At 33.7% G+C, this 52,576-nt stretch overlaps 1 protein-coding gene across 2 annotated transcripts; it reads left to right on the plus strand.

The window, feature by feature from the left end:
* Positions 1-3,228: 3,228 nt before the first annotated feature.
* Positions 3,229-37,575, plus strand: LOC119839483 (cadherin-89D). Of its 2 annotated transcripts, XM_038365769.1 has the most exons (21): positions 3,229-3,365; positions 19,341-19,440; positions 24,325-24,511; positions 26,826-26,934; positions 27,243-27,445; positions 27,897-28,025; positions 28,655-28,847; positions 29,132-29,290; positions 29,558-29,691; positions 29,796-30,399; positions 30,538-30,696; positions 30,785-30,965; positions 31,036-31,199; positions 31,334-33,480; positions 33,767-33,973; positions 34,191-34,360; positions 34,546-34,614; positions 34,811-35,014; positions 35,568-35,888; positions 36,193-36,309; positions 36,853-37,575. In XM_038365769.1, exons 1-21 carry the CDS (start codon positions 3,314-3,316, stop codon positions 37,343-37,345), a joined length of 6,102 nt encoding a protein of 2,033 aa, XP_038221697.1. In that variant the 5' UTR covers positions 3,229-3,313; the 3' UTR covers positions 37,346-37,575. The 2 variants fall into 2 exon arrangements, with proteins under 2 accessions (XP_038221697.1, XP_038221696.1); XM_038365768.1 differs by lacking the exons at positions 3,229-3,365; positions 19,341-19,440; positions 24,325-24,511; positions 26,826-26,934 and having other exon boundaries at positions 27,218-27,445; positions 36,232-36,309.
* Positions 37,576-52,576: the final 15,001 nt, after the last annotated feature.

A 52,576-nucleotide genomic window follows, 5' to 3' on the forward strand; every position in this document is an offset into this window, starting at 1 on the left:
CCAACCATGGTTATTTAGTAATCTGTGGTAAAACTACATACTTGAACTAACTTAACTGCTCTCAAAAAATGCTGATAATGATGATCGAGAAGCTCTTAAAACTTAAAAATATTTTTTCGTATATGTTCAATATATATACAGAATTTCATATGGTTATACCTACATACATATAAATTGAGTAAACAGTAAGCAATGAGTGTTGCACATTATAATTAAAAAGCATTAAATAACATTACTCGGGTCAGTGCACACTAATTGCATAAACGCATACTGTTGTTACTCAATTTTTGACTTATTTATAGTATTGGTATGTACTTTATACGATCGTACAACAATGTTTTTAGATTTGAATATTGCCTTTCTGCCTGCGACTGCAATTGCTTGTGCTAAAATACCAAATTTTTCAATATATTATACAGAACGATCTACCATTCTTTATCACTACATAGTATAAAACAAAGTCGCTTTCTCCAATGTCCCTATGTATGCTTAAATTTTTAAAACTACGCAACGTTTGTTTCACTGACTAACGCTAAGCCCCGGCCTCGCCCGTGGTTGTACCAATATAGCTTGAAGCACTCGGGGACCACCTATATTTTATGGAATTGCAGGAACAATAAATTTAAATTTGACTCACTATTTCATAATTAATTAATACGATTGATGAATTTATAGTGTTTTATTATATTTCATACAAGTCACAAGTCAGTGATGACTGTAAAATAATAGTAAATTTAAAACAAATTAGGATAATGAACTACTTTATCTACACTAATATATAAAGCTGAAGAGTTTGTTTGAACGCACTAATCTGAGGAACTACTGGTCCGATCTGGAAAATTCTTTCAGTGTTAGATAGCCCCTTTATTGAGGAAGGCTATAGCCTATATATGTACCACGGGCGAAGCTGGGCGAAGTTTATTATAATTAGTACGATAGTTACACTGTACAGGAACATTCTTATACCTTGTGGGAGTCAAGCGATCGCATCCATATAATACCATTATTTCCGCTAGCTATTATTAAATAATCATAATGAATTGTGTTCATTGGCCTCCGTTCGCATTTTATGAAGATTTTGAAACGATAACTGTTTATTCTCTTACTTGATAGAATATTGTGATAAAGCTTATGTTTGTTGATGATAATTTCAACTGTTAGATTGAATGCATTAGGGACTTGGGTTGATTTATTGTGTTAGTTCGTATGCTAGTTAAGGTAGAGGCATTACTCGTGTGGTTACACATACTAATAGGACCAGACTCTTTATAGCTTTACTAGCTGCGCCCCGCGGTTTCGCCTGCGTAAGTCCGTATCCCGTAGGAATATCGCGGTAAGTTGCCTATATGTTATTCCAGTTGTCCAGCTGTCTACATACCAAATTTCATTGCAATCGGTTCAGTAGTTTTTGTGTGAAAGAGCAACAAACACACACATACACATCCTAACAAACTTTCGCATTTACAATATTAGCAGGATAGGATTTTCTTCTACATTGATTAACAAATACTTCTCTCCATGAACACTCCTTTTTATGAACTGAAACTAGATCAAACACATATTTTTTATTAGAAATTAAAGACTTTTTAACGGATTTTAGACGCGATTTATTCATTTTAATTTTATTCATTAATTTTACTTTAGTATTCATTATATTTACTTAATAAGTGTTCGAAACGTCATGTTACTAATATAATCGCGTTTAAAATCCGTTAAAGTCTTTAATTTCTAAAAATATAATACTAGCGTATAATCAAAAACAACAAAAACACTTTAGATCAAAGATTTGTAGTAAAATTTTAGAAACATCGGTACTCTTATTTAAGAATAATCTAGGATAACAGAGTTTCATTGCAGAAACTTCGCCGTCGTTTATTCCAGCGAGACCTCTATTAAGCGCCGTTAAACCACCATCTGTCATACTCCATTGAATGATCAATAATTTATGTACACTAGTCAGTGCGCACGACTTTACTCGTCGAATGATAGTGAAAATTCATAAGAAACCTATAATTTCAACATGTACAATAGGTGAAGATATTTTATACATTGACAGGACGGACAAAAATAAAACGGATGACGTGAACGTTTTTAAATTTTGTTATTATTAGTTTATTAAATCAATCCCTCATAATCCATACTCGATAGATATTGAAAAATAAATAAAAGATCTAAATAATGGACATTATTAAAACCATTCATAAACCCCCCTAAAAATCTACTATCCATCACGTATTCACGAACCAAAACAATTACTTAATTAGGCACTAAAAAACATAACTCTCTTCTAGCGCAGTCGGATAATTGAAGACGCTTGACATACCAGATAGTGACATGTACCGGTGTGCCAGATAAAACAGAATAAGCAATTAATGGCTGAAGGCACGCGATGTACTGCTATTCTGATTATGGCGCTCGCGGATGATTGTAAACATGAACTCAAACTCAACCTCATACTCAAACTCAAACTCAAACTTAAACTCAATATCAAGCTAATAGTTTAGCTTTTATATTAAAAAGCAACTTTAACGAGTTTCGTTTCTTTCAATTTAAGAAATTAAGAATAATGTAAGAAAACTTACACTCGAAAAAGTTTTTATTAACGCGCTTGTATTAGATTCACTTCTAAAGGAGACTCGATATTGACCCACCTTAAACAGACAGAATTAATTCAAACTCTCCACACCTATCAAGGATGGACAATACGTTTATTAAATAAGCTTATTTCATTATCCTAATTAGGACCATCAAGGTAAAATAATTTCCTTACGTATACATTGAATAAATAATAGTTTAAAAAAACTAAAAAACACGCTTTAACAAAAATCATATTTTGCAAATTAAAAAATGGATTAATTTTATCAAATTAGTGTATTGTCATCGGTCCTCAATAAATCTACAAAGTTTGAACGAAATCTGACCGTTTAAAGTGGGTCAAAATCGCGCCCAAAGGAGTCGGTTACAAACAAACATACAGGTGAAGCTAATAAAAAGCGTGTAAAAAGAGCAAGCGAGATATTTTATTTCATTTTACCCGCGATTTTTTTTTTCTATTCTAATATCTGTGTGTTCCATGATAACTAAACCAATTCTTAATTCAAAACTGGCAATATGTAATTTATAAGCTGATTGAGAATCATGTGATCAGTTCATTTGTTTCACTTTGAAGTAGTTTTTAAGAGAATTTATTGCAAAGAGTTATAGTTATTATTATTGTCCACAGGTTTGAACCACGGGGAAAAATGAAAGTGACTGTTTCGCGGACATATTGTGTGTAAGTGTTGTGCTTAACTGAGTGTGCAAAAGAGTGATCATGCGCGCCATCATACTGTCTGTGCTTCTGGGCACACTTGGAGTTATTGAGTGTAAGTATTTTTTATAATAATTATATCGAAATAGATAGATCTCGCGTAGTACTTAGATAAAACGTTTTTATCCAAACTATTGTCTGTTTTTACGTGAAAGTGTAACAAACACTCACAAATAAAGTTAATAATATTAGTGAGAGCTCCATTGTAGGAGTCAAGCACGCTTCGGCATGAATTGATCAGCTCGCTCATCCCCACGGAAGATCAGCGTGAAATAGTAGCATGCTTATCATACCGCGCACCTGTGCTGGTGGTTCGCCTGATGGTAAGCGATCACCACCGCCCATGAACATTCGCAGAGGCTCAGACCTCTGCAAATGCGTTGCCCGCTTTTAAGGGGCAAGGGATAAGTAAATGATTGATGACTGAGGGGTGAAGGGTGTGGGGTAAGGAAAAGGAAATGGGCGTCCGGCGCCCCCACTCACCGTACGGAACACAATAGCATGCTATTATTTCACGCCGGTGTTCTGTGAAACCACATAATTTGATAAGTTAAGCCTGGAAGGAAAGTAGTTAAGAACCTGTCATCTAGAATACCTATTTATCTAGCTATTAATCCAGTCGTCTGTATGCCCCCTATCAAAATCGGTCCATCAGTTTCAAACCCCTCACTATCAATCAGACATATATATTTCTATCAATTAATTTACTTTATAGATGCCCTACTATGCAATTGTAATAGAAAGACACCAAATTAAATAATTTTGTCTACTTTATATAAAAAAAACCTTCTTTTGATATCATAAACAGACTTTGCATTTGTATTTATCTCTATTCCTATACAAATAAAGTGATATTTTTCTCCGTCACAAACTTCTACTTAACTTACTTTTTTGTACAGCACTTAACACTGAACATAAGTCACGCAACGCGAACTGATATCATTAAGTTGAATTTGGTCTCACTTAACCTCAAGTTCACAGAACTTTCACACTTTCTTTACAGAGAATAAATATTGATATTGCACCCACGAAGTGTTATATAATTTATATAATTGTTATTGGTGCAATTATTTTAAAAACATTATTATATTTTTTAGCATATTATGTATTAAGTAATTTAGGATACCAAGCCCAAGGGGTAAAACGGGACTTTATTATTATGACTTCGTTTTCCGTCTGTTCGTCATTCAATCACCAGGCTGAGTGGCACCATTGAAATTTCCATAAATAAAGTAATTCTGTTACCGCTATAATAATAAATAATATAAAATCGAGGCAAAGCAAACGTTGGCACGGTCACTAATTGGATGGGTGACCAAATTTTTATGCCGTTGCTAATTTGTACGAAGAAATCCTTGGTGTCATGAGACCGACTAGCTTTTGACCAAGTTTTTAGTAATATTTATCAAACTTACATTTAACTTTCCCCTGAAATGGATTAAAATGTATTAATGGCAATTTTATTATAAAGTAAAATAAAACAACATATGAACTAAATGCAATTACAACATATTTAGAATCTTTATAGTTATCACAGGTACAAGAATTATCTTTGTTTTTTGCATTCGAATAAATTGTATTAATTTAACATAATTGTTTATGTTATAATAATATGTATACGTAAAATTACATTATGAATAAAATGTTTTTAAAATACGGAAATAATAATTGCGTTGTTTAATTGTTAAATTAAATACGAGAATTCACGGCAAAGTCATTATACACAGATACTCGTGGTTACGTCGCAACTAGCATAATCCGCATTTATAGCAGCGAAACTTTAAGCAAACGCCACTGCGAGATGTTATTAAATTATAAACACATAAAAGTTAATTTCGTGACATTAAACACTCGAAAATTAACATACACAGCTGCATAATGCAAGATCTGCCAAGAAATTCATAAGTACTCTAATTATGGTCAAAAGTTCACGCCTTTCCAACTTTCTCCATAGCGGAACTTATTTGAAGAAAAATGATTTGTTTTGTGATAATCTGAGATGCTTTGTTCAAAGATTTTATGAGGTAATTGTGGTGTAGCGTGACATTGTGAGGCACTGTTATGGGTAGCCTTGATAGCATCGTATGGCTTGTGGGAATGTGAGTGATGACTGATAGTCTTTGTGATAATATTTTAATGTCAATGAACGTCTTCACGTATCCATGTTATCTAGAACGAATAGGCTGTTTTGGTCTCGAAATTCTAACACCTATTTATATAAATAGGTCTTATTCTATCAATGGTAAAAATAACTGTAGCAATTTAATCGGTATCCCACAAGGATATATCCTAGTCCCAAAGTTATTCCTTATATTCATCAATCATCATATCAGAAAAAGTGCGAATTACGATTTATTTATATTTTAAATTAGATGATATAAACCGTGTGTTCGTCCCCATTCCGCCATATCTCACGGCACCACTTTGTAGAGCGAAACAGATCTCAATCGTAATGACAACGTGCAGCCTACATCCATCTGTCGCAGTGAAATTCATTAATTAGCCGTAATGCCTGGCACAAACGTGTTATTACAATTTTATGTGCCGTTTTACTGTACCTTTAAATATCGTTAACTGTACGCTAGATTTTATTGCAAGATTAGTTTTATTGCATTCTCTAAGTGGTTTGTAATTATTTTCGATTTTAATATTTGATTAGATCAATATATGTATACGTACTCGTTATAGGCCAAAGTTCATTGGTCTACTTAGATCTTGCCTTTAATCCTCGGGGAGGGCAATAGAATACTTTATTTTAATTTCTGCATAACATATTATGCCATAACTGTCAGTCACCCCCAGCCTGGAGATAGAAGTCGTATTTTAATTATGCCTGCAGGCTTGACGTTTATTGCGTAATTTGAGTTAAAAATCATAATGATTGTACTTATAATAATAATGTACTGACATATAAAGAGCTTCAAAAAATATGGATGTGCTTATATGCGCTTACATTTTTTAAATTAATTTTTGTAGTTTTACAAATCATGATCATAGTGTAAACCTTTTCGAAACATCCATTTTCTTTCTATTAAATAATAATCATAGAATTTGCAATAATGAAGCGATTGATTGATTAAATACAGGATATGTTGGTTTCTATTTAAGCGTACAGTTGTTTTTGAGGATGAAGTATTATGTTTTGATTGCCATTTCCTGGCAAACTGGATTTTATCACTAATACTTATTAGTTATCGAAATTATCAATAATCATTGTGTAATGATTGTTGTTATTTAACTTAAATCTTAGTATCTGTCTGGTGTGCTAATAGTGTATGGGGTAGATTTGTTGTTTTTTTAATAAAACTATGTTAAGAACCACTTAAAACAAAAAGAGTATCTTCTAGTACTATCATGTTTTTAGATCTTCGATATCGAGTTTAGTTTAGTCACTAATAAATGTAAATAATTTATTTTCTTTGAATTTTTTATTTATTTATTTACGAATTAATCTACAATCAATCAATATGATAAAATAGTATATTAAATACATTCTTCTTTTAATTAAGGTACTATCTATTACTACGTCATCGAAAACATCCTTTTTAACTAACATTATTTCACATCATCGCATTTTCCAAAATATTTGCAAATTTCGGTCATCTATCTCCAACTAATCAATCAAACACAAAAATTAAGCATTTCTTTTAGGTTTTATGTGGAATCGATTAACTCAAAGGCGAAAAGAATACATAACTCGAAATAAATAAAAATTATGTCACAATTGATTATACAAATAACTACGTTGAGGGTATCGCCGAACTAATCCGTGCGAATAATGAGCTAAACAATTTCACTCCATAGATTTCTAAGCCATATAATTAATTGAAGAAACCGCGTGTCATTTAACACAAATAGTTTAACATTTGCCACCTTACGTAATTGTAATAAGGCTTAATTTGTTTTCAATAAAAGCTCTACTTATACATAGCTAGACGTAAGTCAACTTTGCTGCATCGCCATAGAGTTTAAAATTGGTATTTCAAATAACATTCAAGATCTGTTCACTTGTCATTTGAAATAGGACTTTAAATGCATGTAGATAAGATAGAAACTGGCTTAAAAGCGTAGCCAAAAGTCGATCGTGGGATGTTCCAAAGGCATTTTTCTCATACATTGTATTGCAATTTCTTTGTTTGTCTGTGGAAACACGTCCGGAAAATAATTACATCTTTGTGGGGTATGACACTTTCATTATTTGATTTACGCCTGCTTTGTGTGTTTGAACGATTGGACGATTTCAAAGATATCAGTGGCATACTTACGGATCGTTTTGGAAACTGTGAAGATAAGAGTATATGTTATTATAATCATCATCATCATCAGCCCATATATGTTCCCACTGCTGGGACACAGGCCTCCTATGAGGGTTCAGGCCGTAATCCACCTCGCTGGCCAAGTGCGAGTTGGCTGATGTCACATGCCGTCGAACTTTTTTTTTTTTAATTCTTGGACATGCCGGTTTCCTCACGATGTTTTCCTTCACCGTTTAAGCAGTGGTGATGTTTTCCCCATGCGCAGATAAATTGAAAAATCTATTTATTTCCTGCGCGCTCCCCCGGTCTCGAACCCCGACTTATCGATTTTGAAGTCCGAGGTTCTCACCACTGAGCCACCACTGCTTGCTTGTTATTATAATACTAATAAGAATAAATTATGTATCCCTATTTTTCATATTCAGTTAATTTCGCAAAAGTGTAACTGAATTGGAAATTTTGAAACATGATTTAGGCTTTTAGAGTCACGCGGACGCCATGCTGGCCGTAGTGCTGACAGCTAAAACGTATGAACCCATTATGAACTTCTGTGAAGCATTTTAGAATAACGCGTAGACGTATCAGCGTGTGTGTAACATAGTATCATAAAACTCAAGTAGTAAACTTGTACTTTTTTTTTTAATTTTGCATTTTTTACTTCTGAAAAATTGATCGCTTATTCAATTCGCATATTGAATACACACGCACACATACATATGTATTATTTAAGGACTAATGACATCCAATGATATAAATCGCGATTGAATTAATAATTAATCAGCCATTGAGCACATTGATATAGCTTAGTAGCTGTGGCGCGCGGTTTCACTCGCGGACGAACGAGCAAACAAAATCAAGTATTTCTATAGCTTGTATTATTCTGTTACATAAGCTACATAAGTGCGAAGTTTCATCGAAATCCGTTCAGTTTATTCGTGAAAGAGACAAACATACATACATCCATGCTAAAAAACTAGCTAGAATTATTGGGTTTACATTTACGCTACATAATAATATGTAAATTTTTCGTTTTTGTTCTAAATTCTACTCAAGCATAAATTAATATACAATTTATGAACGGTAAATGCATGGAATGTTGTGTTATGTTATCCGTGGTTGTGTGAACTGTTTTTTTTAAATTATTATTATTATCCTACTAATATTATATACGCGAAAGTTTGTAAGTACGGATGGATGTTTGTTAGTCTTTCCCGCAAAATCTGAACCGATTGGAATAGCACAAAGGCAACTTTTTATCCCGATATTCCTACGGGATGGAGACTTACGCGGGTGAAAGTGGTATTTTTATAAATGAAACGAAACTAAAGTAGCTGCATTTTATCTGATTTTAAGGAGAAACAAAACTTTCTTGTCAGCTCTCTGATAAAAACTTGAGTAGACGGTATCTGATTATGTAATATGACGATACTCTCTTCTTAAAGCTTTTTTGAATGTTGAATATAATCTAGATTTTCGGCTGCGGCAATGCTCTTGCAGATAAATAAAACGGTCCTGGGGTTTTATCCGTAAAAGCTTCCGTTCCTGTAGGATTTCCGAGATAAAAAGTATCACAGGATAGTTTCAAACTATCTTTATAACAAATTTCATCTAAATAAGTTAAATGGTTTAGGCGTAAAGAACACACGACAAACAAACGCCTATTTTGATGTATGAATCATGAACGCCTAATAAATAATTATACAAGACTTACTATTGTGTAGACAATAGGAAAGACTGTTGTAGAGATTGACAGACATACAGACACATAGACAAGCAGAAAGGCGGACAACTTTTCAATAAAGTTTATTGTAATATCATGTAAATTACTAAAAGCACTTAAGAAATACAGTTATTTTGAATATCTAGTCTACTAGATCTAGTTTAGAATACCTGATTCTTTATATTAGATATTCATCCGCATAAAAATCTTGTATACAGAAGCTGTAAATGTTAGCGATTAACAGAAATAACAAGATAAAATAATGGATGTTATTCAGGAAAACCCACAGTTTTGTTAAAGACATAACTTCAAGAATCCAAGCACGCAGCACACAAGGGAAACTGTTTTTAACATAATTAACAGTGCTTAGCATTTTAAATAGAAATTCAATCCTTTAATGATATTCATTAATGTACGTCCGAATGGTTCTTTATTTTGTAATGGTTTTTTTTTAGTACTAATTGTTGGGGTTTCTTAATTTTTTATGTCATTGTAGTATGTACTAGCTTTCGTGGCTTTTCCCGCGTAGCCAAAGAAAAACATGGATAGTCCTGGAGTTATCCCCGCATAGAACCCGCTTCCGTGTGATTTCCGCGATAAAAACGAACTACCAAATTTCATGCAAATCGATTAGTTTAATCGTGTAGGTACGTTGTGTAATATTGTTGAAAGAACTGAAGAAAATTCCTTTTCTGTTATCTTTATTTAACGAGCAAGGAATGAAGGAAGAGATAGAAATTGTCTTCCATAACACTGATTCTACGTACTAAAATTGTAATGTAATAACTTGTCCCCAACATCTTAGGAATATATATTTCTTAATGCGTTATTTTGAATTTTTTAGCTTAGACATATGTAATTCATATTCCGCAGAAATACATAAAAGATAGAAGCAATCTATTACTTTTTCCAGAGCCCAAGTTTATATTTACAATACCTATCTAATATTGTCACTAGCCCTTTAGCGAGTGACTTAATCAAAAGCGATTTATAAAACGCGCGCCAGAGTAATGCGGAACGCGGGCGGTATTCGCAATTTCTCGGATATACAAGAAACACGTTCACACGTGGCAACTCATGCTTCCTATGTTTTTGCCAAGTTCGTCGACCCTAGCGGTAGATGAAGGCAGCTTCGATCATTTACAATATTGGCCTGAGTTGCACATGACGTATGGAGATGGGAAATCATGTGGAACTGTGATGTAGTCGGCGAGTCGATTTAGAATCTTAAATGCAACTCTTAACCTTTATCGCCGATTTCGCAACTACTGGACATCTTCTATTCCTTATCTGTCAGTAAAATGACAAATGATTAATGTTATAATATTGTTTGTTTATTAAATCAAACACATAACCTTATAGCTAAGTAGATCATGGTAGCAGTACAAATAGGTACGAAACAATTAAAGGTTCAAGACCGATATCTTTGCTGGGTTACAAAGTATCCTGTATTAAAGACAGTACCTTCCCCATATTATCATTAATATGTCACATTTATGAAATGATTTATGAAAATATGTCATTTTTGACTTTGTGATATGACGTGCTCATTATTTTGACGTGGTTAATAGTCAAATTGTCCATCATCAGTCATTACCAATCACTTTATACTAATATTATAAAGTTGAAGAATTTGTTTGCTTGTTTGTTTGTTTGAACGCACTAATCTCAGGAACTACTAGTCCGATTTGATAAATTCTTTCAGTGTAAGATACCCCATTTATTGAGGAAGGCTTATAGGCTATATATTTACCACGGGCAAAGCCGGGCGGATCGCTAGCATAAATAAAAATGTGTCGACAAATGTGTTACCTACGTAGCACTCTTGTTTTAACTCGAGATCTTCACCAATTCGCCTAATTTGTTTCAAACGTTTTTGTTAAGGTACAAGGTAGGTTTTTATGAAGCGAAGAAACATACCACGGGTGAAGCCGTGAAATACAATTCAACAAACTGCTTAGTATATTATATTCATGAAGAAATTATTAGAATTGAATTGGTGAAACATTAGAAGCACCTCGGCTCCACTGTGATTAATTTAATGCCGAAATTATTACCACGTATGTGGTATTTTTAAATTCGTCTTTAATTATTCTAGTTTGTGTCATTAAGTCCATCGCCAATTTTAATTTTAATAGTTGTCTCCGCTTAACGGCTCTTATCGTGAATTAATTTATCATTTACCTATTTTATGCCAGTCTATTCTAAAATTTAAATTCCCTAACGGTATCGAGGACATGGCGGCAAATAATTACTGAACTAAAAGGATGTGTCAGAACTGGTCCAATAGCGGTACAGAATAAATATGCACATTCGTATTTCGTAACACCTCTTTGAAACAGCGTTGCGTTCATCATGTACGGACATGGAACACGAAATACATGTAACTGATTTGAATAAATATGTAGTAAGTAGGAAATCCTATAATTTACTTTCCGATGCTTGAAATTATGAGGGAGGTTGGCTAGGTAATTGGATCTATTGACCTATTGTTTAGGAGCTTTCCATCTGCTTCTTTTTTTTTTATTAAATGGCAACTTCTGATTCCATTGGGGACGGATTCTGCCAGTGTCACGTTTTGTACAGATAGTCAGAGGTTGTCATTGGGTAAGGGGATTTAAATATACGTCGATGGTGACAGATGCGTGTTGCATAAAATATACGTTGCCGAGATCGTGGTATTGGAACTGTTTGTTTTATTTGGAACCCTTGATTATTGGGAATATGGAATTTCTAAAAGGTTATTATAAAGTATTAATAACTTTTTATAAAGCGTATGATCCGACTCTTATCCAAATTCAGTTTGGAAATTTTGTAGATACATTATAAAACCAGTTGAGACACTAAAGCCAGTTCGCAAAACAGTTACTTCAGAGTTTTAAAACTAGCAATTTATCAAGACCTCTCCATTCTGATTCATATTTCGTGGCAATTATCTCAGACTCTTAATTAGCATTTTGAGTAAGATTCGCATTGTCAACGCGGAATGTTTCGAAACGTGTGTTACATTATAACGTCTGCGGTTAATTATGCAATGAATTAAATCATATTTGTACTGGGCCACCGGAAATTAGCGGAATCGAGAACAATGCCGGGAATGCGATACAAATGGAGTTATGTAAAACGCAAAATGTTGAACCTTTGAGATAATTTTTACTTTCATTTCATCCGGCTTCGGGTCCGCACCGTCATTGGACTGTTATATCATTAGTGAGAATTTTGGTTCTAGTGTTTTGACCTTTTTTACATGTATTTATCGGTGAAAGATTTTGCCGGTCGAACATTATTTGGGTGTATCGTAAGTCTTCTAGTCTGCCTAACTGGACCGTAAATTTCACATGAAATGAAGAAAAGTTTGTCATCACGTGACATACCAAGAAATTATGAGACGATTAGTTACACTTAATTCAAAAGTATAAAAGAAAGATATATGTTTAACTAGCGGTCCGCCCCGGCTTCTTCCATGGTACGTTGTTCTCTCCAATAGAACCTTTCTTGTGCCTCAATAAAAATGACAAAACCGACCGAATCGGTCGAGCCGTTCTCAAGTTTTACGCTTAGTAACTCATATTCGTACATTTGGCGATTCATAATTATTTATTTAGATTACAATCCGTCCGTTCGCACGATGCAATCGTTAATATTATAATTTCTAAACAAAAATCTCCGGATGTAGGAAAAGTGAGATTTTTAACACGACTTACGGAGTTACGTAAACGAATAAGGTGATGAGCTTATAAGCAAAGATGAACCAGCTCAATGCAAGTGAAATTAAATGGCACGCGGTAGGCCACAAACCGGTATACTAAGAGGCTGTTCACACTTGCATTGTGACGTGATTTTTTATGATAAAAGGTAAATTACTTTGCAGTATTAAGTAATATAAAAAGGAATAATGTGTACAAGGTTTGATGATGGTACAAGTAAATTGAAAGTTATGTTCAATATCTAGATAACATTTTAATTAAACCGTCCCTACCTAAAAAACATAGATAAGTATTTGGTATGACGAGGTTATTCGAGATTATTCGTTGTTAAATTTTATGCATTACATCAATAATGACTAAGCTTTATCTCATTGAGTTTTCAAATATAAAATTCATGTTTTACTCTTGACCGATTAACTTTATTTCAATAATCTTCAAATTCGGTGGCCCGTTTCCTTTTCCCTCACCAATCCGCCAAATAATTTTTATTTTAATATTAATTTTTGTGACATTTTGTGAATTTATTTTTGTATAATTGTTTCATAAACTGACATTGGGTCCTTGTTACTTACAAATAAGTATTTTACTACTATTACTGAATATCTTCTTAATTTCCATCAAAATAAAAAACGATAGCGGCGTTTTGACAATCGTGACGTGCTCCGTACCATAAAAAGTCTCGTGTGAAGCCTCAACTGGGTTATAACTTATACTCGTAAGTGTGCAGTGTTAAGTTATTAGATTAAGTTAACCGTTGGACAAATTGCGCTTACAGTGATCTCGAGGTTTCTAGTTAAGTGATGGATTTCACTACATACTCTGTCTGTTTGAGGCAATTTTAATTTTATACGCGACGTGAGAAAATTGTGTTTGATCTCATTAAATATTGGATTTTATCGAACATTTAAATTACAGTCATACTCTATTATTATATTCGCATTAGCTTTGCTATTCATAACGGTAAGGTTGCAATGATTTGACATTATTTATTAACGAGTACATTAGTAGAAATTTGTATAAAATTTTAATTTTTCACGTCCTGTTAAATAATTAATTAGATACTTTTTACTTAGTTTCTGTGTACAAAGGGTATATAAGTATTTGCTTAAAACTGTTTTTAAACTATTAGAAAGAAAGAAAGAAAAACATTTATTTATTAAATATAATTTCGATTGAATTACTTTGCTTATATAAATAAATAAAATCCTAAATATTCGTATAGACAAAGAGAGTAGTCGTGGTTTTGCTCTAAACTTGTTATTTCGAGTTAATATTCCATACATGAAATATGAAAACATGACAACATTTCCACCGACTTCTAAAAACAGAAGGAGCTGTTCGATTCGACGGTATCGTTTTGGGCTTGTTACTTCGGAACTTTCAACTTGGTATAGGTAAACCGATTTTAAATGATTGTTTTTTATTTGAAAGCTGTTGCTCATTGGAAAATATTAAAAGTAAAGTTTAATTATAGCTCCTAGTATTGACGGAAATCATATGCTTATGATAATAAGCATCCTATGGCCACGATTTGTTAATGTTTTCTTATGAATATTCAAACCTCATATCCACGTAGATTATTAGTGGTTGCAATCAAATTACATAATACGTCACAACTGCAAATTATAGAATCAGTTAATCTCGATATGTAAATGCTAACTTTCCACTGCTTTCCCTGCGCGTGCGCAGTCTCGTTGCATAATGACGTAGGCCTTGTGTCTTGAACATTTAGTTCCTGTAATTTAAATCCTGAGGTTAGGAATGTAGTGTAAGTTATCATATCATTTTGCGAATTATTGAGGAAATATTATTATATTAATATTATTAAGGAAATTAAAATAATCGAGTTAAAAATCATTTAGTTGTTCGTATAAAAGTATCGTAGTATATATATCGTAGTATAAAATAACTATCAGTCCGCCTCGGCTTCGACCGTGGTACATATATAACCAATAGCCTTCTTCAATGGGCTATCTAACACTGAAAGAATTTTTTCAAATCGGACAAGTGGTGTCTGAGATTAGTGCGTTCAAACAATCTCTTCAGCTTTATAATATTAGTATAGATTAATAATTAGTATATGGCAGCGATGGTATAAGGTAATATAAGTTTCTTTTATATTACTTCAAGGTATAGTTGCGTACCAAATTTCTACAAAGTTGGCCAAGCCACTCTTCTAAAGTTATGTGATATTATGAACCAGTCTATGAAAAATGATATCATGACAATTGGCAAAATGAAATATTGATTAGCATACTTCTTTGAAATCAGGGAACAAAATAAAGAAGGAGTATTAAGTAAATTGAAGCTAGGTACTAGGGAAATTCGGGAAGAATTATGCCCAATAGATATATTAATATATTAACATTAATATATATTTTCAAAGTACAGTTCGAACAGCCGAGCGGTCGAGCATGTTTTAAAGAACTTTCTTCGAATATTACTATTATCGGAGAAAAACTGCTTATTGAGCGAGAAAAACGTCAATAACCTTAATGATAGTGCTAGCCCTTCTAACGGCGGTTACTGTTATCTGAACTGAGATTGTCGAGAGCTAGGTAATTTAGATAACACCTAGCTCGAGATGAGATGCCTGTAAGTACACTACTTTTATTCCTATAAAATCGATGCCCCGAGGGAAACATTATTTGGTTATAACAGCCCACTTTGTAAAATGTTAGGTTAAAAACATTATTAATATGTATATATCATGTATATGTATTAATAGTTTCATCAATTATCTGCTAAGCTTATAGGCATACTATTTATTCTTTATAACCAAAACGTTTTTATAACCTGTGTTCCGCTAATTTTGAAGTTCTGTTGACAAGCCTTTTTTATATTATTTTTTATATTTTTTATATTAGAGTACTAAAGTGCTCTTTTTATATATATTAAAACTATACATCGCTTATAAGTTATAACATCAATTAAAATGTTCAGTTGAGTTGAAATGTACAAAAACTTATTGAGAAGCGCAGCAAAGATAAGCGACCTTAGTAGACTAAGTAAACTTTATAAATTTTTGGATCGCAATTTTTATTCTCTATTCAAATCTATAGTAAGTTTCACCAGACTTCAGTTGGTGTAAAATATTTTATTAAAAGAAACAATTTATCTTGAGAAAACGCTCATTTGAAATGACCTTCTTCAAAAGAGTATCAACTGATCAACTAATGATAAAGCGAAGGCCCAATATAACCATGAATTGTTATGTAAAAATGATATGCTAGAAAACATCAAACAGAGGAAACTATAAGGTGAAGCTTGGGAAAGATGCGATGAATATAAATACAATAGCTATCAAGATCTTTGAATAATCATTTGCTTAAAGTCTATTGTTAACGCGTTATGGTGAAGGTAATTTGTTTAGTGGAGAGATACCATCTGTAGTTACGTTTCTATAGCGGTCATAGAGTAACACCTTTTTAATACTCCCTGTATTGAAACTTGGTGGTACTTTTACCTTCGAGTTCTTTAGAAATGGGTGACCTTTAGGAATCTATGGTAATGAATATAATAATGGATTACATTGATATTGATTGAATAGTAAACATGCTGATGATGAATATAATGCAAAAGTTTTCTTTGTATCAAATAGTTTTAAGCAATATTCAATTACCATCGTTAAATACTTATCTTGCAATTGCTTCCACCTCCACCTCGGGCTTGAGAAATTTTTGAAGTTTTTTGTGATAAACAAAGACCAGCCCTGGCTTGTTATTTTTTCTGCATTATTTTTTAGTTACATCCAAAAAAATAACACCATGATGAAATATCTTTTTCGATCAAGTTTTAAAAAATCGTCATTCAAAAGCATGGCGAATTCGAACGCAATATTTGCGCAAAATAACATCCGTAACGAGTTTAGACAAAACCATAATGATAGCATCAATTTGAATACGCATTGGGCAAGGGAATGTCTTGCAACGGTGATTTACGATGAAATCTATGGGCTTCTTGATGCTACAATGCACATGGCTGAAGTAATGCGCAGTAGAGGTAAAGACACATTATGGACACTGAAAACTAAGTTACAAATAAATTTAAAAAAAAATATAACCAAAAAAATTACCAGTTTGAGATCACAGAAAGATTTAGGAACTAAACTATAAAATATAAAATTTTAACGCGGTTAGGACTGTTTCTATACGCTAAGAAAATATTATCAAACATTTATTTATTAAGATATTCTTAAAACACATTTAAAATTAAGACACAGACTCGAAAAAATCTTCCAAGCAACCCATACCAAGGAGAAGTGATAAAATTATAAATACAGGAGAATAAACAATAAGAAAAAGGAAATTACATCTAACATTCAAAGTATTGTCATATTTTATTACACCAAAATCAAAACACAAACAAATCGTTCGTTAAATAACAGTCCCATCAATCGAAGTGCGCAATTTAATTTCATAGTCATTCAAGGGAAAGATTCTCAATTCATAATATTGAATGAGGTGTGATGTAAAACAATTAGTAGTAAACATTGCCAGCTCCACTGTTTCCCCTTACTTTTTTTAATAACCAATGACTAGTAATTACAAGCCTTATTAAGGTTGATACGGTTCATCTAGCCAGCGAGTTTCGCTGAAAGCAAAAAGAGAAGTGATCAACCAACCGCAACAATCTTATAACAATCGTTGAATAAACATTAAAGATTATGTTTTACTTGTCTTTTTATTAGCTAGCCCTAAACCACAGATATTGAAAGTGTAATGGCAATCATAAATTGTTACAGCTTAATATTTTTTATAGTTTCTCGTGATTATTTATTACTAGACGCTCGTCCCGGCTCCGTCCGGATATCAAGGTGGCCGTTTTATCCCAAGGGAGCATTTAATCGGGACAAAAATATCCTATCACCTAAGACAGCTGTCTGTATACCAAATTTCATCAAAACAATTCAGTAGGTACTTTTAGCGTGATTGACGGAGTAACATCCAAACAAACAAACTTTCACATTTATTCTATTAATAAACAATAACGTTGTGGGAGTGTGGGGGAGCCGCAGGTCCGTAAACTTCCCCACCCTTCTGAGTTCATTTCTTTATTCCCGTTACCCTTTCTTAATCCCTTACCCCTTTAAAGAAGGCAGCGCATGGGCGATCGCTTACCACCAGCTCAGTTGCCCGTTATGATATAAAAAAAAAATAACTAGTAATGCTGTGGTATTGGTGATTAATTTCTATCAGATATACTAATGAAGATATATTGTATAGAGACCTCCAAATCCCAATACGTACATTAAAACATTCACACGTACCAGTTACTCAATTAATACATTTTTTGCCTGACAAGAGAATGGCTATAGGTCTGTGGGACAATCGGTTTCTCAACGTAAACGTATCTATATCGTTGCTATTGTCTTAAACATTCCTCTTAAATCAATTGTAGACCAAGTGGCTTTTAAAATTCATTTGATATGGTGTGATCCATAACTTCTTTCAAGATATACTTGTAATTTGACGTGCAATTCGACTTGAAATGATGGCGTATAATTATTTGTGTATTTGGTTGCTTGAAAGTCAATAGCATAGCGTATTTAGACATTTGGCCGTATATTTTTTTATATGAACGATAATCAAGCACTTAAAAACTATTATGATAACTATATTATATACTTCGATGTAGACTACATGAGTTGGTTATGAAATTATGAAATGACATATTATACTTCATATAAAATTTTCTTCTTTAATTTATCAAAAAACAAAAAAATGTACAATCGTAATTTTAACTTATCTTATAACCTTTTCATTATACCACCATCATTATTTTGTACAAAGAATAAAGACCAAAATCAGTAGTATAAAACAGTCGCTTCCCGCCTCTGACCTTAATGTATGCTTATGTCTTTAAAACTAAACAAGGGATTTTGATGGGGGTTTTTTTATACTAGACTGAGTGATTCAAGAGGAAGGTTTATGTGTAGTAACATAAATTAAACTACTCCGAATTTAATACTTCATTTACACAGCATAGCCTAAAACATTGCTTCTTTTCTTCTATGATATGAGAGGAAATTTCGATTTAATAGGAATGATTGAGCGATGACTGCATATGATGAATTTATCTTTCAACCATATAAAATAAAATCTATGCAATTCGTAAGCAATTATTTTCGTGACGGCTAGTTTTTTCTCGAAAAACCCCTTGCGAATCACATCAGAAATGTAAGATTCGTCTAAATTAGTATATGTGATATCACCATCTGATATATTATGTCTGATTCTGCTTAGGCCAAGAAACAAACATAAATGTGTACAAATCTACACACACTCACGTTTGGAATAAAAACTGATGTAAATTTTCTTTCTGTAACGTTTGTTTTCTTTTCGCAGGTTGCAATTTCTATCCCGTCGGAGAATACTTAAAGTTCGTGAGGATACCAGAAAATTTGAGTGTTGGAGGTGAAGTGTTACAAGTTGAAGTACATCCCAGGTTTGTCGTTATCAGTTATTATATAGTAGTTGTAGTAGAAGTTATTTACAATTATATTAAAACACAGTTATATAATAAAAAACAATTTGTTCGTAAAACCACAACATTATTTGCCAAGTAATTCTTACATAATACTCCAGTAAATTAGTATTTAAAATGTATCAGTATTTTAAAATAAATATCGATTGTTCAATGCACTTCGCATGTCTATTACATAATCAAAGTAGATGCTGAATTGAATGTTTTTTTCTTTCGATTCGTTCAAAAACATAAAATGTTAACAAATGTTTATTCAATAGAAGCAGCACACGCGATTCGTGCGGTTTTCGTTCAAAAACCAAACATGCTTTATGTAATGTTAAATGAAAATAAATTGCAATTATATCATAACGTGACACGTGGAATATTTCATTAATTTTCGTAACTGTTTACGCGTATTTATTATGTCAGTTTAAATTATAATACACTACACACTGCCCGCGGCTTTTCTTGGATTTCCCGTTGACATTCCATAAATAGGAGTACAATATTCGAGACTTTAGTTTTTACAACTCCATGAGAAACGTTACGAACGAGAACGAAACAGACTAGTAACCAAGAAAACATCGGTAAAGTGCGAGTCATACTCGCAAACTTAAAAGTTCCGTACAAATTAGTTCATGGGAAAGAAGTTCACCCATCTAATTTATGATCGTGGCCGCTGTTGCTTAAACCATTGGTTTTTTATTATTTATTGTTATAGCGGCAACAGTCAATAACAATATACATCGTCGTCGAAAATTTCAACTTTTACTAATCACATCTCATGAGTTAATGACAAACTGACGAACACACAAACAGATAGACGGACAACAACGTCTTAGGAATAGTGCCTTCTACCTTTCTCTTCAGATTGCGGAACTTTAAATCCTTAATGATTCAATCGATCAAAAAATATTCCATTTCAAATTAATTTCATTTCAATAATTCACAGGTCTTTCCCAATAATAATTCTAGATTGTACGCTATTTTAAAATGATGTAAGTCAATTATATATAACAAGTTCTACAATGAAGTCATAATTCACTCAATAATTCAATCACTTAACACCTAATTTTGCTAAAAGATATATTAAAATGACCTAATAGTTCTCTTTAGCAGGTTATGCAATATTTTTTTAATAAAAGCTTATCTTGATATGTCTTTGTAGGTTTTGAGGAAAATCAAAATTGGCGGCATTGTGTGACATTCTTTAACCGACTTAAAAAAAGGAAGATCAATTCGGACTTTTGTGTTTATTAGATATCTCATAACTTTAACTGAGTGTATAGATTTTGTAGTTATTTTATTTGAAAGTTGGTGACTCCCGTGTCTTGTTCAGACAATTTGGAGGCAGTTCAGTTTTTTATTTATAATTAATATTGATATGTTAAGTTAGTCAATGTTGATCTAATCTGAAATATCACCCAAATTTTATAAAGACTCTTAAAAACATAACCCCACTTTTGTAAGTTGAAATCTAAAATGAATTATCATTTCATACCAATCCTTGTAAAAATAAATTCAATAAAAAGTATTTATTTATCGAATCCAGTTACATCATTAAATAAATACTGAAATTAATCTAAAATATATGGAAGACTAGCTGCGCCCCGCGGTTTCACCCGATATTCCTGCGGGATACGGACTTACGCGCGTGAAACCGCGGGGCGCAGCTAGTTCATTAATATAACAAAAATAGTTTCCACATTTGTATCACTTGACATCGTTATACCCATCATAGATCTGACCGCAAGTATAAGTGCTTAACCGTGGAGAACCTTTCGTATTGGGGACAAGATGGTCAGTTCCAACGTCAACATTACACAAGAGTGATAGTAAAAGTGTATGAGGCGGCTACTGTGGGGGCAAACGGGCGGTTTATCGACGTTTTAGTGAAAAATCGGAGAAAATACTTAAGAAATCCTTATCAGTGGCAGATATCGAGATTACAAATACTTCCTACTAATATTATAAATGCGAAAGTTTGCAAGAGTGTGTGTGTGTGTTTGTTGCTCTTTCACGCAAAAACTACTAAACCGATTGCAATGTAATTTGGTACGTAGACAGTTGGACAACTGGAATAATATATAGGCAACTGTTTATCCCGATATTCCTACGGGATACGGACTAACGCGAGTGAAGCCGCGGGGTGCAGCAGTATAAGATAAAAAAATCTTTAAATATCATGATGCAATGCAAATCTGACGTCACTTTGCCGTTTTCTCTATAAAACGTCCAAATTGTAAGAATTATATTTATAGTAATAATAATACGTTAACGTAGATTTCAATAAATGTTTTTTCATATTTTCTGCCCTGGATTATTTAATATTTTTTTTTTTAGGTAGGACCTAAATCTATATATATAAAATTCTCGTGTCACAGTTTTCGTTGCCATACTCCTCCGAAACGGCTTGACCGATTCCTCTGAAATTTGGTAAGCATATTGGGTAGGTCTGAGAATCGGCCAACATCTATTTTTTATCCCGATATTCCTACGGGATACGGACTTACGCGGGTGAAACCGCGGGGCGTAGCTAGTACATGTATATTTTTCTTCTTTTTAGTCTTAAATTTTTATAGCACAATAACTATTAAACTCATAATGGCCTATTAAAAGGCCTACAGCTAATGAACGAGCTTGTATAAAAATAAAATAAATAAAATTCCTTAATAGCAGTAATATTCAAATTCCATTACATCTACAGCGTTTATTAGGTTTATCAATGTAGATGCCTTGGCATAGTTTAGCTTTGGTAAATTTTGAGCGTAATCATGAGTGTGTGTATTAAGAGACGGGCGGTTGAACCGCTCGTTCACTAGCGTTTCTCCCGCTCGTCTGCAACGCGTTAACATTCACAGAGCTGTAATAGAACATTTCGCGCTGAAAGTAACGCATCGTAACGTTACGTGTGTTACTGCAATCGGATAATAATATGGTCTAATTACTAATAAAATTGTTATGACATCATTGTTTTGTTCGATTTTTTGCGAACTATGAAAGAAATATGGTTTTTTTTAAGTGAATCAGGTATGTTGCTTTAACCGATATAAAATGAGGAAGTTCTCAATTGGATTGTATGTTTTTTGTTTGTTAGCTCAGAACTATTAACTGTCTAAATGGATTTTGATGATTGCTTGAAAGACTGGTGCCTTCCGTGTGTTCGGATTTTGGTCTAAATATAACAATTTGAAGGTGGTTTAGTTTTTGTTAAAATAAATATGGAGGAACATGCTAATTATCTTAAAATTGGAAAGCGAGAAATCTTTTTCTATGTTTTCTGTTATTTATATGATATGAAACGTGTTATTTATATTTTTATATGTTTAAGTATCAAAAAAATAAAATTAACACATTTTATGAAATCTACGAACATCTATCATTTGATTCTCTGTTAAGATTGACTTTCATGACCAACATACAAGGGAAGTAATATTATTACAAAACAGCATCACCTCAGGTACGCCCATTAGCTGGGTTGATCAAATCTTTTTAATAAATTACTTATTAAAATGAGATTTATTTTTTACTACCAGGTGTAATTTATGGTTGTAATACCACAGATAACATAATACTAACTACTAACATTTGAAACTTGTTATTGTTGTTTTAGGCATATCGATTCGGTCTAATTATTATTTTTGCATGCATTCAGTACCGTCCATTGGAGACGAGTTTATTTAATGTTAAGGGTTTGGTATTTCATATGTTGTGTACACAGAAATTATTACTTTAAATAGCGACAAAACTAGTTATGTTTAATTATAATTTAAACGTAAATTTACGCAAATAAATGCGTAATGGATATTGTTAAACTCTTTTTCGTTTTGAAAAAAAATTATTTTAGCATTAGGTAGACTTTTTTTTTCTTTATTGAATTAAGTTATTTAAAAAATAAATCACATTATATTTATAATTGCATGCAATATAGCCAAATAAACTTTTCATTATAAGGAATGAATGAATACAAACAAATCATTCATAAAAATTGTGTATTTCAAACCATTTTAAATTAACGACATCTAGCGGAATTCTTATGAGGTACATTTTAGTTGAGTTCTCTTGAAGTTTAGAACGTAAAGCCTAGATGGCGTTTGTATAAACGAAGCCAAATATATTTTCGTATTTATATCACTTCATGTAATTAATATGATATAAAAGTTTATTGGAAACAAAATCAATTGCCAAATAAAATGAGGAGGCATATGAATTTTTGTAATTATTATGTATTCCTGTGCTATTATAGAACAACATAGGAACATTTATACCCGTGGTACGTTTATTTTCCCGCTATAAGAAACTTCGTTGTCCTTAACAAAAGCGGTAAAAGCACATTTGGCGATTTCAATTTTATTAATATAGATCACTTCTTAATTACTTTTAATATATTCTATTGACATTAGCTAAAAAATAAGGGTAAACTAACAAAAAAATCTGACGATCCTAATAAGGGTAGTAAGATAAACTCGTTGTGAGTTATAAATTGTTTTATTCTCATCTACCGTTAAGGTGGGTCAAAATCGAGTCTAAAGGAGTTACGTACAATCATATATACATACAAACATGTTAAAAAACTGTAAGTCCTGAAGCATATTCACGTAAAATAATATATCGGTGTAATGAAATTTAGAAAAAAGATTAATTTTTTTTTTTGTTTTTGCATGCATACCCTTTTACGACTTATCCAACAGTTGGCCAAAAGGGCAAAGTTTACAATTTACTTCACAACATTTGCTCATTAATTAACTTATTGTATTATATTATTATCTGTAAAGAAGGGTCATTCTTGAACCTAAAAATGTACATTCACCGTCATAATCCATTTACATATCTCTATTAATTTCTATATTTTTACGTTTTCAGAAAGAACCTGCTCCTCCAGGCGGTAGACCGAGAGGACGACGCCCACCTCTTCACATACCGTGACGTCAACCGCACCCACGTGGCCGTGATCCTGGCGCAGAGCGTGGACCACCTGGTCGACAGCGACACGCCACAGAATGTGGTCAAGTTCAGGCTGGGCTGCGACTTTGATGCCGGCGATGATCTGGTTTGATATGTCTTTGTTCTGCTCTGTTGCAATTTATGCGCTTTCTAGTATGGGAAAAGTGGGTATTCGTTAATCTTCTTCCTTCTTATTGTAACTAGCTGTTGAACCGGGATAGAAACTTAAATTATTTGATTGCCACTGAGGAATAAAGTACATTTTTGATCGTGAAATTATTGTGAAATCGGTTAAGTAGTGTTAAAATTAGTACATTACAAACTTGCTAGTAAACATCGTTTTAGTTATTTTTGTCGTTTTCTTTAACAATTTTCCAAGCAGCCAGATTATTGCATAGGAAAGGAGGTGGCAGGAAACGATTATTTAGTAATGACAAAAAAATAAAAGAAATACGAAATGTGCTCATAAATTTTGAGATACACGCTGAGACGGATGGACACACACACAGCCAGCGAATTCTTGAATACCTAGGGTACGGAACCCTAATGAGAAGTGCCGTATTTTCAGTTAGCATCAGGTGGAAAATTCCGTGCTACGCAACCGTACAAGGTTTTTTTTTCCCCTATTCTTTAATTATATCCTAGCGCATTCGGAAGATAACCACCACCTAACCACCAGCCAAAACCAAAATTTATAAAGAGATGTTGTTTGTGTATTCATCACCAGCAAATTTATAAAGAACTGTTGTTTGTGTATTCATCAACTCAACCAAATCCAGGGGGCAAGCAGTTGTAAATAAGGAAACAATAATTGTGAGTAGGCAATAAACGCAACAGGGGTAAAAACATTTTCACTTTTACGCGTATCGTAAAATCAGATGTGATTTTGATAGAGTCAATGAACCTGCTGAGAGCACAGACAAGGATTTATATTACATAGAAATACCCGTTATATTTGATGGGTACAAAAGTCGTGATAAAGGTACACCATATTTAAAGAAAAGTGCGGCAGTTATCCAGAGAATAATTATTTTTATAAGGCACCAAACGGCCTTCAGTTTGTCGATATTAGAGTAAATTTTAATGGGACTACACGGTGGCATCAGTTGTGGCACAAAAACAATCATCAAAATCGCTCCACCCAGTCAAAAGTTACGAGGAAATAGACCCAGAAGAAATAACCTAATTATATATAATTAGACACTTTTTAGAAGATGTTTTATCAAAACATGCAAACCCTCTATAGTCTATCAAACATAGAAATATTGATTAAATTCCAGTTTCACTTCTAGATCTTTCCATAGCTGTGCGTTGCGTATATTGTTTACGTCTGTTCTCCAAGATTTGCATAATTGCGTTTGGTGCTGGCGTACTATTTGACAATATGCTAATAATGTTTGTACATTGCTATAACATGTGTCGATAAATAACTGAACAGAATAGAATGGGATTTTGCGGGCACATTGAGGTCGACGTTTGTGATTGCTTGCTTAAATTTGGGTGTATGATAAATAGACGTTTCCAAATGGTGAAAGTAACTCAGTCTGTCTGTCACTTCACACCAAACCACTGAACCGATTATAATGAAATTAGTTGCAGAGATAGTTTGAGACCCGAGAAGAGACATACCGGCATCGTTTTCTTTGACAACAGCCTCAGGCGGAAAGCTAGTGCAGTTCATAATTTTCTTCTCCTTCATTCCATTAAAATGAAACACAGATGCGATAAAAATATCCAATTATTTTTCAATACACTTGTGGGAATTTTCAGATCTATCTTTATAAATAGAGTTTACACAGGACACGTTGCTATTTTCGTTACAATCGCAATAATGGAAGTTGAAGCCTTTAAAAACCACTCGCTGAATGTCACAGACTAATACTATTAAAATTTCCATCGGACTGTATGCGGGTAACTTGTTTTAAAGGTTGTTGGGGTCGAGTGTGTGGTGATAGATGTCATAAAGCTCTCGAAAATTGTCGCAAACTTTTGTTGTATGAAAAGTTTGTGTAATATTGAGTATTATAGCCAAACTTAAGCAGAAGGAGATGAACATTTTATAAATTTAATTATAAGGTTATATAGTTTTCTGATCTAAACAGGCTGATTGGAATTTCAGTCCAATAATAATTGGAGCTCATAGATTTGGTTCACAAGTATAAGTATAACTTGATCTGAATTTGTGACGTGGATTTAAGTGTGGATAGATTAAATTTGGGGTGACTAGAAAACCTATGTGATGTAACTGCTTAACATTGATAAATACATATTTACCGACAAAAACAGTGGAAGATAATATGGTTATGTATTGTCTTTTATACTATCTGTAATGGTGTACAATATGCGTTGGTTGTCATACTCTTTAATACTAAGAGCAAAAGTAGTATATTTAGCACAATTATATTATTGAAATGTTTCAGATATCAGCGTACCTGTCTGTGACGGTCTACATAGAAGATATCAACGATAATATACCCACCTTCATAGACGCGCCGTACAGAGTCAGCGTGGATGAACTTACTCCACCAGGTCGGAAATTACTTATATTAAGACATCCCAAAACCCTATGAGGTTTTGGATCCTCTCCACTTGTTGCCAATTTGTATCATAACTTTTTTGGATAGTTTGACATTCTTCTGAATAGTAGTTTATATATTTTACTAATTGAAATAAATGACAGCGATATTTCGAATCTGCTGTATTAGGATTTCTAAGACAAAACAAATTTGCCGAGGAAAATGGAGATTGTGATTATTTGGCGCACTTCATTTTTGAATTTTGTTGACTTTACTTTTGCATTATAAAATCATAATAAATCTATGGTTTAATGTTTACAGGTTTGATCATATACCGGGGTATACGTGCGTTCGATAGAGACAAACCCAACACGCCGAACTCCGACGTGCAGTACACCATAGTGTCTGGCGATGAGGAGAATCGTTTCGCTCTGGAGAGTTCACACAAGCCGGGCCTGGTGCTGAAGAAGCCTTTGGACTATGACAATGGGGACAGAGAGTTCCTGCTCACAATAACAGCATCGGTAAGGATAACTGACCTTTCTTTTTGTTGATTCTGTTGACAAAATACAACCTAACGTTAGTAAATAGAATAGCAACTAATTAAAGTAATTCTAGAACCTTCTTAAATAATGGAATACAAAAAATTATGAACGATTTTGGGCACTTATAAAAATATACATGTCTAATTACTGCTGGTGTACCTGATTCGAAACCCACGTATTTATCGTCCATACTCTTCTTTATCCATTACTATAACATCCATAGCTATAACCTGCGGCATGACTCACATGGTACCTGGTTCAAAAGTAGCCTATGTGCTAAGCCAGACAATAATCTATCTCTGTACCAAAATTCCGTACAGATACGACAAGCTGTTTTCGCGTGTAAGCTTAACAAAAATCCATACATCCATCAATACTTATAAACTTTCGCGTTTATAAACTAGGATTTACCAGCTCTATTCGCTTTCAGGATCGCGGCTCCCCACCTCGCAGCTCCAACACCACCGTTCACATCATCGTGCTGGATAATGATGACCTGTCTCCCAAGTTCACTCTTGATGTGTATAGAACTAAAATACCGGAGTTTTATCCACTTATGGTGATTATTTCGTTGATTTTTTTTTTGTATTTTAACTCTACGACCCACTTTGATTTAATGTTTTAATTCTTATGGAATTTACTGTTATTTGATAGTTCTTTTATATATCGATTTAAATATTCAGATATAAATGTAATTTCAATTTATGATTTAGTCTATTTTCTCATCTAATCGAATAAAAGATAATTAATATTTTGCATATTGATCTTTCGCCCAAAATTCTAAGATGAATATGAAGTTATCAAATAGTATACAATGTGTACACATATTGTATCTGATATTGTGAGCCTCATTGTTTAAATTTACATATAAATCGAATTGATTTTATTGACCCAATAATACTCGATCTATCCATCACTAGTCAAGTACAGTATACTATGCTATGTACTAGTATGCTAGTACGTAATAAAGCTTACTTTATTACGTACTAGCAGTCTGTCTTCACCCGTGGTATATATATATAATCAATAAATAGCCTTTTTTAATAAATGGGCTATCTAACACTGGAACAATTTTTCAAATCGGACCAGTAGTACCTGAAATAAGTGCATTCAAACAAACAAACTCTTCAGCTTCATAGTATTACATATGCTATTTATATTCATAATACTTCTGTATGTTGCTATCAGAATAAAAGAATCCACCAAGAGCTATCGTTTGAACAACCAATTCGAGCGTTTGATCAAGACACTGGCGTGGCGGCGCCAGTTCGTTACGAGCTGGTGTCTGGTAATGAGAGGAGGCTCTTCTCCCTCAGCCCCTTGAATGGCAGCCTGTTCCTGGATAAAGAGATCGACTTGGATGCTGAGAGCGCTTTACCGGGTATCTTTGATGTTTTGAATTAAGTGAATGGTCTTTATTAGTGTGATTTTTGCCAAATTGTACGCCTTCTTTGATATCTAAGCTTCCAATCGTATTTCCAATGGTTAATTTTATAACCATTAAATAATGTAGCAAAAAGCATTAAATCTAATCTATGTAATGTATAAGAAACACTTATATAGGTAAATATAAAAAGCAATAAGTTTTAAACCACATAAAAAATGCTTAGCAAACATTATTATCTTTGATTGAAAAAAATATATGTCACAAAATCATATTTCCAGGAAATACATTCATATTACAAATACAAGCGGCCCAAGTGGATAATCCTTTGAAAACCGCGCAGGCGAGGGTGGAGCTAGAGATATTGGACCTAAACGACAATCTGCCCGAGTTCGAGGTGGACTTCTATAATATCAGCATCGTCGAGAACTTGCCAAATGGTATGAGAGGTTTAATATTTTTTAAGCATACATTTGGAAAGTACATGATGATAGGTATACAAGCGATCATCAGTATCATACTGTTTTGTGATATAGTCTATTTAAAACCGATTTCATTGTAAATTAGATTCTATTATAATGTGAAAAACGAATAAATTTTAACCCAATAATCAATTTCAGTACGTTTATTACATAGCCTATTGAGAAGATGGTAAAGTTTAAAATTGTTCATTTACATTTGATACTAGATGATTACTATTTTCATAGGTTTCAGTGTTCTTCAAGTAATGGCCACTGATAAGGATCAAGGGGATAACGGCGAATTTACATATCAACTGCATGACCCTAATGGAGCCTTTTCTATTGACCCTAGATCTGGTTGGCTTACTGTCAAAAACCAAGTTTGTATTTGTTTTTTATATTCAATTATTAATTTTAATTTATTTTTTAAGGTGTTCTAATAAACCTTTTCATCAATGACAGTGATAATTGCATTTTTCCTCAGACCGTCTTAGATCGCGAACACCATTCGTCCCTACGAATGAAAGTATTCGCTAAAGAAAAGAATCCGAGCATTGTAGGTACATTCCTGGATAAACAAAGATTGTCTAAATGGCGAAGAAATCCCGCTCCAAAACTACCACCATCAAAAGAAAAAACAACATATGTGTTTCCAGATAGAATAGGAACAAAAGCAGAAAATATTGAGTATAATGATGATACACATCAGTTGATGTCGTTTGTTACTGTTGAAGTAACATTACTAGATGCAAATGATAATAATCCCATTTTCATACCAAGTAATTTGTATGAATTCTCCGTTAAATCCAATGCGAAGATAGGAACTGAAATTGGAAGTGTAAAAGCAGTGGACCATGATTTAGGAAGGAATGGCATAGTTTTATATGATTTACAAAGAACGAGCAATCTGACAATTACATCGCCGTTTCAAGTTGATGCTAAAACAGGCGTGATTACATTGGCAGAATCGCCGATTTTAGACGGGAGGCATGCTTTATTCATTGAAGCGTCTGACCAGCCAGCAAACCCCAGTGAAAGAAGATATTCTTTAGCTGTGGTAACCATTGACGTCATAAATATAAACAAAGGTAAGATCTTAAAACTACACGAGAAATTTATGTAATGTATAACTTAAAAGATAATAATGATTGTGAGAACATAGAGTGAATGCGCATCTGATTTACGACTGATTTCCGTATTGATTTTTAAACTTTATTTATGTTTAGGTTCTAAAACCGATAAACCAGATTTTATTGGATCTCCTTACGAATTTTGGGTTGGATCAAATGTCGGCATTGGAACAAGCGTTGGGCAAATAAGGGTAAACGATGCCATGCAAAAAGGAGAATTATCCTATGATTTATTACACGGCTATGAAGAAGGAGGTAAATTTTAGTGTTTTATATTATCTATTGAAATGAAAACGCCTTCACTTTCTTTAAAAACCGATTATAAATGATTTTCTTTTTCTAGTACCATTTGCGGTCGAAGAGCGTTCCGGTGTTATAACAGTAGTGGATGAGTTATCTAAGTTCGATCGACCGGTTTATGACTTTGAAGCTGTGGCAATACAAGAAAAATATAATTATTCAATAACAACAAATGCGACAGTCCATGTTGTGGACGTTAATGATGAGAGAGGTGTCTTTTTGAAGTAATTATTTTCTGTATTCGTAACTACTGAAAATTTAAAAATTATAAATAACACCTTTTCATTATTTCAGAGGAACGCATTCGCCGCTCGTGTTTCATGTTAAAGAAAATATCGCTGGAGCTACAATTGGACAAATATTTCCGAGCAATATGAGTAATCTGTCTGTCAATTATACTGGAAAAGTAAGGTTCATTATTGCGAACCAGCAAGACGTTTCTGATGATGTGGCTATTGGTAAGATGTAAAATTAATTCTCATGGATGTCTTGTATTTAAAATAGAAGTTTCTTATACGGTGTGAAATTTGTAAAACTTCATTTCTGTATAATACTAACGTGTTTTTAAATTTAAATATTTTCTTTCTTTTAGGGCAAGATGGTACAATTTATGCACAGAAACCATTGGACAGAGAAAAGAGGGATACTTACAGAATGACCGTAATAGCTGAGTTTGTCAAAGGAGTTATTTCGGGTGCTAATTTGTATCAAGTTACGATACATGTTGACGATGAAAATGATAACCCTCCAGTGTTTGAGTTACCCGTTTATGAAGGGACGATAACTGAAAATGCATCGAAAGGAACTGAAGTGAAAATGAATAATAAAATAAAAGCAAAAGATGCGGACACAGGGACAAATGCTATATTCACATACACTCTTTTTGGTGACGGCCATGAATTATTTAATGTCAACGAAGAAACGGGTATAGTTACGTTTATTGGAAATAAACTTGACAGGGAAGAAAAAAATGCTTATTTATTAAAGATTGTAGCCAGAGATAGAGGTAGTTTAAATTCAGAAGCCAAATTAACTATATTCGTGACCGACATTAATGATAATGCACCTAAATTTGACCAATTAATAATACCTCTTGGTGAAAATATAGAATTATTAGAAAACTCGGAATTAAGTTCTGTGAATGTATATAAAGAAAAGGGAAATGCTACTGGTGTCATATTTAATGTTGAAGCTAAACCTAAGAACAAATTTGCTGTAACAGTAGATTCTCCATTATTTTTAGTACCTGAAAATATTGCAGTGGGTACAACTCTACTAAAATTACATGCTATAGATATGGATAGTGGGGTAAATGGTCAAATTCACTATGAATTTATTTCAGAGGTATTTTTGCCACCTTATTCACTCCCTCCCACCGCTTTACAGACGAAAAGATATTTCGTAATAAATGAAAGATATGGTAATATTGTTGCCGTTAGGGCATTGCCACCAGAATCCGAATTTCGTTTAAATATATCGGCACTAGATGGTGGCCAACTAAGTGATCACATTACTATAAGACTGTTTATTAAAGATGTTAATGATCATTTTCCCATGTTTAAAAAGGCTTGGTACAGTTTCAATGTAGAGGAAGCACAGTACAGCAGACGAGTTTTAGGAAAAGTAGATGCAACCGATGCTGACTTTGGACAAAATGCAAATATAACATACTTTATTGAACCATCCAATGATGACTTACCATTCGAAATATCACCACTGAGTGGAGTATTTAGCGTCAATGGTGAACTTGATAGAGAGAGAGAAGATAAGTACGTATTAACAGTCGTAGCTATGGATAACGGACAGGAAAAGAAATTATCGTCATCTGTAAGTGTAGAAGTGCAAGTATTAGACGTTAACGATAATGCGCCGAAATTTTTTGATTATAATGAATTGTTAGAATGGAAACACTCGGAAGCAGATGAAAAAATTAACCACAATTATGAGTCTGTGAAAATGATTCCTGTTTATAAAGCAACACTGGAAGAGAATGCACCGATTGGTACTGTTGTAACTAGAGTTTATGCAAATGATTCAGATTTTATTGGCAATGGAAACGGTCTTATTCTGTACAGCATACCACAAAAGAAAAATCAGCTTAACATATTTTCTATCGATTCCAAGGAAGGTGTTATAACAACGACAGGAAGATTAGATTACGAGACTCAATCATTACATAATATAACTGTAATTGCATCGGATCTTGGATCTCCGAGTTTAAGTTCTACTGCCTTTGTTGTGCTAACTGTGACAGATGTACCTGACGAAATTGAAGTATCGGACAAACCAGTGTTTATATCAAGATATTATGAATTAGAAATTGAAGAAAATGTCCAAACTCCAGTTGAACTTGTCACCCTAAATTTGACTGAATATTATGAAAATTTCAAAATGAGATATTACATTTACAATGAAAACGAGACGGATATAAAGAGAACTTTTGTGATAGATCCACGTAATGGAACATTATATTTAATAAAAAGCCCTGATCGTGAAACGCGGGATGTTTATGAGGTTATTGTTAGAGCAGAGAGGCAGAAGATTAGTCGAGAGTTACCGCACATGATATTCCCAGTAGCAGATGATATTTTGGAAGGAATGACGAAGTTTGATGTAAAAGTTGTAGTAAGAATAAAGGACGTAAATGACAACGCTCCGAGGTTTATCTACGGTGGGAGACCCATGGTTACAGCCATTCCAACGACTGCACCATTCGGATATGAAGTTATACAATTGCAGGTGAGAATGAAAATCATGAAACGATTAACGAACCATTGAGTACGCCTAGTCCAGGCAAGAAAATAAACGTTGAGATAATTTCATCTTCGCCACCTCATATTTTACAAATATATGAAAATTTAGCTGAAAAGTACTTGGCTATTGTTAATCTGATCTTTAACTACACGGCTCTAATTGGTTTTTTGTCTAACGATAAAGTATTAATAATCACAAACAACATTATTCGATAACGTTTATAATATTTTCTATAGAATAACGTTAAGAATATTATCTCGATTACACACAGGCGATAGACGCAGATGCCGGCATCAATGCGGATATTCGCTACCAAGTGATCAACTCAGAAGGCAGGTTCAGTGTGGACGCGGTGAGCGGGCGCGTGCGGGTGGCGGGCTCGTTCGCACGGGACGCGGGGCGGGTGCTCGGCTTTGATGTTAAGGCCACTGATAGACGCGGCGCGGATGACGGCCGATCGGCGATTGCCAATGTTTTTGTAAGTACTGATGATTGTTTTTTAGTTGGAAGTTGTTTCTAAAAAGTAAGTAGCTTAGGTATAAAACATGATTATAGATTTGAAGTGGATATTAAATAAACCTCAGTATGTATACAGTGAGTCGGTTGTAGACTAGAGCAGTTTATTTTAAAGATTATTTTATTAGATAGAAGAGAGGCACCTATCCATAATACATGTCCAATTATTGTAATTTCAGGTCTACGTGCTGGATGAGAACAAGCAACTGGTCATAGTCGTAGCTGCGAAGCCCATGGAAGTCGAAAAAGAACTGTACAATATAACAAGGTACCTTTCCAACATGACCGGTTTTGATATTCGCGTGAGAAGACTAGAAACTAGCATCAAGACTGCTATGGATGGCTATGCGTGAGTTATCACTTTTAATGTGGAATAAATGATGATTTTTTTATGGTTTTAAAGAAATCAAACCAATATTAATGTTTTGCATACATTATACTGAAATTCACTGAAGGAAAATAGCTGCATAATATTAATGAATAAAATGCCTAATTTTGTATTCATAATTAAGTCGCAATTTACTTCCATTTCAGAACCGACATGTACATTTATGCTGTTGACCCAATATCTAATGCTATAATTGATATGGATGTGTTGCAAAAGTAAGTGCCGTGCATCGTTTAGTTCTGTAAAAACTCAAGCGAGTAGGCGTTTATGATTTCTCTTCAGGTCTATTTATACCAATCGTCTAAATATTGATAAAGAAAATAGACATTACAACAAATTGTTTGATACTTAAAAGATACTATTCTGATAATAAAATAAATTAAACAAAAATAAAGAAAACATGCTTTCTAGGTCATTAATGAAGAGAGAAGTAGCATTGCGTCATAATTTAGCCGGGTTCAAAGTTCTAGAAGTTGGTGACACTACAATGGTTCAAGCAAGAAGTGCCCAAATGTTTAGTACTATGGAAATTAGTGTTGTCGCTCTAGGATGCCTGGTGTTTATCGGTGCCTTCACGACCGCCATTTGTATACTCTGCGTCCGCAAAACAAAAAGGTACGATAAGCTTTGATTTGTTATTCCAATAAACTTTTATCAATTCAAAATATCTGCTTACAATATTAACATTCAATAAATATGAGAAAAATCCTAAGCTTAGAGGCCAATGGACAAAACTTATTCATGAAAGTAAGCAAGGGTTTTTTATTCCACATTTCAGACACCACCATCATCATCATCATAAAAGAAAGCATACGACACACTATTTCATAAATTAACTTAAACATTAAGATAAAATTCTAGAAATAACTCTATTTAGTTATATTAAATTCTAATTTATTGTCTGACTCTCACTTTAATAAAAAAAGTACAAAGTTCATAAGTGTTTCATTAATTTTGTTATCTATTACACACAATGTTTTCACATATTATTTCTTACACATATTCGCTTTCATTGTTAATAGCTCATACATCTCTTATAATTATCGGACTACCAAAGCTATCAAGTATTCCTTAATATTTATAAGTATGCTGTATAGTTTCTCTTATCGCTATTCTAAATTAACCTATTATTTCTTGGACTCACTTCTCTTCTATCTTGTCCTAACAGAAATCGTCATCAACCATATTCCCAACATCGCCATAAAGCTTTCTCTACTGAGCATCTCAGTAAATTCGGAGGTCTCTTCCCGTCTGGGACCAATCAGTGCCAAGAACTGAATCAGTCATATAGCGAAGCTGACTCTTATATCGATGTAATTAATCAAAATCCCACAAAGAAGATCTGTCCACACGGTAACACTATTGAGGAATTTGGGAAAGCACATCAGAAATGTATTAAAGGTCAATTTGATAATATTAACGGATCGGAAATATTCAACCACAAGCACGAGAGGATGTGTATTAAATTTAATCAAAGACCATCGAAGAGGTGAGACCTTGATATCTGTATAATAATCATAATGCTTTATTAATATATACATTTATTTAAATCTTGTTCCTTTCCTTATTAACATGTTTAACACTACTAATGTGTCATTCTACATACTTCCTACATACACTAAGCAATCGACACTAACAATACATAAAAGAAATCGTAGAAAACGGTGATGGTTATTGCGCCTAACAGAGTGGACACACACATTTGACTTTGTTATGTTGTTTTTAAATATATATACTCCTATATCGATTCAATTGTACCATCACCAACAATTTTAACACATACATGAACATAGGAAAGGACAGGAAACCTCGATAACGTCAGTGAATTCCAGCGGACAAGACTCCGGCATCGCTGAGGCGAAGTGTCCCTGCGGACAGTCTTCTGTGCAAACTTCGGAAGAGAGCAGTGGGTGAGGGAAATATATATATAATGTTTTACTTTTCATCATTATTATAAAGTTAGTTACATTAACAATTGTCAACAAAACATTTATCGTCTTCAAATTGTCAGAAGTAGGCAAAATTTAATGGAACCACACGGGAGGCCACACGTTTACCTAGTCGATAGTTCTGATGTAATAAAGCCCAAAGAAAATTACCATCTAATTGTCTTTTCTTTTTTGACGTCTGTTGAAAATCAACAAGATTTTTTGCATCATTGTTTAATTGAGCAATAATGTCGATTTATTTGATTTTGATTAATCGCTCATTATTAGTAAAGGAATTTGAAATGAAAATGATTTCAATAAAGGAGAAAAGACAATTATTGAAATTTTAAGTAGTAGTCTAATTTTAGTAGTAATCAATTATAATAATATATTCCGTAGAAAAAAAAACTATATTCTCATAATAAAGAATGCCATTTGGTTCCTTCCTTCCTCCTAGATCCTTCTAGACGCAATAAATAACGCTTCATCAAGTTTGTCAATTCATAAATATATATATGATTACAGTTGCAGTTATGAAGATTCCCTGAAATCTAATCATAACCACGACCGCAAAGCCTATCGAGATTCAGAACCTAGGTTCAATAGACGAGCATCATTCGGCCACCAGCCGTTAGACATTCGGCGGTATAACCACAGACGCCAGTCCTTCTCGGAAAATCTACAGCGTCACTTCCCATCCTTCGAAAGAATCGGGTCCGCATCGAGAATAACAAGGCAAGCCTCAACACCAAACGTGAACGCTACTCAGTCTTACTTCCTAAACGGAAAGAAGAATTACAGAAGGAAAGAAGTTATGAACGAACCCATGATAGACTACGATCACAGCGAAAATGAAGACCACTTCGACACGAGGCTGCGGAAGTTGAGCAGCACTCGAAAGGTGGGAAGTTTCGTTGATTTGAGTGGACAGCCAGCTATGTTTGTGGCCACACCAGCGGCTGCAGAGATCATGAGGAGGCAAGGCAGTGAAAGGCTAATGTTTGCGAGACCGTTATGAGATATTTCGGTTGTTACTAGTTGCCATGGCAACGACGAAGCTTTAAGAGTAGTGACGGAAGGAATTGTTAACTTGTACATTTGAATAATAATAAGTGTAAAATTGTAGTGTAACGTAATAGTTAGTGCCATTGCGGATATTTGACTTACCACCTTTGTAGGATAGCGATTTGTAATTATTTATCTAATGACTTGTAAATAGTGATGTAATAAAATTTGTATGTTTTTTTTCTTTTTCGTTTTATTTAACTTCAATAATTTATTGATAACTGAATGTTCTTAAATAACTTCTCGAATGATTTTCTTCAATAGTATAACGTATTAATACTACGAAATATTTGATTGTAATATCGATTGTACAAACAGAAAATCAAATCAACTGAAGTCCCGAATGTGCAAACAGAATCGAAATAACAAACCCATTAAAAACAAGGAATTTGACAAACAAATTATAAGTTGGCCCGTTCGTTGACTCCACAATATTGGATGTGTCTTGTTTACGGTCTGTTTTTCAGTACATTTTATCGTGTTTGATATATAACACATATTTGTAGTAGGTATATTTTAAAGTCATATTAGTAACACCACTTATAACTCAAGAGGGGCTGGACGAATTTTGATTGTTTCTGATTTATTAGAATTGTCTCCGCTTAAGGTTATTTATTCATCCTAATAATATTTATAAATGCGAAAAATTGTGAGGATGGAAGTATGTGTATGTATATGTTTGTTATTCTTTCACGCAAAAACTTTTGAACCAATTGCAATGAAATTTGGTACTTAGATAACTGGACAACTGGAATAACGCTTTTTATACAGATATTCCTGCGGGATATGGACTTATGCGGGTGAAACCACGAGGCACGGGTAGTTATTTATAATATTAAAATCAGGAAAAACATTGCTACCTGGACGGAGATGGAGGAAGCAGCTTAAAGCTTTTAAATAACAAACTAAACCGGCAAATACTGTTCTTACTCTTATAATTTAGGGGTAAGAAAATATACATGTTGGCCAATTCTGTGACCTACCAGATAGGCAAACAACATTTTATAAGAATCGGTCCAGCCGTTGCGGAGAGTTATGCCTCTATAGTCTATGTTGTAGCGGTAAGCATTTCTGGTTTGAGCCCGGAGTTGGGTTATCGAACAAAATCTAATATAACATATGGTTCTCGCAGATAACAACGCTTTCTATTGGTAAAATAATGTTTAAAATCGGTTAAGTAAATCCAGATACTACCCACTCCAACGTCACAAACTCACAAATTCACAAACTACTTCTTTTTAATATCAATATTAGATAAAACAACATTTTATTTAAATTATTCATGTTTTTAATTATGTATTCTAGGTACCTATTTTAGGTGTCTGATTTTATAAGTTGCCCTATAACATTAATATAAAGTACCCCAAGAATAATTCATTTAATGAAGATGTTCGTTCATGAATGGACTAAGAAACCTAAGTTAGTTTTTAGTCACGTATTCCTGTGTTTTTGGATACGAAACTGCGGATAAATCCCGATTCTGATTCTACACTTAATTGAATTGATTATTTGCTTCTGGTACAAATACGACCCGTGATAGAGAGCTAGCTGATGCCCGCGACTTTCAATGAAATAATATTTTTTTAGAGTCAGTCCTAGAGTTATTTTTGACTTTATTTGTAAATTTTAAGCAATTATGATACTAATTATATTTTTAAGATCTTGCTTTTATTATGTAAATTTGATTCAGACTTGAGGTTATCAGTATTCTTAAAGCATGTTTAATCATATTACAGCAATTAATAATTAATCAATAGGCAAAATAAGTATTTATGGTTATTAAAATAAAAAACCAAATATATACATATTTTATTTATCCCTTAACACTTTATCTTTCACACTTTATCACAAATTCACCAATTGATTAATAACAAAATAATAATATTTTAAATGAAACATACAACCCCAACATAACACAAGAGCACGCGAATCAAAGCCGCAAAGAGTTTTTTTTTCTAAAGCACATAAAATAGCCGTAAACCTAAAAAAGCTCACATAAATTAACGCCTGCGCGGGCATTACCGTCCATTAATTTTTACCGTCTGTTTATGGCTACTTAATGACAATAGCACTTTACTCAATATCGTATTAATATTTAAGGTATTTTTTACAGTAATTTTTTAATAATGTGAGCTTGACCAGCCACCAGATGCTTTTACAGAATGTTTTTCATAATTATGTATAGTACATAATACAACAGAAGGCGTCCCTAAGAGACATTTTATTCTGATACAAAATTATAACAATATTTAACTACTAGCTGCGCCCCGTGGTTTCACCCGCGTAAGTCCGTATCCCGTAGGAATATCGGGATAAAAAGTCGCCTATGTGTTATTCCAATTATCCAGCTATCTACGTACCAAATTTGATTGCGATTGGTTCAGTAGCTTTTGAGTGAAAGAGTAACAAATACAAACACATCCTTACAAACTTTCGCATTTATAATATTAGTAAGAAGTAGGATAGGATGGAGTAGGATTAATTATACACACTTTTGTTTTCTTTCTTTGTTTTGAGCAATTTTGTTTCTTTTTGATTTTTGAGCTAGCCTTGAATGGGATTTTTTCAAAGTCAGATGCTTTTGCATATACCTACCGATATATTGAATAAATCGCGTTTAAAATCCGTTTATCAATATGTATCCGATAACATTGATTACAGCAATAAAACTACAAAGTTATAGAACAGGACAAAAGTGCACGCTCGCCACTTATCTAGGTACGTAAACAAGGCTAGATGTCTGGATGGTGGATGCAATCACAACTCTGACAGTTCAATGGACGCGCGTTTCAAAAACGTTATTCCTTTTAAATCGATTGTATTTTGCCTATGCTTCAATGGATGATACATATGTTATTTGAAATGAACGAAAAATAAGTAATGTTTATATAGTTACTACACCTACATAGATATAAGTTTATTCATTCATAGAAATATTGAAGGACAGTAAGAAATAATGAAAATTGGAAATATATAGATATAATATAATGATCAATCAATCAATCAAAAACTCTTTATTGTGCACCTTTACAAGATGAGTGAATAAATAAAATCAGAATTATGAAGAGTACAACACAATGTTATTTCATTGTTGAATAAAAATCCCTAATTATATCACAAACACAAAAGTAACCCTTAATGTATGTCTGTTTTCTTTTCGCCTAAAATACTGAACCTATTTGGATGAAATTTAGTGTAGACATAGTTTGAAAACATAGAACAGTTTTTATCTCAAAAATCTCACAGACTGTGAATCTCTTTCGTCGATTAGGTGGGCGAAGCCTGGGCAGAAAGCTAATATTCTATAAGAATAAATACAAAATTCTATGGAATTTTCAAATAGAAAAACATGGTAGAAACACCCTCTAAAAATAACATTACTGAATTGAATGTCTCAATACAGTGTAACTTTAAAATTCAGCTTTTTTGCTATTCAAGCAAACACTCTGAAAGTTGCACTTTCGAACTTTTTAGATACCACAGGTTTCCTGATAGAAAAAGTTAGTTGATAATTTAGAAAATTTTTGTGTCCCATAAGGGTTTACACGAGTTGCAGTGAACACTGTTGTTTTCATTTTCAATTGAAACCGGTTTTATCTCGCTACATAAAAACTTTTAGGCCTTTGTTTAATATCGCGTTTCGCAAACAATGATTATTCTCTCTTTGTTCGGAGTTTCTTATGAAAGAAGAAAATGATATGGTTTTTGCGGTTGACTATTTAGAATACAATAATAGAGACTAGATTCAGCCCGCGGCTTTAGTCGTTAGCACCGCGCCGAAAACTTTAAGATGATATTATTACGATATACATTTGCAAAAATAGGTGCCTCTACAGATTTATTTTCGGAATGTCAACATTCATATTAGCTAAAGGCAATATTTTGACGGTTGAATTGGTTACATTACATAATTTTTCTTCAATGTCGGCCCTCTCTCTATGAAAAGGAATCAATATCTCCAATGTATCTCCCAATAATTGCCAGGCAGCCTCTTTTAAATTCATACCAGCTGGTAATAGTTCAATGCTTTCAAACAAAACTGTTTCTCCTTCACTTGCTTTTACATAAATAACTGTTCTATTAATTTTAACTTCTATGTTATCACGTGTCAGGTTTTTGGATAGATGATATGTAAGTTTATAATTATTTGAGCCAATAATTTCTGAGGACGCGGCGATATGGGCTTGTATTTTGGACAGTTCATACAAAAACGAGCTGAGATAGTCAAATGCTTCGCTGCGTGATATGTTATATGGCGAAACGGACAATAAACTCTTTTGCGCTTCGAGCAGCTGACCCTGTTGGCGTTGTAGCTTAAGTTCTAGCTCTTGCGTTGTATTTTGTTGAATTGCTGTCTGTTGTTTTAGTTGTTGTTGGCACAGAGATTGTTGCAAGACTGCGTTCTTTTCTTGTGTAAGTGATTTCTGTTGTAACTGCACTATCTGTTGATGTAGCTGTTGTCCTTGCTCTTTCATCGCCCTTTCTTGTTGTTGTTGGAAGAAAAGCTGTTGCCCTAGTTGTTGTTGACACAGTGTTTGTTGTGTTTGAGCGGCCTTCTCTTGAGCAAACAGTTTCGCTTGCAAATGAGCTATGTGGTGGTCTTGTTCCTTGATTTTTATCTCTTGCTGTAGTTGCAATGCAGTTTGGTGATTTAGCTGTTGCTGGTGCTGTGCTAGTCGCAATTGTGCATTATGTTCCTGTGCTAGCAAATTCCTGTGTTCCTGCGCTAGTATTTGATGAGTCTTATTCAGGAGCAATAGTTCCTGTACAGCTTTTTCACACTGGTTACGATGTGATTGCGCAATAAAATTTTGCCTGTTTAATTGTCCGTTCTTCCTTAAACAATTGTTTAGGTCGTGTCGTAAATTTATGATGATCGCCTGTTTTTCTAACACTTGTTTCTTAAATTTGTCACATAATTGGTAACAATTTGCAATATCAACGTACAATAATAAAGCAGCCAGCAAAATAATTATACGATACATCTTGACACGGCCGAGACAAAGCGAATGATAACTGACACTTGTATTTTATTTATAGGTAAGTTGATAAATTTGTATTCGTATCATCGCTTGTCATTCACAATTGTATTAAGGTTTATGTTTATGCATATATTAATGTATCCAGGAAAATTAAACATTCGTTGTCTACACTAATACCATAAATTTTGAAGAATCTTTTGCATATTTGTAACGTTTTCACGCAAAAACCATTGACCGATTTCAAAAATTCTTTCACCATTAGTTAGCTGCAACTGCAATGAGTGACATAAGCTATGTATGAACCATGGGTGAAGCCGAGGAGAACAGCTAGTTTACAATATTTTGGTTGATTTACAGAAAATATGATAAAAAGGTTTGCATAATCAATATAGAACTCCAATCAAGGTGGCCCCAAATTTGCAGGCGTATCGCAGCTTCGTTATTTACCTAATATCTATCAAATTTGATATGAACAACTTTATATCAAAACGTGTTAATTCACCATAGTAGCATCCCATGCTTCCGCACTTCGACCACCTGGAATAAGTAAAAATTTATTTAGTACAAAAATACTTTAAATACACAATTATAAATTGAAGTAGTATAATTTTAGAAAAGTTTGAAAAGTTCGCTACATGAAAAGAAAGGTTGAGCACCTCAGCACTATTTATTTCCAAACGAAACATACATTATGTCCTGTTGACCCCACAGTTTATCGGCATAATATTATAACCATAGACTAGTTGGGTAAAACCTGTTTGAGACTGGGATTTTCCATTAAGTTTACTTAATTACAAATTATTAAAACATTTATTTATTTAGTTAATCAACAGAAGAACTATTTGATTATAAAATTATCATCTCTTAATGATATTCCTTAAAAGTTTCACTACAAACTTCATCATCATCAGCCCATATGTTCCCACTGCTGGGACACAGGCCTCCTATGAGGGTTAACACTGGCCATTGAGGGTTGTGCGGGTTCACCGTTTTGAGCAGTGGTGATGTTACACATGCACAGATAAAATGAAAAATCAATTTATTTCCTGCACGCTCGCCTGGTCTCGAACCCCGACTTGTCGATTTTAAGTCCGAGGTCCACTGAGCCACCACAGCCACTACAAACTTATTATGTTATAATAATTAAATGACATAAAAGTATTATCTGTAGAATTCAGAATTACAAACACAAAGAAAACAGCACAAGCTTATTTAATTTAAGGACTCTTATTTAGTCGATCAAAAATAAGCATTAAGATATATTTTCTGAATTAATGATACTATATCATCACGATATATACCGACAAAACTAATAATTACCACAAATATAACTAATTACTTGTATTTCTTAATAGCAGAAAAAGACTTGAGTTTGGCGTCGTAAAAGCGATTATCCATTACCTCTGTCTCAAAATTGACAATATGAAGCTTCCTTCACGATCTACTCAACTACGAGTATTTACATTTTTCTTCCTAAAAAATAACTCAGATAAGTATAATGTAAAGGATTGGTTTTCAATATATTTGATACTAGCAGCGCCCCGCGGTTTCACTCGCGTAAGTCCGTATCCCGTAGGAATATCAGGATAAAAAGTTGCCTATATGTCATTCCAGTTGTCCAGCTATCTGCGTACTAAATTTCATTGCAATCGGTTCAGTAGGTTTTGTGTGAAAGAGCAACAAACACACACACATCCTTACAAACTTTCGCATTTATAATATCAGTCGGATAGGATAGGATTAGTAGGATATTAGAACATTGAAAACAATGTAAGAAAATGGTCTCGTTCAACGACCTTATTTGATATTTGTAACTCTAGTTAATACAAAACTCTGTACAGACAAAGTGATATACGTAGCGAGAGCTTCCGAGAAAATCTTCAACTTGTTGAGAACAGTTTTAATGGCCTCTTAGAATTAAATAAACCTGAACGTTATGATTGTATATCTCTACTTTGAAATTTTGATAAAATATGTAAGCATTAATGTCTGCTAGCTAGTTTGCTTACAAATTGAATAGGCGCAAAGTTTTTATGATTCCACACGTATGTGCCAATAATTGTTAGTAATTTTATCGTCTCGGAAGCCCCGTGCCTGATTGTATTCATAGGATGACGTCATACCTGAGAGAGATGAAATGATCAGGATTTTACACCTTACCAGACTCATGCCATCTTTACATCTATACATATAAATAAAAGTGTCTGTTAATAATATTGATATAACCGTTTTTAAGATTTTTTTTTTTTTCAATTTTTGTCTAGATTTACCAGCGTAGTCCGTTGGGACTATCGGTATAAAAACACCCTTGACCCCTCTAGGATCTCCAAATTTCATCCAAATGGTATTTAGCATGAAAAACTCACAAACAGGCAGTCTGACAGTCCGACGGACATACAAGCGCATATACCTCTGTCTGTAACTTTCATCTTTATAAAATTAGTTCCCTACTAACTCAGTTCTCATTCAACTACTAACTTTTCCCGAGATCGAACTCATATTCTTTCGATTCCACACACGCAATAACCACTGTACCATGAGTATACATGCAAACATCAATTCAATTTACAAAATTTCAAACAAATAAACAACTCGTGGAAAAATACAAAAGGCATTCATTGAACGGAAAAGCATCTATCGCTCGTCAAACAAATGAAATTAGTTCTTTATTTGTTTCAAATTCAATCAGCCTTCAATTGGTCCCAGATGTATCGGATCGGTGCCACTAACCACAAATATTGACTGCGGATCTTACTGGTTTTAAATGAAGTCATTGTACTTGATTTGGTTTGTGCGCATAGAAGGTATAGTCTGGCTGGTCTTTTTTCTTTGAGGCGATTGAAAGGGGAAAAAGAGGAGTTGTATTTTTTTCGTTTTTACGAGTATGTCACAGCGAGCAACTTAGCTGGTTCGGCTGATGGTAAACGATCACTTCGCAAAGGTAGTGCCTCTGCGAATGCGCTACTTGCTTTTAAAAGTTAAGGGACCAGTAGATACCTATCATCTGTATAGATACAAAATTCTCATATCACATGTTAGTTACCATACTTGTATGTGGTAGTCGAGCACGCTTCGGCACGAATTGGGCCAGCTCGCACCGGGGAAGTACCACACCCCCACAGAAGACTGGCGTGTAATAGTATTCTACTGTGTTTCGTTTGGTGAGTGGGGGAGCCGGAGGCCCATATCCTTTTCCTTACCCTTCCCAGTCCTTTCCTTTATTCCTATCGCCAATCCTTTCTTAATCCCTTCGCAAAAAGTCGGCAATCCATTTGTAGAGGCGTAAGATCTGCAATGGACCTTATGCCTCTCCAAATGTTCATGGGCGGTGGTAGCGCTTACCATCAGGCGTCCCACCAGCTCCATTGCCGACTGTAAAACAAAAAAAAAAAAATAAACGGCCTCCTCCGATTCTCATGAATTTTTGTGCGCATATCAGTTAGGTCTGAGAATCCGCCAACATCTATTTTTCATATTCCTTAATGATAAGAGTAAGGCAGAACAGCGTTTATCAGGTCAGCTAGTAATAATATAAAATTTACTTTTGGTAATTGCAATGATTTCTATGCAGGGTTTATAAGATTCACAAAACTTCCCTTTAATGCGAGCAGACCATATAACAACAAAAGCGATATAAGGTCGCATCTCATTAACAGATTATGATGTGAGGCGATAAGGGTGCGATGCCCACACTTAATTGCTAACTCAATTTCCGTTAAACGCAACTTTCTCCTAACTCAATTAATTCGTTGAGATTTCTTCGCGAGTTTTACTCCGTGTGCTCGGCGCGAAATGATAAATTGAAATATCCAGAAAAGTTTATGTATTTACGTGATTTAAGTTTGTTTGCAATATAAAATATGAAGATATATAAATCTCCTGAATATTTCAAACGTCATGTGGTCCAAAACTGACGCTCTGTCGAATAATCATACTTCTGAACTTTTTTCCTGATTTATACATTCATCTGACAATCTTTATACCTTGTTAAATTATAACCGAAACATTCAATAAAATGATCAGGTTATAATATTCTAACCTCTACGTTAGCTGAGTTGTTTTATACAAATACTATTGTGAAGCAATTAATGAATTAGGAAATCGCAAATTGACGACTGTGGAACTGTCTAAATTGGTAAACAATTAGTTGAAAGTTACTGCCACTTGAACTAACGACGTCTGTTATTTTAGAGGTCATTATCCTTCTCACAACACAAATATTTTGAATTAGAAATAGCATGTTTGTTTGTTTCTCGGTGACGTCAAATCGGTTGACGATGAGGTGCAAGGGAAGGGAAGTTACCCTCCTTATTGGCCTAGAAACCACTGCCATCGCCCATCCATAACTAATATATTATATAATTTTTTACTGAAAATCAGCAAATATACACGATGACTTTTCTAACTTTTACTTTCCTTATTTATGGGCATAGTTAACATACTGTACTAGTTGTGGGTTAGATGACAATTTAGAAGACAATTAGGAAGATTTCTGCCATAAGACAATGGCTTTTTTCCACAAATTATCGAACTCAGGATTCCTTAGTTGTTACTTGACTCTTCAGCTATTGCGCCGGAGAGGCGGTCAGGCTTCCTATAGCGCTATTATTATATTACCAAACTGAAGCTGAAGCATTAATGGATTTACAAGTTCGACGGACGGTAAACTCGACTTGACACTTGTTTATGTCAACGGTCGATTGTATACAAATTGTTTCTGTCTTTACTTATTATTGATTTTTATCCATTATTCTGCCAGTTGTCTTAGAACTCAGCTTGTGGTGTAATCTTTGTTTTGACTACGATAACTGGACTAGTTTGTAAATTATTTTAGTTTGTATAGTATTCTAATGGGGGAGCACGCTTTGGCACGAATTGGGCCAGCTCGCACCGGGGAAGTACATGAAATAATAGCCTGCTACTGTGAAATAGTAGCATGCTACTGTGTTTCATACGGAGTCGGAGGACCGTTTCTTTTTCCTTACCCTTTCCAGTTCATTCCTTCTTTTCAGTCGTCAATCCTTTCCTTATTCCTTACCCCTTAAAAGGGGGCATCGCATTCGCTCTGCCAATGGTAATGAGCGAAGGAAATCGCTTACCATCAGGCGAACCACCAGCTCGGTAACCCGTTGTGTCATAAATAAAAAAAAGGCTTACTTAACATTTATCTTTTTGGCAAACTCGTTTTGTTATTGTCTTTAATTTTCATACTAATGACCGAAACAAGGGTAAACCACTAGTTAATCAATGTAGCCTCTACGTAGGCCCGCAATCATAGCGGATGTTGATGGGACGTTCCCCGCAATCTCCCCACTTCCGTTCTTCGGTGAAGGAAATGGAAGTGGGACAAACACTATATCGTTTTGAATACAGCAAAGAAATGTATTTTGAATCGGGAAATAGCCATTGGTACTATAAATTTGTCTCATGTATTTAATACTACGCGAGTATCTTGTGGATTCTTCTCTGTACTACTGTACTACTGATACATAATTGTTATATCATAACATCGACGTGTTATTAAATGGTTGCTAATAATAAGACTGACATATCGGTAAGGGAAATCCATACACAACGAGGCCCGTTTTTTCCTCGGAGTCTATTCCTTCTTTCCAGTCGTCAGTCCTTTCCTTATCCCTTACGATCTTTACATAGTGTAAAACAAAGTCGCTTTCTCTGTCCCTGTGTATGCTTAAATCTTTAAAATTACCTAACGGATTTTGATGAGGTTTTTTTAATAGATAGTGTGATTCAAGAGGAAGGTTTTTATATAATAACGTGTATTACACTACCCTGAATTAAACGCGTGCGTAGCCGCGGGCAAAAGCTTGTATTGAGTAGTCAGTGGGCTAATAATTAATTAATGCACTGATGGCGCCTCAGTGTAATAATTAAAAAATTGTATTTGTTAATTAAGTTACTTTATGACGTTTTTCCACGTCATAAAACAAGGCTTTATTAATCTTATTTTACCGCAATAATAGTTCTCAACTGTACTATAATGTTACCCCCGGGAGTCAAACCCACGACCGTGAAAGCATTCTCGTAAAGTATCCAAAACAGTTGAAACTGTGTGAAGGCTGAACTCGAAAACAGTTATCGGCTGAGATTAATTGGATGAACTCTCTTAGATGCGGCCTTACTATTGGTATACGTTCGAGTTTTGTGTGATGAAGCTCGTTCGAGTTTCATTCGAAATGTATATTTTTCGTACTGAATACAGAAACACGGTTTTCACAGTCGTTATAACACAAAAACATATTTACCGGTACAGTTTTGAACAAACACAATAAATTATTTTTAAGAATATTTTTATCTATAGCCACATATAGGATTATATAATCACTATACGACAAATTAAAATAATAGAAATTTACTGTTTGTAGACTGAAACAGATTAATTTTGCTTAAAATAAAAATATCGATTTCAAATTCAGTCTTTGCCTCCTACCAAATAGCATAATTTTAATGTTTTCACGTGATAGTGTAAAAAACATACACCAATACAATCTAACAAACTTTCGCGTCTATAATATTAGTGAAATCAATTACCTTTATAATCAATTTATTATTGTCACTGTCACTGTCAAGTGATTTCACTACATATAAATTATAAATTACCATAGTAGGGGTGTACAAAGTTGTTCCCCATGTTTCAACAAGTCGTTTGGCCTTGAAAGTTTTCGCTTCTTTATCCAACTTTGGGATCTCTAATTAATGATCACTTTGTTAGAATATAATATTCTGTATATTTCGTGTTGGTTCATTTAAATGGGTCAAGGCGATAATGGGATGCTGTACTAATTATGATAGATAATGTAGTGTAAAATGAAATAAATATATGGTAAACATGGCTTTGATAAAGGTGTCGATAGTGGAACGTTGTATTAAGTAACTAGTATTTAAGTTTGTAAGTATGGATGGATAGATGTGTGGATGTTTATTACTCTTTCACGCGAAAACAGCTTATCGTATGAATTTTGCTACATATAGAGATAAGCATATAATCTACTTAATACCCGGTTACCACGCGAGTAACCCCGCTATTTACAGCTAGTAATAATTCAACTTAAATTTTAAGTAATAAAAGTAATGCATGGATCAAAACGCATTGAAAGTTCGAAATGACCGAAATTGATAAATTATATATGAATCTATCATAATCCATCCTCCGGTGGAGGTGCCACCCGAGCAGGGTACAGCTGGCCATCACTTACCTATGCTACCTGCTATGCTGTCTGCTGCTGACGGGTGTGAGGTTACGTTTCCTCGGAATTCCCTTGATAACATAAAACTCTGTTCGTTTATAATTGAATCTAATGGAGTGTGTTACATAACCTACAAACGGACTTGTTAATTACACTGAAATATTAAAAGTAATATCTTGCAAGAAAACAATTTTGCTTAACCCCACTGTATATCCCGTATATAATTTTTAACTATCTAATTTAATATTCGTAAAACAGTAATTGAAACTCTGCGTTACTTATATGTTGCTATGCAGTCAGTCAAATTTCGATCTAAATTACTGCACTTACGTTAAAGATAAACAAATAATGACAGACAGGCAAAAGTACTAAAAATGTAGTTTGAATATATTAAAACAGTATGTATATAGAATAATAAAAACAATGTTATGTAACATTTATTGAATCAGCGTATCATTGGTATTAAACAAAATACAACCAGACCTAACCTAGTTATGACCTGATTACCTAGATTCTGGGACCTTGAACGTCCTGACACGAACTGTGTTTACCGTCGCAGCGGTATGCCGCTTCCTATTGCATTTGGATCTAGGGCTTATCTGGAAATCCAGGTATTGCATTATAGCTATATCTAAATGCCTGACCAAATAAGTAACACCAGTTACGTGTTACTCTTAAAAACAATTTGTTAAGTGAATATCGCGTCTTAATATTAATAAAATGTAAAATCAATCTCATCTTAGAATAAGACGTATTTTATAGTGATATTATAGTAGTTATTTGCAAGTTTTTTTTTCAAAATTTAAATATCCAGAGTATATTACAGCATCAATCTAATAGCGTCGTTTTCTTCTTGTTTTCAAATTACATTAATATTTCCTTATGTGATTATAAACCTAAAATTATTCAATATCACTTAAGCATGTATAGAAAGTGATTTTCACATGAACAAGAAAGGCAAGACAGCGATGATGCGGTTGCCATGGTAACGTTAACAAGGAAAAGTCTTAATAAGGCATATCCACAGCTCTGTATAGTGTGAATTGACAGCAAATTGAGTGTTACGAAAGTGTATCGAGGCTAATTTTTGCGAAATTAAGTGCCTATTTATTGCGCAAAATTCGTCACTTCATTTGAGCTTTCCTTGTCTATAAATGGTAACTAATTATCTTCTGGTCTTGAGTTGGTCGTTTTGGGTATTTGCCTGAAATTATTGGCTTTATTGGTGTAATATTATTACGTTATGTATGTTGAGTTTAATTATAAATTGTCTGTTTTTTTGGTGTCGTTAATTATTATCAGGATATTTATTGATTTGTGAAATTATAGCTGTGTATAGTTGTTATATAATTTTGTGTAATAAGTGATTCGAAGGCCCGTCTCCTTTTCCTCACTCTTCCCAGTCCATTCCTTTATTGCTCTCGTAAATCTCTTCTCTTTTTTATTTATATATACATATTATAATACGGAGCTACTGACAATCCAGATGTCGAAAGGGTGCCACTGAAAATCAGAGCTGAGGCGTTAAGCCTCAGGTTTCCTGAGTGGCATCCCTTTTTGGCACACGCAGCCACACATAATTGTTAAGTGTAAATTTTTATTTTTATCTATTTTTTTCCTCTTATATATTTGTTTTTTATTGTATGCTTCTGTTTTTTCTGTTTGATCTGTTGTGTGTGTGTATGTCTGTGTCAAATAAATGTTTTTCTTTCTTTCTTTCTAAATATTTTCCTTATCCCTTATCACTTAAGCGGACAACGCGAAGTCCCTACGGCAAATGCTAACGGGCGGCGGTGATCGCTTACATAAAAAAATGAATTGGGAAATTAAAGTAGGTACATATTTTTAGGCTGAGATTTACTATAAGAATCAAGTCAACCGTTTTCGACTTTGTCATCTATGGATTCTGTATGAATATCATATTATTATTCAGATTAAAGCAAATAATACTGGCACACATGAACGCACAGAAGCCAAAAAAGTATTCTCGCGACAAAGATATAATAATTTTATTCTGACATCTGTATTTATTGTCAGATTTGACAGCGCGGGAACTTTAAATTGAAATCGCGTATTGATTGGCGCGGTGCAGCGACCTTGAACCGGTTCGCGCCGGAACTGGGTTAAATTAGGGCGGCCATCTTGTTTCACGGTAGGGTTACCTGTGATAATAAAAATAAACAATCGTAATTGGGTAATTGCGACATAATCTTTTTTTTTATCCACCAAATGAAGAAATAAAGGGGGTTGATTAATACATGATTATTAAAGTAAACGTTTGCTATATTCTGAAAGAGAATTTCCTACATAATTTGCTAACCCATTGGTAATAAAAAATGAATGTTAGTGATGATTTCCAGCATACAAGTTCACATACATCGAGAACCCAAGACGTATTGAGGAAGCGTTCACGCATCAACAGAGCAAAGTAACCCGGAATTTATATAGCATTGGAAGGTGCACTGGTATGCAAGGGTCGTATGTCCGTGAACTAACGTTTTAGGTCGGGTATGGGACAAGGCCGTGACACAGCTCAAAACATCTGGACAACATCTGCATTGTCCTATTGTTCCGCCTTATGATATTTGGGAACTGCGCTTAATATTAGTTTATTAGATTTTGATGAATGAAATTGCAAGAATATTCATGAGTATTTTTAAGTTTCTAAATCTGGGAAGAAAGAGATCTTTCTATAAGATCTAACACTAGATCGTCGAGTTAGGCTAATTCTTAATCATATTTTAGTTAAGATTCCTAGCATTATAAGAATAAAACATGTGGTTAAAAATATTACCGATTAATAAAATGATGATTTTAGCACTATTTCAGTAGGAAATAAGCAGTAAATATAATCGGAAGTTGTATTCAAAAATGCTTATTTAGGTAACGTATTACATTAGTTCCTCTACAAACAATAATACTCTATACCTAGTCTTGCCATAAATATTGTAATAAAGAAAAAAGAAAATTGTTAACTGCAAATAACATTTATTA

The sequence above is a fragment of the Zerene cesonia genome, chromosome 3, assembly GCF_012273895.1.
Source record: "Zerene cesonia ecotype Mississippi chromosome 3, Zerene_cesonia_1.1, whole genome shotgun sequence".
NCBI lineage: Eukaryota > Metazoa > Arthropoda > Insecta > Lepidoptera > Pieridae > Zerene > Zerene cesonia.

Excerpts from the sequence above, each read along its gene's own strand:
- LOC119839483 (XM_038365769.1), top strand. The coding sequence starts at position 3,314 with ATGCGCGCCATCATACTGTCTGTGCTTCTGGGCACACTTGGAGTTATT. Across the intron at positions 31,200-31,333 it reads TTCTGATGATGTGGCTATTG|GGCAAGATGGTACAATTTAT; the intron begins GTAAGATGTAAA and ends TCTTTCTTTTAG. Across the intron at positions 35,015-35,567 it reads TGCGTCCGCAAAACAAAAAG|AAATCGTCATCAACCATATT; the intron begins GTACGATAAGCT and ends TTGTCCTAACAG.